The 72,089-nt window shown below is 36.6% G+C and overlaps 3 long non-coding RNA genes across 7 annotated transcripts; 1 reads left to right on the forward strand and 2 right to left on the reverse strand.

The window, feature by feature from the left end:
• Positions 1 to 10,318: 10,318 nt before the first annotated feature.
• On the reverse strand, positions 10,319 to 10,828 carry LOC145129630 (uncharacterized). The gene is made up of 3 exons (XR_013717571.1): positions 10,750 to 10,828; positions 10,571 to 10,670; positions 10,319 to 10,492 (listed from the first exon to the last, which is right to left on the reverse strand). It is a non-coding gene; the product is annotated as an uncharacterized LOC145129630 (long non-coding RNA).
• A 1,113-nt stretch (positions 10,829 to 11,941) lies between these two features.
• On the reverse strand, positions 11,942 to 52,128 carry LOC145134835 (uncharacterized). Of its 5 annotated transcripts, none has more exons than XR_013719379.1 (8): positions 51,887 to 52,128; positions 51,742 to 51,814; positions 13,714 to 13,801; positions 13,451 to 13,597; positions 13,213 to 13,357; positions 12,535 to 12,772; positions 12,331 to 12,437; positions 11,942 to 12,203 (listed from the first exon to the last, which is right to left on the reverse strand). It is a non-coding gene; the product is annotated as an uncharacterized LOC145134835 (long non-coding RNA). The 5 variants fall into 5 exon arrangements; XR_013719378.1 differs by having other exon boundaries at positions 12,331 to 12,385; positions 51,887 to 52,127; XR_013719381.1 differs by lacking the exons at positions 13,213 to 13,357; positions 13,451 to 13,597; positions 13,714 to 13,801 and having other exon boundaries at positions 12,331 to 12,385; positions 51,887 to 52,125.
• LOC145134836 (uncharacterized) lies at positions 36,242 to 40,064 on the forward strand. The gene is made up of 6 exons (XR_013719383.1): positions 36,242 to 37,083; positions 37,299 to 37,390; positions 37,506 to 37,643; positions 37,735 to 37,834; positions 38,371 to 39,010; positions 39,728 to 40,064. It is a non-coding gene; the product is annotated as an uncharacterized LOC145134836 (long non-coding RNA).
• Positions 52,129 to 72,089: the final 19,961 nt, after the last annotated feature.

Genomic DNA, 72,089 nt, shown 5'->3' on the forward strand with positions numbered 1-72,089 from the left:
CTTGTGCAGAAAACGTGAGCGTCCTCGCCGGGGGCCCAGGGGTCCAATAGTTCGGCGGCTGTGTTTCCCTACTTCTTTTGTTACGTATCATGAATATTTCCTTGGGTTGAACTCCTTCTCGAGGCGCGTTCTTGGCGTTCTCGGCGTCGAACTTGGTGCGCAAGCTTCGCGTTATTTCCACCAAGTCTCCTTTGAGCTGCTTTTCCTCTATTTCTTTCTTGAGTACCGAACAACTGGTCGTGTCGTGTGTCTTGCTTTTGTGGTACTCGCAATACCGGCTCTTGGGTGACTTGGCTGGTTGTTGTTTCTCTGATACCACATACACCTCTGGTCGACGATTCCGTTTGTCGTCTCTATCGAATGGGCGAAACCTCGCCTGAGGCCTCCTTGTCTGGCCAAAGTGCCTACTTCCTCCTCGAAAGTCTGCGTGACTTGGGTTATGGCGTTTGGTCGTCATGGCATTTAGGTATGCCTGTTTCGCTGCCTCACCTTCTTCCTGCCTGAGATATCGTTCTACCCTCTCCTTTAACTCGACCCTTGTTTGGGGTTTCTTACCCATAAGCTTTTGTGACAAAGGACCTGGTAAAAGGCCCCATGTGAAAGCGCCAGCTATAAGCCCTTCATCGTGTCCCGACACATCTAACGTGGCGTTTATGAACCGGGTGAAATATTCTCGCACGGTTTCACCCTCCTTTTGCTTATAGCCTATTATAGAATGAGAATCTCCTTTGTACTTTCGTAGCTGCATGAAGTTGGTGAGGAATAAGTATTTAAGTTGAGCGAAATTGGAGATGCTGCTAGGACGTAGCGTCTTGAACCATGTGCCTGCATTGCCATCGAGCGTCGTCGGGAAATATGTGCACCAAAACCTCTCATCAAGTTTCAAAGACGTCATTGTCCACTCATACGTGTCGATGTGGCTGTCTGGGTCGGTAGTGCCATTATAGGTTTTGAGCGTTGGCAGTTTGGCTGTGTTCGATATTTCGTAGTCTAGCAACTCTTTGACAAACGGGGATGTAACGCTGTGAGAAAGGCAATCTTAGGTTGGGACGACTGGTGTGCCTTGTGACTGGTGTTGGAGGCTTAAATCGCATGACGACGATGCATGAAAGCCTGGAGTTGGTCCGTAAAAGGAGTGCTGTTGAAATGGTAACTGGAGAGGATAGCCGGAGGGGAAGGAGTGTATTGGTGTTGAGGGGTTGATTGTCGAGGCCTGCTGGAGGCTATGGTTTGAGGCAATGGTCGGTCCGGCCCATGTGCCTGCGATCGAGTAGATAGGTGGCGTATGAGCCACCATAGTCTGCGCCAGTGGGGGTAGAGAAGGCACTGGGCCTAAACCACCCGTCACTTGGTTGAACGGTGTTACTGTAAACGGCGGTAGGCTGCTGAAAACTTGGCTTGGTGGTAGTATCGCTGGGTAGACCGACGGTGGTTGCTGCGTTGGTGGTACAAAGAATGGCAACATCTGAAGAGATGTGGTTAAGAGTGGCCTCGCCGAAGTTGTTCTCAGTTGGTGAGCTGCCGGTTGCGAGGCGGTGTTGGTGGTTATTGTAGAGATTCCCTCACCCAAAGGTGCTCTGTTGTCCGCCGTGGGCGGCGGTGTTTCGTCCAACGTTGCCATGGAGCGTATGGGACTAGCCTGAGAGCCGTCGCGTCCATCGCTGCCGTCGGACGCCATTGATTCTTCAGTCTTTTGCTTTTAGCTTGTGTTCTTCGTCTCACAAACGGACGGCGCCAAATGATGTGACCTGGCTTGATCGTGGATTAACCATGATGGATCAGGTTACTCGTTATCCCTGCGAGATCACAAGAAAGAGAAGCCGTCAGCCGTTTCCCGGGAGGGTGCTCCCGGAAGAACGCTCCGACGGTCAAGTTAGAAGATATCTAGGGTTTTTGGTGTCTTCTTTTCGGAGAGAAGAGCTTACCTCGTGAGTCTGAGGGTTCATCCTTTTATACCTAGCGCTCCTGCCCAGTCCGTACTAGACATGATCGCTTTTTGGGGAGACAGGATCAGAGGCACTAATTGGAGGATTGTGCGCCTTCAACTGTCAGGGCGCTCTTATTGGCTCTGGCGGTAATGGTCTGATCCACTGTTTGTCCCCTGATTGTTTCTTTTGTCTTGGAGCTGGGAGCGTTCTTCAGCGGGCGTGAGCCCTTCGCCTGGGCATCCCGTCCCCAGAGGCGCTGGCTGGCGCTGAGCCCGCTGGGCTTAGCCCAGCTGGAATGCTTAGCGTTTTGGCTGGGCGCGATTCTGTCGTGCCGTCTTAGGCACGTCATCAGCCGGGAACTTCTCCCTTGAATTTCCTCAAATAACACACATGGAAGGTGTTATGAATACCATCTAGTTCTTCGGGTAATTCGAGCTTGTAAGCTTGGTTCCCAATCTTCTGAAGAACTTTGAACGACCCAATAAACCTTGGACTCAACTTTCCTCGTTTAACGAATCTTATAAGTCCCTTCCATGGTGAGACTTTAAGCAAAACGGAATATCCAACTTCAAAAGTCATTGGTCGTCTTTTATTGTCAGCATAGCTCTTCTGACGATCCTGAGCTGCTAACATCCTTTCCCTGACCACCTTTAACTTCTCAGCAGTCTCCTGGACTATCTCGGGGCCCATAAACTGCTTTTACCCAGTCTCAAGCCAACAAGACGGCGTACGACACTTCTGTCCGTACAAAGATTGATAGGGTGCCATATTGATGCTCGAGTGGAAACTGTTATTGTAGGAAAACTCTGCCAAAGGTAAGTGCTCATCCTAGTTACCTTGGAAATCTAGGGTACATGATCTCAGCATATCTTCCAGTGTTTGTATCGTTCTTTTGCTCTGACCATCAGTCTGCGGATGGTAAGTTGTACTCAAACACAACTTTGTACCCAATTCCTCTTGTAGACTTCTCCAAAATCTGGACGTGAATTGACTATCACGGTCTGATATAATCGTTAGAGGAACACCGTGAAGTCTTACAACTTCCTTCACGTAAGCATTTGCAAGCTTATCCATAGACCACCTCTCGTTGGCTGCTATGAAGTGTGCACTCTTAGTGAAACGATCCACGACCACCCAAATCATGTCGTGATTGTTCTTCGTTCTGGGCAGTTTAGTCACAAAATCCATGGTGATGTCTTCCCACTTACCCATGGGTACAGGTAAAGGTGCTAAACTCCCATATGTTTTTTGATGTTGTGCCTTAACTCTTGCACATGTCACACACTCGACCACATACTTTGCAACATCGAGCTTCATCGTCGGCCACCAGTAGTAGGGTTTTAGGTCCCTATACATTTTAGTGCTACCGAGATGAATCGAGTACATGGTCTTGTGAGCTTCTTCCATCAGAAGATCTCTTATTCCTCCCGTCTTAGGTACCCAAATCCGATCTTGGAATACCTTCAGTCCTTGACTGTTTGTACCGAACTCTAACGTTTTGCCCAAACGTTCTTCCTTTCGGTCATTTTTCTCAGAAGCTTCTTCTTGAGCTTTCTTAATACTTTCCACAATCGTCGAGACAACTTCTATTCTCAACGATCTTGGCCTTTTTCTTTCAAGGTTGACTTTCCGACTGAGAGCATCAACGACAACATTGGCTTTACCAGGGTGGTAAAGTATCTCGCAGTCGTAGTCCTTGAGTAACTCTAGCCAGCGTCGTTGCCTCATATTCAATTCTTTCTGATTAAAGAGATATTTGAGACTCTTATGATCAGTGAAAAGTTTGCACTTCGTGCCATAGAGGTAATGCCTCCATATCTTTAGAGCAAAAACTACCGCTGCCAACTCCAAATCGTGAGTGGGGTAGTTCTTTTCATGCTCCTTCAATTGTCGAGACGCGTATGCTATCACCTTTTCTCTTTGGGTCAAAACACAACCCAACCCGACTCTAGATGCGTCACTATAGACCGCGAAGTCTTCAACTCCATCGGGTAGAGAAAGAATCGGTGCTTCACATAGCTTCTTCTTTAGCTTCTCGAATGCTTCTTCGTGCTTCTCACTCCATGTATATGTAGCTCCTTTGTGGGTCAAAGCTGTTAATGGAGCAGCTATCGAAGAAAAGCCTTGGATAAATCGTCGGTAATATCTGGCTAACCCCAGAAAGCTTCGAATCTCCGTGGGACTTTTCGGTCGTTCCCACTTCATTACAACTTCGATTTTTGCAGGGTTAACCATTATCCGTGGGACTCTTTTCCGGATGGGTTTACCCTTACTATCTTCTTCCTGCAAAGAATCTCAGCATCGTTGGCGCTAAGCCAATCCATTCCCAGAACGATGTCGAAACCGTTCAATTCTATGGGTAACATCTCTTCGCGAAATTCGTTTCCATTTAGGTCGATGACAATGTTCCTAATACGATCACTAACAGGTACGAATTTGCCACTGGCAACTTCCACAATTAGGGAATTATCAAGTTTTACAGGCAATGCTAGTTTCCCACCAAATTTATGCGATACAAAGGGGTAGTTTGCTTCCGAATCAAACAATATATTGGCAGGCAATCCATTTACAAGAAAGGTACCTGAAGCGACATCTGTTGCCTCCTTTGCAGCCTCAAGCGTCATCTGGAAGGCTCTCGCCTTCGGCTTCGGTGGAATGTTGGGTCTTCCTGCCTCATTCTTCTTCGGGCAGTCCCTTAAAACGTGCGCTTCTTCATTACACCCATAACAGACCTTCTGGGTGAGGGTGCATTCATTAGCATAGTGCCCATTTTTCCACATTTGAAACAAGTGACCCCTCCGTCACATTTCCCAGAGTGCTTCTTCTTGCACTTGTCGCACCATTTTGCTTCTGCTCCTCCTCCTCTCGAACCAGACTTCGAGAATTTACTTTTCTTGTTGGACCTCGAGGATCCATCTAATTTCCTTTTCTCACCAACCTCGGCCCTCTCTAGACCCCTTTCCTTCTGTTGGGTCTCCACATTCTTAGCTGCTCGAACAACTGATTTCAGAGTGGTTGCCATCTTGACTGTTGGGCCAAAGTCGGCTGGCAATCCGTTTGCGAACCTCTCAATTTTGGAGAGTTCGGTTGGCACTAGGTATGGAAACAGCTTCATCTTTTCCGTGAATGCAGTAGCATAGTCGTCAACGCTAATTCTCCCATTCTTCAAGTTTTGGAACTCATTGTTCAAATCAATCAGATCTATCTCTGAACAATACTGCACCTTCAGTTGTTCCAAGAACGTTTCCCATGACATCTTCAGGGATTCTCCTCGTGGCATCGTATCTGCCAATAACTTCCACCAGCTCAAGACTCCGGTCTTTAGTTGCCTCACTGCGAAGACGGTCTTCTGTTTCTCACTACAGTCGCAACTCTCAAACACCATCTCCATTTCGGAGATCCAATCCATAATCTCAACAGGCTTTGGGCTTCCTGAGAGACTCTGTGGTTTCGCACCCAAGAAATTCTTGTACATTTGCCCATCCTTGTCGTTTCCCCTCTCCGGGCCATTCCTCACCCCTTGGGTTCCAGCTTGACTCACAGTACGACTGTAGTTTCCTTCCTCCGATTGCTCGGGGATCAGCTCCGGTTGCTCAATGGGCACGATGGGTTCGTCCCTGTTTTCTTGCAACATCTGCCTCATTTCTTCCCTTTGTTCAACTAACATAGCCCGAATCATGGCTTGTACTCCAGCCATTGTGATTGTCTCAGGTGCAACTTCTACTACAACAGGCACTTGCTCAATTACTGGTGGTTGGTCCCTGTTCCCATTTGTGTTCACGATTCCACTACGTGTCCTTGCCATCTTGATCTATACACCGAATAAGGTGAATTTAGATCTTTATTTAGGATAGACGTGTAAATCATCCTTATCACTCTGAAACGTTTATAAATTAGTTCTAATATCCTAGTCGTACGTTTAGAATCCTGAACACATAAGGTTTCCAGATCCGGTCGACAACAGACCATAGATCCGAAAAAATAATAGCATGCAGCACTTAAAAGCATATTAGGCATTTTTCCTAAAATAAGCTAGTGCTCACATCTCACAATCATCGCTTAGCATTCTAAGTTTAAGTCTACAAATCCTACAAATTCCTAGTTCGCTTAAACTAATGATCTGATACCAACTGTGACATCCCCATTTTCACGGCCAGAAAAGACCGATTTTGTTTATGCTTTGTTTGAAAATCAGAGTAACTTTTTAAATAAAAGTGTTGCAGAATTTGTTCCCAAAATAAAAATATGATAAAGATTTATCAAAGCATTTCCGTAGAAATGTATTTCATTAAAAATCTCGGGATGTCATGTTCGATACAGATCAAAAGCTTAAACAGTACAATATAAGCCTTACGACATTATTTAATATCTACAGGCCTATAATCCGTAATACCTCATCCAAAACGTCACATCTATGCTCGAGCGCCACTACCTGTAATACATGAAACTGAGTGGGTCAGGCTTGGGAGCCTGATGAGCACATAGGGTTTTCAACCCACAATAAATAAGTTTATTAATTTCATCAACCAACAATAACCCGATTACCCGTTCCCGTTATCCTCACTTTACGTCCCTAAAACACCTATCATAAGGGACCTAGCCTAAGGATCATCATCGGGATGGACACTACTGCCAAGGGGGTTCCTCAGCAGTAAATGTCCTTAAGGAAACCATGAGGGGGATGGAGAACACCGGTGAACACATCGTTCACAAACACCTACAGGTTGCGAGCCTACTAGCGTTCCACTAGACTGTCTAGAAGAGTCCGTGATCGTCATCTATACTCGGCTAGATGACTGGATCAACAACAACATCGAGGCCTCTCATCATTTTTATCACACATCGTATTATTACATCTACCCATGTTTTACCCCAAAATTTTTGTAGATATAAAATACATATACAGTTTAAATCATTTAAAACATGTATAAAAATCATTCATCCAACATAGACAGCAAGTATTCAGATAATATGCACACATAGCACGTAATTTATATATAATACTTCATATATATGTGTAATATGAAAGTAACTATGCACTCACCTGTAAAGGTGGTGACTCGGTACTCGGACAACACTTCGTTACCCTTAAAACAATTTCCCTCGGACAAAACCTAATATCATTACCACTAGAGTTTAGTCTAATATTCACCGGGACTAATTAATAGTATTGCTATTATTACTATTATATAAGCGTTAACACAATACTCTTCGCCCACTATGTACAGACAGGGGCCAGACATGAAACACCGGAGGGCAGGATCATTTTGGCATATAACACTTCTGAATCTAGCAACCCAAGCGGCCCTTCAAACCGGATTCGCCGTACCGCGAGTGGTTAAAAATATATTATAACGACACTTATATAACTCATAATAATAGCCCAAATATTTATTATAAGGTCTTAATAACATTACTATATTGAAACATAAGTTATACTAAAGATAGGGTAGACGTAGCTCAACTACAACGGATTTTTCTCAAAATCGGGATCCGCCGAAGCAGAGCTTCTGAGCCGAAGGCTCTTCTTTTCGGAGCTGTCAAGCGCTCAGGGGCTTCCGCCTTGTGCTAGGGAGTTACCGTAGGCTTTGGGGGTTAGGGAGGCTTAGAGAGAGTTTCTAAAGAGAGAAAGAAGGGGTGAAGGTGTGAGTTTGGAGGCAGCCCCGACACCTCTATTTATAGGCTGCCTGGAGCGTCACCACGTCGTGGTGTTGCGTAGGCTCCAAGGTTTCGTCTGGTGCTGACACGTGGCATCGCACACAGGGTGGAAATCAGCCGATTTTCAAAAATTCATAACTTTCGCATACAAGCTCCGTTTTCGACGTTCTTTATATCCACACGTAGGTAAAAATAAGATCTACAACTTTTATTTTGACTCCGTCGGCTAATTCTCGACCGATCTTAAATTTAACAGTACAAGGAGATTATACTGTTAAATGTCCTCGTAAAATTCGTAACTCCTTCATACGGACTCCGTTTTCGTCTGTCTTTTTACTGTTAAGTTCCTATTAATGAGATCTTCAACTCTCATTTAGGTCGCGTAGGCCAAAAACCGCTCGAACTAAAATTCAACTTTTGGTTCGTGCACTGCTATGCAAAATCTTAGAAAATTCATAACTTCCTCGTACGAAGTCAAATTTTGGTGTTCTTTTTATAGACGCTCTCGGTTTAACATATACTACAACTTTTGTTTAGATTACTAAGGCCAAAAAGTCCTCTATCATAAATTTACTATTTACGTCTCCCGGTGTCGTGCCGGTTTTGCCGCGAAACTTCGACGAGTCATAACTTCTTTGTTATAACTCGGATTTCGGCGTTCTTTATATATCCAGAATCCTTGTTTTGACCACTACAACTTTATGTAAAGATATCGGGCTTATCTCACACTTTAATTTTGACGCTTATTTTTAGCCTTTATTAATTATACATTTATAAATAAGTAATAAGCACATAAATTCACATAATACTTCAAATAATTCATCTTTATTACTTCAAAAGAGTTACAATAGTTGACCTAGAATATTACATCATCTATTAATGCTTAGCCCTGAAACGTGGGCGTTACATTGACCAGAGAGTAGCATGGTCCCTTTCGGGTTGCCTTCATCAGGACAATTTGATAGGATGGATATTTGAGTAAGAAGTTAATTATGATTTATTAATATATTATAAGTATAATATATTAATTGAGGAATCATATTATTTAATTAGTATTAATCAAGAATTAATTTGGTGATCAAAAGAGAATAATTAAATTAACGGGGACTGATTAAGTCAATCAGTAATATTTATAGTTTGGACCAATAATCCATATTGATTAGGATGGACTAATTCTATGTGGAAGTCCATGAAGAGTTAATCCATAAGGACCATCATATGGATTAGTGGATTGCTTAAAGGCTTAAGTAAATGGACTAGGGTTTACAAGTTAAACCTTAGGTAGCCCACACTATAAATGTAACCCTTCTTTAGCCAAAATCGTGCCTAAGAGTGAAATGACATGAGATGGACGATTTTGTGCTTCATAACTCCTCTCTCAATATTCTCCAATTGTTCATGATGTTTGTGACTTGTTTGAGGCACAACACTTGAGGTGCTAAGCTCTTAAAAGGCCAATGTTTACAAGCTACAACAAATAGGTGATCTTCTAACTTACTTTTATGATTTATATGTCAAAGTGTATGCTAGTTGTAGGCTTAATGCTTTGGAAACAATATTACATGTATAATTAGAAAAAACATAGATCCAATGCATTTAGGGTTGTATGTGCACCATAGAATGTTGTAGTATATAAAACCCAACAGTGGTATCAGAGACATGAGTTGTTTTCTATTATGTTTGATGCTTGCTTAATTTTCAAAGCTGGAAAAATCGATTTTCTGCATTCTGTCTGATGAACTCGCCAAGTCCATGAACAGACTCGACGAGTCCACTCAGTAAAGCATGAACTCGGTGAGTCCAGTTCATGAACTCGTCGAGTAAGTGCTCCAGGGTGCAGATTTTCGAGTTTTGGCCAGAAAATGGATAAGATCATTACCACAAACTGTTTTGCAAACATAAAAAATTGTATTTTTTTGATTTGGTAATGATGATCCTCATCCAATTATAAGATAATTGTCATAGTTTCAAGATTTGTATTAGTTTATATGATAGACTAATTTCTTGCAAATAGGTGATGTGAATTATCTTGACTTATGAGTTTAGTTGGATCATAAATAAATTATTTGATAATTTTTGTTAGTTAAAAATATGATCTAATTACCTTTAATGAAATCCATAACTAGTCCTCAAGTTATGGAAAATGAAAAGTTTTTCTTTTAAAAGGTCATTAAAGCTCATAGGTTATGGAAAATGAAAAAGTCTCATTTTTAATGGTTTTAAAGTCTTCCATAACTTGCCCTCAAGTTATGGAACATGAAAAGTTTTTTTTTCATAAAAACCACATTAAACTCATAAGTTATGGAAACCAAAAGTTTTTGAAAAGTTCAAAACTTGCCCTCAAGTTTTGGAATTTGTATAGTCATACTTTTGAATACTTTAATTCCAAACCCTAGAATTTTAAAAGTTTAAAATTCAACCCTTATGGACTTTATTAATAGTTAACTAGATGAGAAATCCCGCTTTGCGGGATATGGATTTAGACAACTTCGATCATTCCGGCCACTTGGTGCTTGTTATCGATAGAAAGGATTACATAGTAATTTGGAGGGAATATAAAGACTGTAATATATTCGTTTTTAAGATATACATAGAAAAAAAGCTGACTACACAGCAAAATCAAGGTAAATCCACTTACTCGTCTAATATGACAAACACACAAAGCAAGCAAAATAGGTTAAATGCTATGGTTTTACATCTTCCTGTAGGAGGTCAAATATTGCATCCAAAAAGAGTAAAAGAAGATGTATACAACTACCAAAGGAAAAAAGACAAATATACTCTCATTATCATCAAATTTTTGGCGAGTCTCAATAGTCTTAGCACCTCCATTTCTTAATCCACAAAAAAGATTATAGCTTTCTCTGTTATGTTCTGATCAATTACTCTAGAAGGTGGGTTCAAAGCTGAAAAAAATACACATTAAAATGAATTTAATACAACAATATGCAAACAAATTCAGTCGAATAACATTGTTCTCTTACCAGCAAATATGCTATGAAAATTATTGGAATTTATGTGCTCCATTGTTGGATCATTCGGGTCGACCAACATGAATACAAGTTCTCTTTCAGATGTAAGGGCCTGCACTTGACAGAAACGAAAAAGTAGTAAATGACCATTTTAACCTTCTGCTTGTTTATATTGAAGAGTAATATCGTACCTGATGCACTTGAAAAGTACACGTCTTTTTTTGAGAGACCAAGCTGTCATTTTCAGAATTACACTTTGTCTGAACCCATCTGAATGAATAATAAAACAATCAAACAATCAAGAAAAAGAAGAATATTTATATCTAAGTGAATGGGGTTGGGGCGTATGCTATTGATATTCATATATATAATATATGGGTGTTTATTTTCGACTTAATGTAGAATGAATTACAACTTAATACAGAAAGTTAGGGGAAAGCAAATGAATCCCACAAGTTTGACAACTTATTGATTGTTTCACTTCACAGACAGTAATAAATAAGAAATGATTTTTAACGAATTGAAAATAACCCATTTGTAAATTCAATACTATTTGTTTCTTTTAATAAAAATCATATTTCATGTTTTAAGAGTGTCATATCAGCGTATTGTTTTTGTTTTATGTTTAAATGGGTCAAATTGCGAAAAACGAAAAAAAAAAAACCCAATAAAAATGACCAAATTAGATAAAAAAGGGCAAAATGGTCATTTTGACAAAAAAATAAACTTTCAGTTTTAAAAGTTTCATATCAGTAATTTTTGTCAACTTAAGTATGCGAAATTATGAAACCCAATTTTTTTTTGGTAAGAATAACAAACTTGACCAAAAAGGTCAAAATGGTCATTTTAAATAAAAAAAAGAATGAACACTCTAAAGTTAGTAAATTCTATTGCTAAGCAATTAATATAAGAAACTTAAGAAAATAAATCCAGGAATGCAAAGTCATACACACAAAACAACCACAATTTACAAATACACGCAAATCATTTATAAACTTTTACTTTAAATTTTTTCTTTTAAAATGGTGAAAGAAAACCCAAAATTTGTTAGTAAATAACTTATGTCATGTGAAATGGTGAAAGAAGATACTAAAATTATGAAAAAGTTGTGCTTTTTTTTTATCAATTTGTTTTTTATATTATAAGAATACAAAAAACTTTAGCTGGTAAATATAAACCTTACTAAAGAAGTATTATCAAATTTACAAAGCATTATCAACAAAAATATTACTGTTAGAATCCAATCCTTGCAACGTTAGGAGTACATCTCATATTCCATATCTAACCACCAAAAAGTCATTCTAGAAATTTCTTACTATTAAAAAATTGATATGTATGTGTGTTCAGCAAAAAAAATATAAATAAAAAGTAGCACTATCGACATAAAAAATAAATTGATTTGATTTACTTCTACTTTGCATCAGAATACAGCTTAGACATCAGAGCCCAAAACAGTTTTGGTTACTAATAAGCTATATGGACCATTAACTCAAATCCGTAAAAAACAACACAAACATGTTTTAAAATAACTTGGTCCGACATACTTTTACATGCATATCATGATACCATAGAAATTTCTTGGAGAACTATTTGGGCTCTTTAAACAGAGTGAGTCTGGATGGTGTAGAAGTAGGTCTTGTGGGGCCTGCCAATTAATTTCAAAGATGAATTTCTGATGATCACAAATTGTTTACTTAATTTTTAGGTCAAGTATACCACTCTTTTGAAAATGTATTGCTTAAATTGTTACAAACAATACAAAAAAAACATACCTATAGTAGTTGGAGAAGAATGGTTTGTATAGATTCCTCCGTTCTCTTTGTTGACCTATTTCCCAAAATTCGACACAACACAACAGAGGTATCAAACACAAAAACAACTGCAAAAAAAATCAACAATTTGAACATGTAGCAATAACAAATAATTGCATCTCAATCGAGTAAAGCAATATTTCAGTAAGGAAGATAGATGCTTACTGAGCTTGTTGATATTTGAATCGTTGTACTTCTAAGGTCAACACCCACTTCCCACTAACACCATATATAATTAGACCAAAATAGATTCAATCAGATGAAAATGTTATGCATTAAAGATTTTATATAATACTTAATTTGGTTGAATAGTCAAACTCTCCTTCAAATCTCATTACAACATCAAGGGCGATGCAGTGTATCGGGTGGTGAGTGGTGATGATGAAATCCTCTTCGGTTCTAACTGTCAACCAACAAAAATTAGGGCAAATAGTATAGATGCAGGACAATACATGCTCATTAGATCAAAAAAATTTAAATCCTAAGTTTAACATCTTAAACATGTGGCATATGATATTGCAATCCAAAATACATTGTGTGGTATTAAAGAAATGTACATACGTAAACACAGGGATTAAAAATTAAATTGTATTAGGGGCAGTTCAGTCTTTTTATAATACCATAATAAGAAAAGGTTACATATTTTAGATAATTATCACCTACAATTAGTAACATGGTTAAGAGATTATATATAGAAATAGATTCATACAAGCTACCATGAAAACAGTGATTTCAAGTTCTGTTGTGATGGATACAAAAGTCATTTGACAATAAATCAGAATTTAGAAAGTGAGAAAATAGAGTTTTTGGTAACTAAAAATAGTAAAGTGTCTGATAGATTACCGTATTTGTATCTAATGGACATAATGCACATGTTAAAGATCATATCTCAAATGAAAAAGGAACGCCTTCTCCCGTAATAGAATGTTGATAGAATAGTGCCTTTGCTTGATTGACTAACTCCTACATCATCCTGTAGCAATTGTGTCTGCAATTGATAAGGCTACACGTTTAACATAACATACAGAGGTGCAAAGGAAGGTCAAAATGAGAATTAGATAGAATATAGCGAATTTTGTACTCCTCATTCCTTCAGCTTGATGTGAAACAATTTAAGCTTTGTAGTCCACTTCGACATTCTCTACTGATTCGGTACATGATCTTCACCATTTTTGTTTTGGAAGATGGGTGTGTGTGCTTTTTCCCTCTTTTCTAATACACGGATACTCTGCATCATGTAAAAACACAAACTACATTAGAATCAACTATTGTAAACATGAAAAATGTCGAAAATTAGGGCTTAGCCACACAAAGATGATTAATTGTTGTCGACACCAAACTTACCTAGAAAATCTTAGAGAAGTTTGCGGAAATTGAGTTGAAACAAATCTGACCACCTCCCCTCTGTCTTGATTATTGGAACTTCTAGAACCTGAAATGAAGAAAGAATCTGAAAACTAATGAAAGGAAGAACATGTTCTGCACCTGTTGCTAGACTGTTATCACCGATAATATAGTTAGAAGGGTATTTTAGTTTTTCCACTGTATTTTGTTATGAGAAGTTAGTTTGTTATCTTAGTCTGTTACGTTTCTTTTCATGTATATATGATAGAATGATCAGAGAAGTAAATTAATGAAGAAAGTTATCTTTTTCATATTCTATTGTTATTCTTCCATTGCAACTCTGAAATCTAACATGGTATCATATTCTTCATACTCTGTTCATCTCTGTTCATCATGCCTCAATCAACATCTAATTCCACAAATGCAATCGATTCTTCTTATCCTTTTTACATCAGTACATCTGATAATCCTGGTTCAATTCTTGTATCCAATGCATTTACTGGTGTTGGATTTGCTTCATGGAAGCGATCTATGACAATTTCGTTATCAGCTAAGAACAAAATCAGATTTATTGATGGTTCGATTGCTGTTCCTGCGATCACTTCTTCATCTTATTCATTTTGGCATCGTGCTAATTCTATGGTAATTAGCTGGATTCCCAATTCCTTATCCAAGAACATTTCTGATAGCGTTCTCTTCTTGTCTACTGCTCATGAGATTTGGAAATAATTGTCTCAACATTATGAACAGTCCGATGGAGCTTTGATATATCAAATTCATCAACAACTCTATTCTTTATCACAAGGATCTGATGATTTTTGTTCTTACTTCACAAAATTGACACGGATTTGGGATGAATTAAGCATGGTTCAATCAATTCCTGTTTGCTCCTGTGGAGCTTCAACTGCTATCAACAAATATTTTGAAGAACAGAAGTTAATTCAACTGCTCATGGGACTTGATGATTCTTATAAAATTGTTCATGGACAGATACTAATGATGAAGCCTCTCCCTACTATTTTAACTGCATATTCACTCATTCTTCAAGAAGAGCGCCAAAGAGGTATCACTATCAATTCTGGTATAACATCTGAATCAATTGCCATGCATGTGTCAACTGATCAATCTGCTCTTAAGAAGTCTCTTGTATGCAATCACTGTAAGAAACCAGGACATACAAAGGCTCAATGCTATCGTCTTAATGGATTTCCTGCTAATTTCAAGTTTACAAAATCCAAAAAGGACGACTCCAAGATTGTTGGCTCTTCTTCCAATAGCAGTTGTAATGCTTCTATTTCTCAAGATCAATATCATCACTTGCTTCAACTGTTGAACAACAATCATATCAGTTCTTCTTCATCAACCAGTCAAGCAAATAATTTCAATCTTACTGATGACTCAATGAATCCTGAAGGTACTTTCTCATTCAAGAAATTCGCAGCTAATGTCTATAAGTCTGCTAATTCTTTACACACTCATTTTTCTTGGATTGTAGACTCAGGAGCCACATATCATATGTGCTCCAGTAAGTCTTTTTTTTCCTCTTTGACCAAATTGTCTCAACCACAGTTTATTGGATTACCAAATGGCAATGATGCTTCTGTATCATTTATTGGTACTGTCAAACTTCATGATTCTATTGTTCTTGAAGGAGTATTATGCGTTCCTTGTTTTAAGTATAATCTCATTTCCATCCCAAAACTCACTTCTCAGTTAAACACCTTTGTTCTGTTTAATGATCACAATTGTATGTTGCAGGACCTTTTGTCAAAGAATAAACTCGCTCTTGGTGTTTTTGGCAAAAGAGTTCATGATTTGTATGTTTTAGATCACAGATCTATTCAGCAAAGTCTATCTTTTTGTTTTTCTACTGTTAAACATTTGTTCAATAATCAAGGGTATGTAATTGATAAAGTTTCGCTCTCTATGTTATGGCATAGGAGATTTGGTCACATTCCTTTGTACAAACGTTCTAAATTGTCTTTGGTTAATTCTAAATCTCATGATCCTTCAATAGAATCTTGTGATATATGTTTCAAAGCTAAACATCATCGTTTACCATTTCCTACTAGTGTGTCATCTTCTATAGAAATTTTTTATTTGGTTCATATTGATGTTTGGGGACCATACAAACATATTTCTTATGATGGATATAAATTTTTTGTGACCATTGTTGATGATTTTAGCAAACATACTTGGGTTCACATGATTACACACAAAGGCTATGCTCTTGCTGTCATAAAACAGTTTGTGATATTTATCAAAACTCAATTTCATAAAGTAATCAAGATTATAAGAACAGATAATGCTTATGAACTGGGGTCAAGCAAAGAAGGCATTACGTTTTATCAATCAATGGGGATAATTCATCAAAAATCAACACCATTTACCCCTCAACAAAATGGAAATGTTGAGAGGAAACACAGGCACATCCTTGAAGTTTCACACACTTTATACTTTCAATCTGGTATAGGCAATAGTTATTGGACTAAATGTGTCAGGACTGCAGTCTATCTTATCAACATAATGCCTTCACAAAATCTATACAACAAAACACCTTTTGAGCTGTTAAATAACAAGGTTGCTGATTTGTCTCATCTCAAAGCTTTTGGTTGCTTGTGCTTTGTTACCACTTCAATTGTTCACAGAGATAAATTTATGCCACGTGCTCATCCTTGCATTCTTCTTGGATACCCTTTACATCAGAAAGCATACAAGGTTTTCAATTTGGTAACCAAGAATGTACACATTGCTAGAGATGTCAAGTTTTTTGAAGAGATATTTCCTTTACACTCTCTTTTAACTTCACCAATTTCAAATACCCAATCTCATTTTCCACTTAACTCTCAAGATATCTCTACTTCTTTTGTAGAAAATAACCCACACCCATCTGATTCTTCACAGAATGACGATATTACCCCTGCTCCCAATCCACCGGTTATCCATGATTCTGTTCCTACTTCTCGTCCTTCAAGAACTAGGCAACCTCCTTCACACTTAAAAGATTATATATGCAATGTTTTTGATGCTTCATCTCATGTTTGTTGCCACACCATCACCAATCTTTGCATTCCTCATAATTCGGTTGATCAACCTCTTCTCAATTCAACACATCCCATTCAAGTCTTCAATGTTACAACATCAATAGTTGAACTTGCTTTCTTTCATGAAGCTAAAGGCAATCCTAATTGGGAGGATGCTATGCAACAAGAATTGGTTGCTCTTGATGCTAATTGAACATGGGATATTGTCAAATTACCCAAAGGAAAGAAACCAATTTCTTGTAGATGGGTCTACAAACTTAAATACAAATATGATGGTTCTATTGACAGGTATAAAGCCCGGCTTTTTGCTAAAGGTTTTACACAAAAACCAGGAATAGATTATCACAAGACTTTTTCTCCGGTTGTCAAATTCAACACCATCAGATGTATTGTTTCTTTGGCTGTTAAAAAAGGGTCGGACATTCAACAACTCGATGTTAACAATGCTTTTCTTCACAGAGATTTACACGAAGATGTTTATATGAAGATGCCACCTGGTCATTCCATCACAAAACCCAATCTTGTTTGCAAACTTCGTAAGTCTCTATACGGCTTGAAACAAGCATCACGGCAATGGTATGCAAAATTATCTCATGCTTTACAAGTTCAAGGATTTGTCTCATCTTTGAATGATTACTCTCTCTTTTTAAAGAAGACTCAAGATTCACTTGTTATAGTTGTTGTATATGTTGACGGCATATTAGTTACCGGTAACAATCCTCAAGAATTTTCAACTCTGAAATCATTCCTTCATGATCAATTCCACATTAAAGATTTGGGGACCATTTACTATTTTCTTGGTTTACAATTTGATAAGGTTGATCAAGGAATGGCTATACATCAACAAAAATACATTCAAGAGTTGTTACATTCGTATTCTATAGTTGATGTTCCTTCGGTATCTACACCATTTCCACATAATACCAAATTTACCACCACAGAAAAACTCACTGATCCTACAAGTTATCGACAATTGGTTGGAAAGTTGAATTTCCTTTTACACACAAGACCAAACCTTTCCTTTGCAGTACAATTCTTGAGTCAACACAACCAATCTCCAACTATAGAGCATTGAAATGCTACTTTACATGTGTTACGATATCTAAAATGAACTCTTAGTCAAAGTCTTTTATTCAACAGCAGTTCCAATTATGCCCTTGAAGCATATTGTGATTCCGATTGGGCTTCATGTCCTATCACTCGAAGATCAGTGAGTGGTTTCTTCATCTTATTTGGAGGCAGTCCAATTTCTTGGAAGTCTAAGAAACAAGTTACCATTTCATTATCTTCAGCAGAAGTTGAATATCGCTCAATGAGACGTGTTTGTGCTGAATTAGCATGGTTTATCTAGAATTTCTCACTGATTTTGATGTCAAGGATATAACCCCTATACCTTTAAAATGTGATAATATGGTTGCAATCTACATTGCATCCAATCCAGTATTTCATGAACGGACGAAGTACATCGAGCTGGATTGTCATTTTGTTCGGGAGAAATTACAAGAGGGATTGATTTCTTTATCACATGTTCATACTTCTCTTCAAAAATCTGACATCTTTACTAAATCTCTTCAACCAAATTAGCATTTGGAAGCTGTTTCCAAGCTGGGATTTGTTCCTTATCCTCCAGCTTGAGGGGGGGGGGGTGTTAGATTGCTATTACTGATAATATAGTTAGAAGGGTATTTTAGTGTTTTCCATTGTATTTTGTTATCAGAAGTTAGTTTGTTAGCTTAGTCTGTTACGTTTCTTTTCATGTATATATGATAAAATGATCAGATAAGTAAATTAATGAAGAAAGTTTTCTTTTTCATATTCCATTGTTATTCTTCCATTGCAACTCTGAAATCTAACACATGTGTCGATGTCGACAAAGAAAAATGAAAGCAATCAGAAGCGAAGGCGGCTTCATGTTGAAGATTCATCGGTTTTGGTTAATGTTCAGGTGGAATCGTATTGAAAAAAGGCGTTATTAGGCGGTGATAAGAACACAGACGACGGTGGTCGGAATCGGCGATAATAATGAAGGGGCTTCGCAGTTGGAAATCGAAGGACCGACACGGTGGGGAAGGAGCCGATTTTTCACTGAAGAGATCAACCGACAAACTATTTACAGGAAGACAGAGGAGTAGATGGAGAGCGGTGGGGAAGGTGGAGGACACATCCAGAAGTGTTAGATTTTGAGGATTAAAATTTGACGATCGACCCGGTGGATCGTTAACCCTGATGGAGTTAAGGTGGTCGTGTGAAGGTGAGTAACGGAAGAGCCATGGTAATGGAGAACTGGGGGAGACGATGAAGAAAGATATTTATAGGTTGGAAGATGGTGGAATTTGGAGTAGAGATAAAAAGAAAACGGTAGAAGGATCGGGAAGCAAAATCCGAAGGAGATCGATCCTAATAGAAATCAGAGCAGAAGGAGAAGGAGGAGTCGATAGGTGGAGCAACGAGGAAAGATAGAGCGGTGGTGGTGGTGAGAGGGTTTTTGGGTTTAACTGAAAAGAAGAATCTAGAGGCGATGGAACAAAACAGGAGGTGGGTATCCGGAAGATAAACATCAAACACAATAACATAAATCCCAAGAGACCAACACGTGTCCAAACAATATACATAATGACATAAAATGCCCCCTACAAAAATAAAGCTTAAATTACATCAAAACCCATAAATAGGGGGTCATTTCTGCCAACCTCTTAGGAAGTTTACTGTTCCTAAGGGGTGCCCAACTTTAATATATATATCATAATTAAATGGTTAATTAAAAGGGTATTATTAAATCCATAATCATATGGTTTATGTTTAATTAAATTAAGAGTATAATTTATTAATAGATTAAACCATTAAGTATTTGAAAATTTTAAAATACACCCTTATACTATTATGATATTAAAAGTTAATAATTATATATATGTATAAGAGTAAGTCAGTCTTACCGTTAGCATACCTCATTCATGAAGCCAGTCTATAAGGGGGGTATAAGGTTACTGCCTATAAAATGGCAGTTTAATGGGTGTCCACTCTCACCCACCGCTTCCTTGACTGGTGGAGGGTCGTTAGCCGAACGGGTAGGATAGGACATTAATTCTCCCTCATTAAAAGTATAATGATAAATATAAAGTAACTAAACTTTTATTAAATTCTCAATCTTAGTTACTTTAGGAAAAATGTGAAAATGGTGCTAATTCATGAAATTACACTTTACACCTTGTTAAGTCGTTAGTTTGTTAGCTTAGTCTGTTACGTTTCTTTTCATGTATATATGATAAAATGATCAGAGAAGTAAATTAATGAAGAAAGTTTTCTTTTTCATATTCCATTGTTATTCTTCCATTGCAACTCTGAAATCTAACACATGTGTCGATGTCGACAAAGAAAAATGAAAGCAATCAGAAGCGAAGGCGGCTTCATGTTGAAGATTCATCGGTTTTGGTTAATGTCCAGGTGGAATCGTATTAAAAAAAGGCGTTATTAGGCGGTGATAAGAACACAGACGACGGTGGTCGGAATCGGCGATAATAATGAAGGGGCTTCGGAGTTGGAAATCGAAGGACCGACACGATGGGGAAGGAGCCGATTTTTCACTGAAGAGATCAACCGACAAACTATTTACAGGAAGACAGAGGAGTAGATGGAGAGCGGTGGGGAAGGTGGAGGACACATCCAGAAGTGTTAGATTTTGAGGATTAAAATCTGACGATCGACCCGGTGGATCGTTAACCCTGATGGAGTTAAGGTGGTCATGTGAAGGTGAGTAACGGAAGAGCCATGGTAATGGAGAACTGGGGGAGACGATGAAGAAAGAGATTTATAGGTTGGAAGATGGTGGAATTTGGAGTAGAGATAAAAAGAAAACGGTAGAAGGATCGGGAAGCAAAATCCGAAGGAGATCGATCCTAATAGAAATCGGAGCAGAAGGAGAAGGAGGAGTCGATAGGTGGAGCAGCGAGGAAAGATAGAGCGGTGGTGGTGGTGAGAGGCTTTTTGGGTTTAACTGAAAAGAAGAATCTAGAGGCGATGGAACAAAACAGGAGGTGGGTATCCGGAAGATAAACATCAAACACAATAACATAAATCCCAAGAGACCAACACGTGTCCAAACAATATACATAATGACATAAAATGCCCCCTACAAAAATAAAGCTTAAATTGCATCAAAACCCATAAATAGGGGGTCATTTCTGCCAACCTCTTAGGAAGTTTACTGTTCCTAAGGGGTGCCCAACTTTAATATATATATATCATAATTAAATGGTTAATTAAAAGGGTATTATTAAATCCATAATCATATGGTTTATGTTTAATTAAATTAAGAGTATAATTTATTAATAGATTAAACCATTAAGTATTTGAAAATTTTAAAATACACCCTTATACTATTATGATATTAAAAGTTAATAATTATATATATGTATAAGAGTAAGTCAGTCTTACCGTTAGCATACCTCATTCATGAAGCCAGTCTATAAGGGGGGTATAAGGTTACTGCCTATAAAATGGCAGTTTAATGGGTGTCCACTCTCACCCACCGCTTCCTTGACTGGTGGAGGGTCGTTAGCCGAACGGGTAGGATAGGACATTAATTCTCCCTCATTAAAAGTATAATGATAAATATAAAGTAACTAAACTTTTATTAAATTCTCAATCTTAGTTACTTTAAGAAAAATGTGAAAATGGTGCTAATCCATGAAATTACACTTTACACCTTGTTAAGTCGTTAGTGGAGCGTGTGTGGTTAATCGGAACACTAATCTGGGACCGACAATGTGTGGCAAAGGGTAACATGATGTTAATCATAGATCAACGGAGCGTGTGTGGTTAACCGACACATTGATTAGGTGATTTGTAACATTGGGTGTACCAAGCTAATTTGCATGGTTATTCACACCTTGTTTGTGATCCTCGGCATCCCAGTCACAAACTTGAAGGACACAATCGAGATTTAAACATGCCATTGAAAAGTTCAATGAATCTCAAAGGATCTAGGAATTTCAATCCAATTAAAACCTAAAATTATTTTTTCGTTTTTCATGGTGGAAATTGGTAAATCGTCATTTACCTACCTTCAAATATTTTACAATTGGATTACGGCATCCCTCTTCGCAATTGTAACATATTGTGTTGGGTCCTAGCCTTAATATTTCATTTTGGGTGTTATATTAAGGACTTAAATCAACTAACTTGAATTTCTCCCTCATAGATGTCTAGTTCTGACAACTATGGTCTTCCTTATCCTTTTGGAAAAGGCTTTCCTAATGAAGATGATATCTCACATGGCGATCAAGGTGAAAGATTAATCCCTTTGTCGTGTATTATTGGGACTGGAAATCATACTTCACTTCCTCCACCTCCTCTAATTATTCTCCCTAACCCACAAGTTCAAAGACTTGAAAAGTTTAAGGTCACTCAAGCCCTATTGGCAAACAAACCCAAAGATGGAAGTCTGTATGTGCCAACATCTTGGAGATGAAGTTACATATTGACAGGCTGGGAGAGTCGGGTGTCGAAGTCTCGAGGAAGTTAGCTGTTGACTGGGTTCTTCAATCACTTCCTAAGTCATATAGCGGGTTCAGTAAGGACTACTATATGACTGACCACGACATGACCCTTATTGATGTAACCTATTTGCTTGTTGCTGCTAAATCAACAATAATTTGGCGCACTGGTAAAGAAAATTTGATTGGAAGGTCTACTCCCCAAACTTCCATGGACATTAACAATGGCAACATCGGAAGTCAAGACAAGCTTTCTCTTCCCAATGGAAATGGATTAGCCATGGTCAAGTCATTTGACCAAATGGTAAAGAGAAAGGCTAAGTCTGAGATAGTCCTGTGTACCATTCCCAAAGGGTCCATATGTTTCTATTGCCAAGAGAAGGGGCATTGGTTGCGAAGCTGCCATATTTACCTGAAAGATCATAAGGATGGTAAAGTCAAAGAGTTTGAATCTACTTCAGGTAAGTCCAATATCTAACATTATTAAGTTCCTATTTGGAGATTCTTTATACATGATGTAATGTAATTACATTTTGATGTTTTGTAGAATCGAAGAAAAGAAAGGAAGCTTAAAGGAAGAGTAAGCTGATTCTGGTCGTGAAGAGATGGATTTCGATCGCATGGTTCGATGATCAGAATTTTGAGTTGTTGCTTAAGAGTTGTGATAGATTGCTTAGGAATAGATAACAACATAGTCTTCACATGTATTTGCATTGTAAGGACAAGTTTTTCGCAATTTTATAAATAAAATAAATTTTTTGATTTGATTTTATTTTATTTTAAGTTTCCTTAAAATGGCATTTGTGAAAATTGTTGTTTATATGTTTCCATTGATAGCAATATTGGAAAATGGATTTGATTCTTTCGTTTGTGGTAGTGTCAAAATTTACCAAATAAGGAAAGATTATCATCACCCAAGTTTCAAGTTGGATAGAAAATTGGAATCATGCAACTTGTATTGTATGATGAATGAGAACCTTCATTATTGGGAAATTAAGATTAATTCCCTGTTCACATGTATATGTGAGGCAAGTGAAGGACTAGGGGATCAGATACACTTGGTTGTGCGCTGATCAGGTCCACCACAAAGAACGATAAGACTATTCGTTATGATTTACTAAAGTTTAGTAACTATGTTTATACTTACAGGATTAAGTGTAATTCTGAAACATTGGAAAAGTTTCAATGTATGGCAGAATGATTGAGAAGAATCAAATTAGGCAGAAAGATAAAAGTTTCTCCAATCTGAAAAGATGGGAGAGTACTTTAGTATTGTGTTTTATGATCATCTTAATGATTATGAAAAACCATATCACAATTGATACTCTAAGGATATCTTAGTGCATTTGTATGGCTAAGAAGAGGAATCGTGAATTGCTGAAATGGTTAAGTCAAGAAGATGAGTCATACTTCGTTCCAAAAACAAGTCTTAGAGTCATACTCCAAGATCGATCCTTGAGTGACATAATTTTAAGAAAGGTTTATAACACTTATCAAATGTAGAGTCTAATGTTTTCTACTTTTGTACATTTGAAATTGGTAAGTTGTAATGTCTTGGATAAGACAAAGACCAACTAAGACCAATTGTGTGAAGTGTTTTTCTTGATAAGTAACTGCACTAACTCTTGAATATTTGTTTGTCAAGTAATGTCTCTTAACAAAAAGAGAATATTATATGTCAAAGGTCAGTGGGAGTCTTAAAAATCTTGAAAAAGTTTCAAGAACTAATCAAGAATAAAACCTATTGTTTATCACTAGCACACGACTTGAGGTTTGTAACCTATCGTGTTGACATAATCTTGTTTCTGTGCCCATTCCAGTTGATTGACTATGCATGTGAGTTCTATGAGTTCTCAATTGTTTGCGTCACAACCTAGAAGCAATGGCAGACCCTTGTGCTGCCAAGTGGCAAGAAATTAAGATTGAACAAGTTCAATCCATATGAGTTTGGATTTGTCACTAACCTTGTCTTGTGATTATGGTTATGAAAAATTCTCATGGATAGGAACACATACATCATAAAAATCTAAGTGTCATAAGGTTTCTCTCCGATTTATGAAAATGATTATGAGGAAACGATTTCACTATGTAGATTTTAAGGAGATAGCAATTGTGTTCTCAAATTAGATTATGATTACGGCATCCCTCTTCATAGTTCGAATTGTGAGAAATGGAAAAGGTCTAAATATTTGAGACTTATTGTTGTAAGTTCTAAAATTGTTTAGACACACATGTGAGCTATCTAAGGAAAGATGTATGATGTTATTTTTTAATGTTTGGTTATAAATAATTCACATTATAAAATTCCGTTCTTTTTAAGATACTTATAAAATTTAAATATTTTATGTTTTGTGATTGATTTATAAAAGGATAACTAGTTATTCACTATTAACTATGATTTTTTAAGTAAGATACTTTTATTGTTTCTATATGATAGTTTTTGTCTTATGTTTCACACAAAATATTTTGTTTTTTTTAGTTTTGTTCAACAATCTATTTTTTTACTTATAATTTCTCTACTTATGTTTTTTCAGTAATAAGAGTATTTAATTAGTGGTCACAATACAATAAAAAGAAAGTGATATTGTTCTTATAAAGTATATTTTGTGCTTATAAAGTATATTTTGTTCTTAAACTGATATTGAAATTCCATGATTACACTATAATAGGAGTGCACACATTATGAATCTCATCCATCCTTAACAAGGACACACTCACTCCCATCCTTCCATAACAAGGACATAATCACTATTGTAGACATACTCCTATCCCTCCATAACAAGGACATACTCACTGTTGTAGGCATATACTCCATTTCTTTTATACTAATAGTCACTACATATGTTTTCTTTTGGTTTGTTAAATTGAATATCACAATTTTTGGATCAGATTAGATTTATAATAGTGAACCTCCTTTTATGGATGCAACATAATTGGAGTTTGGTAGACCCACATTCATTACAGATCATCCTTGAAATGGATGTGTTGTCAACACTACATGCAATTGATGAGTAGTATACATCTCTAATTATCATATTGGTAACACATCACCTACCATGGTGTAGGTTGCACCAATATTCTCTTATTATATCTTATATCAAATCCGGATCTATCTCCTTCATAGGATTAATCAGTCGAGACCCATAAGCAAATTATGTTGCAGAGTTCGAGCTTACTTCGGATGTTGTGGCATGTTTAAGTAAGAAAGAATGAGATAAACCTTGTAATATTTAACCATTGTTAATTGCTCGGAAGTTATGATAAAAAGTTTAGATATGATAAGAATTTCTTGTGACCATTAGTGCAGATGTAACGGCTTCCGGAAACCAATTTAGATGGAATGGTTTTATAAAAATCGTAGCACCATTAACGTGTTGGCATGTCATCGAAGTTGTGCTATATTCAACGTACCTGGTGGAACACCTCTTAGAATCTAAACGCTCATGGCCACCGTATGCGGCTAAGAAAATAAACCTTATTTCATTATTATCATAAATAGATACAAAATGATTATAGATAGACACTTCTAAAATCATAGGGGTGATGTCTATATTGGGTAATATAGATTATTAATAAAAAAATATTTCAAGTTTATATGTAATTGAAAATAGATCCATGAAAATATACATTTTTATGTGATATATAATTATGCACGCGACAGGCTTAAGAAGTTTCTAGTGCACCAAAAATCAATATCCATGGAGGGTTAAAACCTCGGAGGGAATATGTTCCATCATCTTTGTTTCCTGTCTCTTGTACCGTTACTCCCTAGGAATATGTTCCATCACCTTCATTTAAGGTAGCTTGTACTGTTAACATACCTTTCTTCAAGGCGAGATAAGCGCAGATTGTCATTTTTTCTGTAGTTATATCATCCGAAATTTATTAACCCAAATGAAGTTGAAATTACATCTACTCCATCATTTATCACGTAAAGAAACGCATTAAGTAAAAATTCATTAAAACAAGTTTATCCCTTTACACATTCATGATATATAACCAATCTACCAGATGAACCTTATCCAATTAAAATCTTAAATGCTAGACTAGAGTGGTTCATGGATTTGACCAACCAATTGGTTGTGATGGACACAACATAGTCCCCTTAAATAGTTTATCTCTAACAGATCTTGGAGGAAATGTAAACTAAGGATTTGGAGGAAATAGTTTATCTCTAGCAGATTTAAAGGAAATGTAAAATTGGTATCCTGTGATTTTCTAAATATTGTAACATTTCGTAAGATTTGGGAAACATCATAGTGATGGATTATTGCTAAATATTAACATAGTTTTTCATTTTTTTGGTTATGTATGTGTGTTAAAAAAATACTCAAAAGCTACGTTGAAATTTCGCAATAACCCACCACTACAATGTTCCCAATTCTAACAATATGTTTACACTATTTAGGAAACTCATAGGAGCTTTATGGACCATCCAAATCTGCTAGAGATAAACTATTTCACGAGACTTATGTTGTGTCCATCGCAGCTAGTCAAAGGGTCAAATTCATGAACCTCTCCGGTCTAGCATATAAGATTTTAAATGGAGTAGTTCTATTTGTTAGGTTGGCTATATATCGCGCATGTATAGAGGAAAAATCTTATTCTGATGCACCTTTACTTGATGCATTTCTTCAATCGATAATATAGAGTAGATGTGGTTTCTGCTTCATTTGGGTTAGTACAATTTGGGTCTAATGATATAACAATAAGATAAAACAATAGTCAGTTCTTATCTCGCCTTGAGTAAGTGTATATTATCCGTATAAGCTACAGGAAACGGGTTATGGAACCAATTCATCGGAATTGTTAGTCATCCATGGATATTGATAGTTAGTACACTTACACTTCTAAAGCCTGTTGCATGCACGGTCAAATTGCTTTTTGTGAACCTAACCTTTAGGGAAAATGACTCTGGAGGGTAACTAGCTATTGAGTTTGTTCTTATTTGGTCACTTTCCTTTTTTTTTGTACCCAATATACCATCGAACTTGATGTTTGTGTTCACCATAACCCTTTTGAACGACTTTTGACCGACTATCACCTGTGATAGCCAGTTAAAGGGTTATAGTGAACACAAAAAACAAGCCCGATGGTATTGGCTACAAAAAAAGGAAAGGGACCAAATAAGAACAAACTCAACAGTTGGTTACCCTCCTGAGTTGTTTTCCCTTTACGCATTTATAGAAAATCTCACGTCATCTCGTGCTCATATTACTGACTTTATGAGATTCATTCTTGCTTCTCTTCAAAACATAACCCACGAAAGAACATTATTCATACATGTACAACTTTATAATGAACTTGAATATTTATTAACGGAATCTTGATTGAGCAGGTGCATTTCATCACTACATTTACATTTCCATCAAATTATTTATCGTATCATGGATTCTGGACAAGTCTACAAACGAGTAGCATGACAAGTGCTGTGATTTTTTAGTTTACTTGGCTTTAAAATGGAATTCATGGGATAAGATATAACATCAATATGTACAATATCATGCAACTTTTGCAGACGTATCACCATAATATACATTGAGGTAAACATTTATGCTGATAAAGATACCTCTCAAACACAGTCATATCTTTTTGCAGAGATTTGTTGACAGCTAACCACAGTAGTGTGACATCCCCATTTTCACGGCCAGAAAAGACCGATTATGTTTATGCTTTGTTTAAAAATAAGAATAACATTTTAATAAAAGTGTTGCGAATCCCAAAATAAAATATAATAAATATTTATCAAAGCATTTCCGAAGAAATGTATTTCATTACAAACCTCGGGATGTCATGTTCGATACAGATCATAAGCATAAACAGTACAATATAAGCCTTACTACATTAATTCATATTTACAGGCCTATAATCCATAATCCCTCATCCCAACATCATATCTATGCTCGTGCGCCACTACCTGTAATACAAGAAACTGAGTGGGTCAGGCTTGGGAGCCTGGTGAGCACATAGGGTTTTCAACCCACAATAAATAAGTTTATTAACTTTATCAAACCAAACAAATCCGATTACCCGTTCCCGTTATCCCCACTTTACGTCCCTAAAACATCTAACATAAGGGACCTAGTCTAAGGATTTTCATCGGGGTGACAACACTGCTTCGGGGGTTCCTCAGCAATTTATGTAAAATAAGGCAACCATGTGGGGGATGGAGTACTGCTGGTGAACACTCAGTTCAAATAAACACCTACAGGTTGCGAGCCTGCTAGCGTTCCACTAGACTGTCTAGAAAAGTCCATGGTCGTCATTTATACTCTGCTAGATGACTGAATCATCAATAACATCGAGGCCTCTCTTTATTTATTCTATCACACAACAACTATTACATCTACCCATGTTTTACCCAACACATTTTGTAGATATAAAATGCATATACAGTTTAAATCATTTAAAACATGTATAAAATCTTTCATCCAGCATATACAACAATTATTCAGACAATATGCACACATAGCACGTAATTTATATAAAATACGTCATATCTATGTGTAAGATGAAAGTAACTACGCACTCACCTGTAAAGGTGGTGACTCGGCATTCGGACAACACTTCGTTTACTTTAAACAACTTCTTTTGACAAAACCTAGTATCATTACCACTAGAGTTTAGTCTAATGTTTGTCGAGACTAATTAATAGTCTAGCTATTATTACTATTATATAAGCGTTAAACAATACTCTTCACCCACTATGTACAGACAAGGGCCAGACATGGAACACCGGAGGGCATGATCATTTTGGCATATAACACTTCTGAAATCCAGCAACCCAAGCGGTCCTCCAAACCAGATTCCCCGTACCGCGAGTAGTTAAAAATATATTACAACGACACTTATATAACTCATAATAATAGCCCAAATATTTATTATAAGGTCCTAATAACATTACTATATTTTTATGCACGCTCTCGGTTTAATGTATACTACAACTTTTGTTTAGACCTCTAAGGCCAAAAAGTCCTCTACTGTAAGTTAACTATATACGTCGCGTTGTGTCATGCCGGTTTTGTCGCGAAACTCGGACATGTCATAACTTCTTCGTTATAACTCGGATTTCGGCGTTGTTTATATATCCGGATTCCTTGTTTCGACCACTACAACTTTATGTATAGATATTGGGTTTATCTAACACTTTATTTTTGATGCTTATTTTTATCCTTTATTTATTATACCTTTATAAATAAGTATAAAGCACATAAATTCACATAATTCACATAATACTCAAATAATTCATCTTTATTACTTCAAAATAAGTTACAATGGCTGACCTAAACTATTACATCATCTACTAATGCTTAGCCCCGAAACACGGACGTTACAATTCTCCCCCCTTAGGATGATTCCGTCCCGGAATCATGCATCGGCAAACAGATGTGTGTAGCGACTCATCATGTCACTTTCTGTTTCCTAAGTGAGATTCGGCCCATTCGAATGTTTCCAACGGACTAGAACTAAGTCGACCATATTGCGTCGTAACTTCTTAGTCTTACGGTCAACGATTGCTTCAGGCTCTTCGATCAGCCTCTTATTCTCATCTATTCTTAACTCTGAGATCGGAAGTATGTCGGGAACTTCTCCCTTGAATTTCCTCAAATAACACACATGGAAGATGTTATGAATACCATCTAGTTCTTCGGGTAATTCGAGCTTGTAAGCTTGGTTCCCAATCTTCTGAAGAACTTTAAACGGTCCAATAAACCTTGGACTCAACTTTCCTCATTTCCCGAATCTTATAAGTCCCTTCCACGGTGAGACTTTAAGCAAAACCGAATCTCCAACTTCGAATGTCATCGGTCGTCTTTTCTTATCAGCATAGCTCTTCTGACGATCCTGAGTTGCTAACATCCTTTTCTTGATCACCTTTAACTTCTCAGCAGTCTCATGGACTATCTCGGGGCCCATAAATTGTTTTTCCCCAGCCTCAAGCCAACAAGATGGCGTACGACACTTCTGTCCGTACAAAGCTTGATAGGGTGCCATCTTGATGCTTGAGTGGAAACTGTTATTATAGGAAAACTCTATCAGAGGTAAGTGATCATCCCAATTACCTTGGAATTCCAGGGTACATGCTCTCAGCATATATTCGAGTGTTTGAATTGTTCTTTCGCTCTGACCATCAGTTTGTGGATGGTAAGCTGTACTTAAACACAACTTCGTACCCAACTCCTCTTGTAGACTTCTCCAAAACCTCGACGTGAAACGACTATCACGATCCGATACAATCGTTAGAGGAACACCGTGAAGTCTTACTACTTCCTTCACGTAAACATTTGCAAGCTTATCCATAGACCACCTTTCGTTGGCTTCTATGAAGTGTGCACTCTTAGTGAAACGATCCACGACCACCCAAATCATGTCGTAACCGCTCTTTGTCCTGGGCAGTTTAGTCACAAAATCCATGGTGATGTCTTCCCATTTAGCCATGGGTACATGTAAAGGTTCTAAACTCCCATATGGTTTCTGATGTTGTGCCTTAACTCTTGCACATGTCATACACTCGACCACATACTTTGCAACATCGAGCTTCATCGTCGGCCACCAGTAGTAGGGTTTTAGATCCCTATACATTTTAGTGCTACCGGGATGAATCGAGTACATGGTCTTGTGAGCTTCTTCCATCAGAATATCTCTTATTCCTCCCGTATTAGGTACCCAAATCCGATCTTGGAATACCTTCAGTCCTTGACTGTTTGTACCGAACACTAACGTTTTGCCCAAACGTTCTTCTTTTCAGTGATTATTCTTTGAAGCTTCTTCTTGAGTTTTCTTGATACTTTCCACAATTGTCGAGACAACTTCTATTCTCAACGCTCTTGGCCTTTTTCTTTCAAGGTTGACTTTCCGACTGAGAGCATCAGCGACAACATTGGCTTTACCAGGGTGGTAAAGTATCTCGCAGTCTTACTCATTGAGTAACTCTAGCCAGCGTCGTTTCCTCATATTCAATTCCTTCTGATTAAAGAGATACTAGAGACTCTTATGATCAGTGAAAAGTTTGCACTTTGTGCCATAGAGGTAATGCCTCCATATTTTTAGAGCGAAAATCACCGCTGCCAACTCCAAATCATGAGTGGGGTAGTTCTTTTCGTGCTCCTTCAATTGTCGAGATGCGTATGCTATCACCTTTTCTCTTTGAGTTAGAACACACCCTAACCCGACTCCCGACACATCGCTATACACTGCGAAGTCTTCAACTCCATCGGGTAGTGAAAGAATCGGTGCTTCACATAACTTCTTCTTCAGCTTCTCGAATGATTCTTCGTGCTTCTCGCTCCATGAATATGTAGCTCCTTTGTGGGTCAAAGCTGTTAATGGAGCAGCTATCGAGGAAAAGCCTTGGATAAACCGTCGGTAGTATCCGGCTAATCCCAGAAAGCTTCGGACCTCCGTGGGACTTTTTGGTCGTTCCCACTTCATCACAACTTTGATCTTTGTTGGGTCAACCATTATTCCCTCTTGGTTAACCACATGACCCAAGAATTGGACTTCTCGGATCCAAAAATCACATTTGGAGAACTTTACATACAGTTTCTCCTTCTTCAGGACTTCTAACACTTCTCGTAAATGCTTGCCATGCTCCTCCTGGCTTTTCGAGTAAATCAGAATGTCATCTATGAACACTATCACGGATTTTATCGAGGAATGGTTTAAAAACCCTATTCATCAAATCCATGAACGCTGCTGGAGCATTGGTTAGTCCAAACGACATAACCAAGAACTCGTAGTGTCCATATCTTGTTCTGAATGCAGTCTTCTCGATATCATGCTCTCTCACCTTCAGCTGATGATATCCTGACCTAAGATCGATCTTTGAGAAATAGCTCGAACCTTGCAGCTGATCGAATAGGTCATCAATCCTTGTCAATGGATACTTGTTCTTCACCGTTGCCTTGTTCAGCTCTCGGTAGTCTATGCACATTCTCATGCTTCCATCTTTCTTTTTCACGAATAACACCGGAGCTCCCCAGGGTGATGAACTAGGTCTAATGAAAGTTGTCCAACAACTCATGAAGCTGCGTCATAAGCTCCTTCATCTCCGTCGGTGCTAATCGGTATGGTGCTTTTGCTATCGGTGTTGTTCCTGTTCAACTGGCATCGTAGGTTCATCCCTATCCTATAGCAGTAATCGCCTCGTCTCCTCCATTTGACGATCCAACATCATCTGGATCATCGCTTGTACCCCAGCCATGGTATTTGGCTCAGGTGCGGATGCTACAACATGTATTTGCTCAATCACTGGTGGTTGATTCCTGTTCCCATTTGCATTCCCGACTCCACTTCGGGTTCTTGCCATTTTGATCTATACACCGAATAAGGTGAATTTAGATCTTTATTTAGGATTGACGTTTAAATCGTCCTTATCACTCCGAAACGTCTATATGCTAGTTCTAATATCGTAGTCGTACATTTATAATCCTGAACACATAAGGTTTCCATATCCGGTCAGCAACAGACCATAGATCCGAACAAATAACAGCATGCAAAGCATTTAGCACATAAAACATATTAGGCACACTTCCTAAAATAAGCTAGTGCTCGTGTCTAAAATATAGTAGACACTCACCTCACAATCATCGCTTAACATTCTAAGTTTAAGTCTACAAATCCTACAAATTCCTAGTTCGCTTAAACTAATGCTCTGATACCAACTGTGACATCCCCATTTTCACGGCCAGAAAAGACCGATTTTGTTTATGCTTTGTTTAAAAATCAGAATAACATTTTAATAAAAGTGTTGCGGAATTTATTCCCAAAATAAATATGATAAAGATTTATCAAAGCATTTCCGAAGAAATGTATTTCATTAAAAACCTCGGGATGTCATGTTCGATACAGATCAAAAGCATAAACAGTACAATATAAGCCTTACTACATTATTTCATATTTACAGGCCTATAATCCATAATCCCTCATCCCAACATCATATCTATGCTCGTGCGCCACTACCTGTAATACAAGAAACTGAGTGGGTCAGGCTTGGGAGCCTGGTGAGCACATAGCGTTTTCAACCCACAATAAATAAGTTTATTAACTTTATCAAACCAAACAAACACGATTACCCGATCCCGTTATCCCCACTTTACGTCCCTAAAACATCTAACATAAGAGACCTAGTCTAAGGATTTTCATCGAGGTGACAACACTGCTTCGGGGGTTCCTCAACAATTTATGTAAAATAAGGCAACCATGTGGGGGATGGAGTACTGCTGGTGAACACTCAGTTTAAATAAACACCTACAGGTTGCGAGCCTGCTAGCGTTCCACTGGACTGTTTAGAAAAGTCTGTGGTCGTCATCTATACTCCTCTAGATGACTGAATCATCAATAACATTGAGGCCTCTCTTTATTTGTTCTATCACACATCAACTATTACATCTACCCATGTTTTACCCAATACATTCTGTAGATATAAAATACATATACAGTTTAAATCATTTAAAACATGTATAAAATCTTTCATCCAGCATAGACATCAAGTATTCAGACAATATGCACACATAACACGTAATTTATATAAAATACTTCATATCTATGTGTAAGATGAAAGTAACTATGCACTCACATGTAAAGGTGGTGACTCGACATTCAGACAACACTTCGTTTACTTTAAACAACTTCTTTTGACAAAACCTAGTATCATTACCACTAGAGTTTAGTCTAATGTTTGTCGAGACTAATTAATAGTCTAGCTATTATTACTATTATATAAACGTTAAACAATACTCTTCACCCACTATGTACAGACAGGGGCCAGACATGGAACACCGGAGGGCAGGATCATTTTGGCATATAACACTTCTGAAATCCAGCAACCCAAGCGGCCCTCCAAACCAGATTCCCCGTACCGCGAGTGGTTAAAAAGATATTATAATGACATTTATATAACTCATAATAACAGCCCAAATATTTATTATAAGGTCCTAACAACATTACTATATTGAAACATAAACTATACTAAAGTTAGGATAGGCGTAGCTATCTTACAGCGGTTTTTTCTTAAAACCGGGCTCCGCCGAAGCAGAGTTTCTGAGCCAAAGGCTCTTCTCTTCGGAGCCGTCAGGCGCTCCGGGGCTTCCGCCTCGTGCTAGGGAGTTACCCTAGGCTTTGGGGGGGGGGGGGTTAGGGGGGGTTAGAGAGAGAGTATAGAGAGAGAAAGAGATGGGAATTGGTGTGAAATGAGGGTGCCCCGGCACTCTATTTATAGGCTGGAAATCACCCAAACTCGTCGAGTTGGCCTCCAACTCGTCGAGTTCCAGGCCAGGTGTCACCATCTTCGCATAACACCTTCCCGACTTAGAAAAATCATAACTCTCGCATACGAGATCCATTTTCAACGTTCTTTATATCCATGCGTAGGTGAGATCATACTCTACAACTTTCGTTTAGACTCCGTCGGCTAATTTTTACTTAATTTTTACAGTTATATTTTTAACAGACCGGGACAGGAAAAGTCTGTTAAAAATTCATAACTTCTTCATCCGACGTCCGTTTTCATTTGTATTTTTATCGTTACGCTACTAATAATGAGATATTAAATTCTCATTTAGATTGCGTTGGCCAAAAACCGCTCGATCTAAAATTCGAGTTTCGGGATGTGCACGGCTAAGCCAAATATTAGAAAAATCATAACTTCATCATACGAAGTCAGATTTGGGCGTTATTTTTATGCACGCTCTCGGTTTAACGTATACTACAACTTTTGTTTAGATCTCTAAGGCCAAAAAGTCCTCTACCGTAAGTTAACTATATACGTCGCGTTGTGTCATGCCGGTTTTGTCGCGAAACTTCGACATGCCATAACTTCTTCGTTATAACTCGGATTTCGACGTTCTTTATATATCCGAAATCCTTGTTTCAACCACTACAACTTTATGTATATATATTGGGTTTATCTAACACTTTATTTTTGACGCTTATTTTTATCCTTTATTTATTATACCTTTATAAATAAGTATAAAGCACATAAATTCACATAATTCACATAATACTCAAATAATTCATCTTTATTACTTCAAAATAAGTTACAATGGTTGACCTAGACTATTACATCATCTACTAATGCTTAGCCCGAAACACGGGCGTTACAAGTAGGCATAACATAAACCATGTTTTGACGAAGCTACCCCTCTGAAACGCTCTTCATGTACGTTATGGTCTAAGAAGGTTGCAGTCATTGATACTTGTGTAGCTTTAATTTCATTTAACTTTTTGGGGAAAATGACTTAGGAGGGTAACCAACAGTTGAGTTTGTTCTCATTTGGTCCCTTTCCTTTTTTTTGTACCCAATATACCATCGAACTTGTTGTTTGTGTTCACCATAACCATTTGACCGACTATCACCCGTGATAGTTGGTCAAAATCGGGTCAAAGGGGTTATGGTGAACACACACAACAAGTTCGATGGTATATTAGGTAAAAAAAGTAAAGGGACCAAATAAGAACAAACTCAACGGTTAGTTACCTTCCATTGTCATTTTCCCTAACTTTTATTCTTGAGGGCCCAACACAGTTATATCGGATACATAAGATATTTTTACATGGATCTTATTTTAATTATATAGAAACTTGAACCTTTTTTTTATTAAGAATCCATATTATGCAATATAAAAATGCTCATATACTATTATAAGTGTCCATCTATAATCATTTTATATCTATTTATGATAATTAGCTTGGTGTGGTGGCCCTGATTGTTACGATACTGGGAATATTCCATCATACATATCACTATAAGAGTCTTATTCTGAGTAGGGGGATGACATGCCACACTGCGATTTATATAAAGTCATTTATATATTTATACTATTTTAGAACTAGGACTTTCATGTGATTGGACCAACATCAATTTCTTTTTTTTTTTCTTTAATTTTTTTATTTTATCCTTTTTGGAGAAATGGTTTCTACGTGGTCTGCTTTAAACAGTCAGTGATACTGTTCATTGTCAACACGTATCGTTCCCACCGCTACTTTCATTCGTTTTCTGCCACGTCTCCATTCACCGCTTCCTTTGCTTTTTCACTGATATCTTCTGCTTCATTCTTTCGTACGTGTTCTTCCAAATCGACCCACAAATGTTTATGTGGGTTTCCCCATCTGCTTAAACGAAACACAGAGAACGCAGATGCTCACCGCACCACAGGTCGAGACGTACATCGATTTTTTGAGGGATGGAAGAAGCAAGGGTCGGCACACACACACATATAAACGGTCTCTCTTCAGCTTCTACTATGCCACTGCTTCTTCAACACTCAAAGAAAGGTCCATCTAATTCACTGTCATCGTCAAGTTCATCAGGCGGTATTCCTTCAATTCTCTGTTTCTATTTCAATATCACATAAAATTTTTGTGGTTTTGATCGATTGGAGTCAGTTTCAGACGCATGTTGATGTTTTTTTTCCCTCTTTCTCTTTCTGCTCCTCTGATTGAGTCGTCTACGATTCGTGACCGTTGTCAAGTCGATTATAAAGATTCAAGATGTGGCGGCGGTGGTCATGTATACCGGAAATAACGATCGACCAAGAACCTATTACGGAGGTGGAGTGGAGAAGGGAACCGTATTGGATGGTTTCGGCGACCCACTGACACCCGGATGGGGTGCAGGTATTAATGGAGACCTAGAGAGGTTAGGGATGGAGGGTGATGAGGTTTTGAAGAGGTTTCCGACGGTGGCTTCAATGCCGATCTGGCTGGGACGGCGGAGTTAATTTTGGGGTCGCTAATTGAGAACCAGGGTGCCCCATTTGTGGAGGGATGGTGACCTTTTCGAGAATTTTAACAGGGTTGGCGCTGTTCCAATTTTCTTGAATTTCACATACCAGGTTAGTTTGCTTTTCATTTTCTTGGACCACTTCAATTCTTCTTCTTTTTTCACTTTCAAATAAAATTTGTTGAATGTTGGGTTGTTCTTCCATACCATGATATCAATTAGGCAAATTTGGGATTATATCTTTTTATATATGAATCCAGTTGAAGTTTTGAACTAAATACTTACTGCCATGGACATAAGCACAAAAATGTCTAATTCGGGTTACAGATCCGGATTCCTTGGATTTGAAGCTCTTTGGAGTTCCGCCATGTGGACATCGCTTTTGTTTTTCATGCATACAGAATTGGGCTGATCATATGGTATCTATAATTTTATGCCTTTTACCATATTTTAAATTACGTTTATATTCATTCCAACTTATTGCTTACATGCTTCTATGAAAAAGGTTTCTAAATGTTCTTTGTGTAAGGCCAGTTTTTACAGCATACAGAAGATGGATGATGCTTTATCTTCTGATCAGATAATATATACTCTCAAACAGTTCCTAATGAGGATGCCTTCATGGATGTATACATTCTTCCACCTGCTGAAGCATCCACATTTCATACTTTGGTAAATCTTCATCATAAAATTCATGTCATATTATTTATTAGTCCTGTTCATAATTGAATTTGGTTTTTTACTTTTTATTTTTGTTGAACAGGGATCAATACCATCAACAACAGTTTCCTACCAATGTTAGTAGCCTCTTTAGGGGCAATTTGGTCAATGTCATTCCTCTTGCTCCTAGCAAATCCATTGAGGTACAATTTTTTATTTTTCTGTTTAATCTTCATATCGTTTAGTTGATGTTTAAATTGAAAGTGATGATTATATGCTATGGAATAATCAAAATAGAAAAAATTAGATGGATGACACAAGGACCATTTATGATGTTTTTTTCATAATTCTATTATAAAATTGTACTTCAAAACTTTCTGATTAAGACATTACGTTATATAATTAATGATTCAAGCACTAATTAAATGTATGTATACAGGTAAATGAGGGCAAACATGAAAAAGTTTAGAGTTAAAATCATTTGAAAGTCACTGTACACATTTTCAAAGAAAAATGCAATCTTTACTAGATTATCTACACAAAAATTCAATCTTTTTACAGAATAAATATAAAGAAAGTGAAATTACTATTTTATATAAATGAGTATTTAAAAGGGTATAAAGTTTTTATCTACAATAATAAGTACCAAGAAAGTGAATTTACTAATTTACCCACAAGAAATATAGAATCTTTACTAACTTATTTAAAAAAAATGCAATCTTTCTACAAAATAAAGCAGTGCGGATGATTTTAGCAATGAGGGTATTTTGGTAAATTTGGAGAAAGGAATGGTCTGCAAATGGGGTTTAGAAGCTGCAACTTGACAGAGGATACAATGTGCATGCACTTTAGCCTCCACAACTGACAAACTTCACATGAAAGGGCCAGACTTGAGACCCCATCCACATGGAAGTATAGATCTAACCACATCCATACCCAAACTTTTAAAAAAAAATATATTAAAATATAAATACAAATATAAAAAATGGCATCAAATTTCCCTCTTAAATCTTGAAACTTTCCTCACATAAAATAATCCCACCAAACTTGCATATATTGCTTCAAAGCCTAAACCTTTTTGTAGTCTTTTCTTTGATGAGCCAAAAAAGAAAAGAGAAAATTCAGTTCTTAATTCTGTTTTCTATGAACAAAAAAGGAATCTTACTCATGCCCTCCTTTGTGAAAGATAAAAAAGTGGTGGTGGTGGGTGGTGGTTGGTGGTGGAAATGGCTACTAAGGTTGTGTACAAACTAAGAAAAGATAAAAAAGAGTTTCAGAAGCAGTTTGGATGCATGAATGGGCTTTTTCACCTTTTTGATAGGCGTTACCTTCTTGGTCTACATCGTAATGGAAGGAATCAGAAAAAATGCTAACCCCAGGTACCAAATATTTTTACTTGACCATTTTGCCCTTGATAAAAAAAATTATTTTCATGTTGGTTAAACATTCACTCCATATTTGGCGTTGGTAAAGTAAGGGTAGTTTTGCATTTTTAACCACTAATACTTTTTTTACAATCAAACCATAAATTTTTAGACTTTTTTTTTTTTCCAAATTAACCATTTTGACTTTGGTCAAAATTGTTAGTTTGGAAAAATATACGATTGGAAGTACATAAACCGCAAAATTGCCCAAAATGTAAGAATTTTTATGTAATTATAGTGACAATTTAGTTTGTTAAGGTAATAGCCATTATGAGTATTTAAATGATAAATAGTTAAATACTCTAACTTTTTATATCTCAAAAGAATTATCAATTCTTTTTAGGTGAAGGTAAATTATAGCTTTTTTTTAATGTGATTTATATCATTTTAGTTTTTAAAATGGTATTTTCTAGAATTTCAAACATACACTAGAAAAAAAACATTTTCTTTTATAACATTCTACTTTATGAAAAATGTCATATTTGACATTCTATTTTGTAAAATGGTTTCTTTTTGAGGATTTCAAACATGGAGTGATTTAAAAAAAAGACATCTTTTATAGCATTCAACTTTCTGAAAAGTGTCATTTATAGCATCCTACTTTGTAAAACAGTTTCTTTTTAAGATTTTGAAATTAATCATCATACTCTTAAACTTTCTTCTTAAATGTAGGACGAGGTCATCTGCAAATGGTAATTATATGGATGGTGTGTTCTTCCTCACTACATATCATAGGACGTGTTTTAATGGTCATATATGGTGACTACCAGGAGAAAAGAAATGGAGTATATGCCTATAATAGTTATTACATCCTTGTTATAGAGAGGTGAGATTAATAATGCTCACACTCCTCTTTTAGTGTACTCTAAGAAAAATCTGTATCAGTCGAATTTCAACATTATTGAAGTTTTTTTTTTATTGCTATATTTATATAGTTGTTTTTTTTTGTTTTTTGTTTTATAATAGATTTGGTTGAACAAGAACAAGAACATGTAAAATATATTGACGATTAGTCAGAATTGTATAATGTAGAGGTTTTAAGTTTAAATCTAGATTCTAATGCATATTGTTACTTAGTTTATTTTTAGAAATCGTCACTACAATCGGGGCCGTTCTAAACAAATTTGAAGGTTGGTAAAAGTAGATAATATGCCCCTTAAATTACAAGGATTTATAGCCAAGTTACCAACATTTATGTACAAAACACTAAAGGGGAGAAGAAAAAATTACAATTGTTAGTATTATTCTTAAAACATGGGAGCTTTGTTAAGAATGACTCTGGTGCCATCGTTGAATCATAATGCTATTAACTAATAACATAAACAAGAATAGACAGCGAAAACAAATAAATCAATCACTATGATCTAGCAATTTGATAACTGTTCATATATTAAAAACAACTTATTTAACATATAAGAAAGGTTTTAGGGTTACCTTGTGATGGAGGCAAGTGGAAATAGGGTCCAAACCAGAACCCTTCAGACAATATCACATCCCTTAGCAAAAAAGAAGGCAAGAACACCACAACTGGGAAGAAGCCTGACCGAAATCGACCAAGAAAAGGTTTAGATGAGAAACCTATGTCGACTAGAGGTAGAGAGAGGGAGCAACGACGACTCCTTACGCCTTGTTCCCGAGTTTTTTTTGCAAATTCATTAAAGGAAAGGGAATGAAAATTTTGACAGAAAGAAAGGGAGGTGAAGGAAAATATTCATTATTTCGTGTTCCCGAGTTCGAAGGAAATGAAAGGAAAATTTTAAGTTTTGTGTTCCCGAGTTAGGAGGAAAAAGAAATTATAACTTGAAATTTTCCTTCCCCTCACTTTCTTCCCAAATCCGCCCAATTTGGGAGGAAAATTTGGAAGGAAAATATGGCTCCAAAATCCTTCCCCTCCCCTCACTTTCTTTCCATTAATAAAACTCGGGAACATGATTTTCCTTCGACACCCCTCACTTTCCCTCCGTATCCTCCCATTTCTCTCCTTAAGTAGAACTCGGGAACAAGGCGTTAAGGATTTTCAGGTGCTGTACATTTTCCTTGGTTCTTACGGTTTATATATATATATATATATATATATATATATATATATATATATATATATATATATATATATATTTGAGATCATTCCTTGAATTCAAAAGTTTCCTTATTTGAATTTAAGGAAGGATCCTACACCTATATAAAGAAATAAGGACCAAGAAAAAACTACAACACAAAAAAAAAACCTTAGGTAGTCGTCTCCCTCTCTCCTTCCTCTACCTCCGGTGGACATGAGTTTCTCAAAGAAACTTGTTACTGCTCCTACTCATGCGCTCCTGGTCGATTCCGGTTAGGGATCTTCCCAGCTGAGGTGTTATTAGTTGCTAAGGGGGTGCTAAGAAGTGTTCTGGTATGGACCCTAGTCTCCACTTGCCTATATCACAAGGTAACCCTAAAATCTTTCTTATTGGTTAAGTAAGTTTCTTTCAATGTATAAATAACGATCCAATTAGATAAATCATAGTAATTGATTTATTTGCTTATGTTGTATGTTCTTATTTACGTTAGTAGTGAAATAGCAATATCATCCAACAGTGGTATCATATATATTCTTAAAAAGTTCTTAGACTTCATCAAGAATACAAACAATTGTAAGTTTTTTTCTCCCCTTTGGTGTTTTGTACATGAATTTTGCTAATTTGACTATAAATCTTGGTAAATTGAGGGGAATATTCTCCACTTTTTACATGAGCCTTAAATTTTCTTAGACCAACCTTCTTATGGTAATGATTTTTAGAAAAAATATAAGTCAAAATAAGCATAAGAATTAAGATTTAAACTTAAAACCTATAAAATTATACAATTTTGAGTAATCGTCAATCTATGTTACTTGTTCTTGTTCGGCCAAATCTAATGTAAAGCAATAAAAAGAAAAGTTCAATGATACTAAAATCAGATGATACGAAACTTTCCATGAGCACTACCATATGAGTGCGTACATTATGAATCGTATCCCTCCATAATAAGGATTGAAATTACTATTGTAGACGTATACTCCATTTCTTTTCTCTTAATAGTCACTATATTTGTTTTCTTTTGGTTTGTTAATTTGAATATCAGGATTTCGAGCTCAATAGATATTTCTAGTGGTGAGCCTCCATTTGTGGACACAACATACTTGGAAACTGGTCGACCCATATTCATTACTGTTCTTGGAACAAATACCTCGAATATTGATGTATTGTCAACATGTCATGTAATTGATGGGTAATTTAACTCTCTTTATGGCATCTTGGCAACACATTGCCTCCATGGTGTAAGTTACACCACAAGTTCTTGTAATTGTATATTTCGATGTCATATATTAAGCTCGAATCTATGGCCCTTAAAGGATCAATAAGTCCGAACCCATAAATATATTATGTCGCATAGTCTGGGCCTACTTTAGATGTTGTAGCAGGTTAAATAGGAAGGAATGAGATAAACCTTGTAATATTTAACCAATTTTAATTTCATAGAAGTTATGATAATAAGAATTGCATGTGTTTATTACTGTAGATTTAACGGATTTTAGAGATCCGGATGAAATGATTTTAAAAAAATCACAACAATATTATGCTAATCTATGGGCATGTCATCGATGTCTCGCTATACTCCATGGATCCTTCTGGTGATATGATTGTGGAATAACCCCTAGAATCTTAACATTTAGAGCCATCATGCCCGTCTGGAAAATAAACCTTACTTTATGTTGGTTAATTGATTCAAATAATCACTGCCATGTGTCTTTAATTACTGCATTAGTAGAGTCTTAAAAGTTGTTTTTCAGTTACAAAAGTCAAGAGTTCTAGTCTGTCTTTTTATCTTTCTTTCAGTTCATGTTTTTGTTTCCTATTTAAGCTCTGTAATTTCTCAGTTTCAAATGGCAGTGAAATATTATCCTTTTTTTCTCTTCTCCTATTTACATACAACAGTGGTATCAGAGCTCTTCCAGGTTCTGATCTGCTTCTTTCTTTATCAAGCAAAAGAAAGGAGTAATTGAGTGAAACACCTAAGAGAGATAGCAATGGCAAGCAACAACAATAATTCTGCAACTCAGCCTCTGATTCCAGTCTTCAAAGGAGAAAAATATCATTTGTGGAGTCTAAAAATGAAGACTTTGTTCAAATCCCAGGAGCTTTGGGAATTGGTGGAGAACGGATACACAGAGCCAACTCCAGCACCGACTCAACCAGATCAACCGTTGAGGGACACTCGTAAGAAGGATGCAAAGGCTCTTCTATACATCCAATCGGCATTGGATGATGAAATATTTCCTCGTATTGCTGCAACATCAACATCCACGGAGGCATGGGAAATTTTGAAGCAAGAATATATGGGTGATAAAAAGGTAATCACTGTGAAACTTCAATCACTTTGTCGTGAATTTGAAACTTTGGTTATGAAAGAAAAGGAATCTGTGCAGGTATTTCTGTCTAGAGTATCTGGACTTGTCAGTCACATGAAAACTTATGGTGAAAATGTTAGTGAAGAAACAATAGTAAGCAAAGTCCTACGAAGCCTGACCAAGGAATTTAATCATGTTGTTGTCGCGATTGAAGAATCTAAGGACCTATCAACTTACACGTTTGATGAGTTGATGAGTTCTTTGATTGCACACGAAGAAAGGTTAAACAGGGGCAGCGAAAAAGGTGATGAGAAAGCATTCCAAGTAAGAGACAATTCTTCTAAAGGGAGGCCAGAAAAATCTGGTTGTTCTTCCGGTGGTCGTGGCCAAGGAAGAGGCACTTTTCGAGGCCGTGGTCGTGGAAGAGGAAGAGGAAACTTTGCAGATCAACGTTACCAAAAGAGCAACTTGCAATGTCGGTATTGTAATAGGTCTGGACATGTTGAAGCTGATTGTTGGACCAAGCAAGATGTGACAACCCGATATTTCGAGTCAATGTAATGTTTGAAAAGTCAAATATTATAAACTATTTTGAATCAATAAAAATTAGCGTAAAAAACGAAGTGTTCTAAAGTCTCAATTGGAATACAAAAAGTGATAGATATTGTATCAAGGTTTTCAAAAATATGGAGAACACTCAAATCCGAGTTATAACGATGAAGTTATGACCAATCAAAGATTCGCGACAAAACCGGTAAAACGCTGTTAAGCGTGGAAAGTGAAATTTCAATAAAATACTTTTTAGCCTTAAGTATCTAAACGAAAGTCGTAGATTATGTTAAACCGTGAGCATACATCAAAAGAACGTCCAAATCTGACTTCGTATAAGGAAGTTATGATTTTTCTAAATTTCAGATCAGCAGTAGACAACTAAAAATTCGAATTTAAAATCGAGCGATTTTTAGCCGACGCAGCCTAAACAAAAATTAAAGATCTCGACAATAGTAGTACAACGGTAAAAAGACAGACAAAAATGGACATCGGATGAAGAAGTTATGGATTTTTAACGGAATTATCCTGTCCCGGCCTATTAAATAAAATATAATTAAAAGTAAAGTCAAAATTTGCTGACGAAGTCTAAATGAAAGTTGTAGAGTATATTATCACCTACGCGTGGATATAAAGAACGTTAAAAACGGAGCTCGTATGCGAAAGTTACGCATTTTTGAAGATTTTAGCACACACTTCGAGGCTTATCCGAAGGAGTACGCCCAGCGTACTTCGGAGTACGCCCAACGTACCGAATGAAGGGTCTCGGACCGGCCACGTCGCCCCTACACCCTCTACGGCAGTCCCATCCGAAGACCGAAGACCGGAGACGTCATCGCTGACGTACGCCCCGCGTACGAGGGTATGCCCAGCGTACGAGGTACGCCCCGCGTACTTCGGTGTACGCCCAGCGTACGAATGCAGCTCCCCCTCCTATAAATAGCATGCGAGAGTTCCAGGTTCCTTTGCTCATTTTCTCTCCTTCTCTCGCGTTTTTACCTCGTTTTTCATGCAATAAATATCCCGAAGTCCCGGTTTCATATCTAGGTCCCGACGAAGGTCCGAAGCTCCAAAATTCCCGAAAAAATTCGCCACTTTCCGGTCGAGGTGCCGCCCGAGAAAATCTTGTTTTCCTCAAATCACGCACTTTCCCGGTGAGTTCATACCCCTACATTTTTACGTTTTCTTTAGTTTTCATGGGGAGAATACAAGTTCAAAAATACCAAAACACATTTGAAACCGAGCTGAACAGCTTACAACAGCAAAGTTGTGATCTGTTCACGGGCTATTTTACCCAACCTAAACTTAACATTTTTTTTAAACTATCTAATACATGTTTAAGAGTTTTCCCTACACCTTCTAACATGCTGAGCAAGGTGTGTATACGGTTTACACTTATCATTTTAAATGTCGATTTATGGAAATACAATGACTTGCATAAAAAGGTTTTATCCAAACACACACAATACTTTTTGATAAACTATAACAGGTATAGTTTGACCACTTCACTCGACAAAGAAACAGTAACTCAATCGACTTACAAAACAAATATTTCATTTGCACACTACGTGATCTTGTATTAATTAAACTCGTGAGACATTCTCCTTCGGGCACTCCTAAGTACCACAGAAAAGTCCTGTAGTTATAATCAAAATCTCCGGGAGGGAGAACGTGATAGTTGTGTATAGATCTATACTGGGTCTGAAAAACCCGCGTATCATCTCCTATGGTGTAAGTTGCACCACAAATTCTCGTAATCGTATATTCAATGTCATATATCAAGCCCAGATCTATGGCCTTCTGAGGATTAATCGGTCCAACCCTATAATATTTTTTTTACATAGTCTAATCCTACTTTGGATGTTGTAGCATGGTTAAGTAAAAATGAATGAGATGAACCCTGTAAAATTTAACCATTGTGAATTACTTGGAAGTTGTGACAAAAATTTAATATATAATAAGAATTGCTTGTGGTCATTAGTGCATACTTAACAATTACTTGAAGACCAATCTTTATAAAATGATTTTATATAAAACACGGCACACTAGTGTGTGGGCTTGTCATTGATTCCTACTATACTCGATGTACCCTTTTGGTGATATGTATGATGGACCGCTCCCAAAATCTTAACAACTAAGGCCACCACGTCCAACTAAAAAATAAACCTTATTTCATTATTAACATAAATAGATACAAAATGATTATAGATAGACAATTATAATAGCAAAGAGATCATGTCTATATTGGATAATATAGATTTTAATAGAAGAATCAAGATCCTATGAAATTGCAAAAAGATCCATGAAAAAAAAATACTTTTATAATGTTAAATATAATTATGCTCGGCCCTTAAGAAGAAAACTTAGGTACTCAAAAACACATTTAACCATACATGTGACGAGATTTAGAAGTGTCAAGTGTACCAAAAGTCAATATCCATGAAGGACTACGACCTCCGACTAAATGGGTGTCATCACCTTTGTAGCATTTAGCTTGTGAAAGACCCGCACTTTCATAGTTGACAATTGTTACTCCGAAACATGCTACGTGCATATTCATAAAAACAATATTTTATATTGATAGAGTGATTACAAACTACTGGATACAAACCAACTATTTCAAAGTGTTATATATTACATAACTCCCCAGGATTATATAGTTTTATACATATGGGAGTGCAAAATACAATAGTTTCAAACTATTCGAAAATCTTCTATCAATACAATAGTTTCAAACTATTCAAAAATCTTCTACCAGTATATAACTATACTGGATGCTTATCTCCTGCAAATTAGTTAAACATTGAGAGGGGTAAGCGGTGACGCTTAGTGAGATCAATAATAGATACAATATAACGTTATGTCATATATATACTTCAATATGACTGAGGCAAAGAGGATCAAGGAACAACAAATGCATAATGCGAAAAGCTTTCCATATCAATCAATGAGACATAACAATTTCCATACTTGATATAAAATCAATAAAGTTTCAGCACAAATGGCACAGAAAATACTCAGGAATATCATTTTGCTAGAATATTCAGGCTTTCAGCCTTATCTTAGCATACTGCCGAAGCCAAAGTGATGCCTATGTCATACACTTCATGGTCAACGGTTCATACCAATACCCAAGTGATGCCTATGTCATACACTTCGTGGTCAGAGGTACAACCTTGCTATAAAAATAGCAGAAATAATAACACGAGATGATAACATGGAAAAGCACATAGCACATATAACACATAACATACAATTGTTCCTATATATTAAACTCACCGTGAAATAACCGGGGGTTAAAATAGTAATTCGGGCAGCACTTCGTTACTATAATTAGCTTTCTTCGTTGAAAACCGGGCCCTGCGAGGGTTGGGCTTCGAAACCGAAAAGATAAATTTTTCGGGCTTCTCGGGAATTTCGGGGCGTGTTTCGGGCGTTGGAATCAATACCGGGGCTTCGGGGGAAGTGGATGTAGAAGAAATATAAGTTTAAGGGTAAAAAGTGGCAAATTTCTAACATTTACCCGGGAGGTCTCGCACCCCTTATATAGGTGCGAGCCTCGGATCCGAAGCGAGGGGGAAGGGCCAGGTGGCTGCGAGGCTCGGAATAGGTGGCAGCAGGGCGAGGCTCGGACGGACAGTTGTGCGCTTCGGATTGGTCGGATGACGCGGCTACAGTTTCGGATCGGGCCAGCATCCTCGGTCGAATCAGGAACCAACACGCGGGTCGGATCACGAGGGAAGCATGCGAGATCACGTGACGACTTCGGACACCTGTGCGACACGCGTCGCTTCTCGGACGCGCCACGCAGCTGCTTCGGACACGTGGCCAACTCAGAACGAGGGTGACGTGGCTGGCACTATTCATGCGAATTTTCTCGAAAATTGTGCCCAATCTTGTAAAATCCATAACTTTCTCATACGGACTCCGTTTTTGACGTTCTTTATATGCACGCGTAGAGAAAATTATGCTCTACAACTTTCGTTTAGACTTCGTCGGAAAATTTTGACTTTATTTTTATATTATTATTTTTAACAGACCGGGACTGGTAAATCCGTTAAAAATTCATAACTTCTTCATCCGACGTCCGTTTTCGTCAGACTTTTTACCGTTGTACTGGTAATGACGAGACCTTCGATTCTCGTTTAGGTTGTGTCGGCTAAAAATCACTTGATCTAAAATTCGAGTTTTTAGCTGTCTACTGCTAAGCTGAAACTTAGAAAAATCAGATTTTGGCGTTCTTTTTATCAAAATTCTCGGTTTAACGAATACTACGACTTTCATTTAGATGACTAAGGCTAAAAAGTAGTTTATCAAAAACTCACTTTTTACGTCATTCGGCACCGTGCCGGTTTTTTCGCGGATCTTCGATTGGTCATAACTTCTTCGTTATAACTTGGATTTCGACGAGGTTTTCGCCTACATGTTTCTAACAAGATTATCTACAACTTTCAATAATAAAATTTTACTTATTTCAAATTTTATATTTTCGCTAAATTTCACTATTTGACTTTTAATTGGAATCTCATAAGACTTCCAATAATTTATGAGTGATTCTAAACATAGTTTTACTTCATTTCTAGTAAAAATTATCTGTTAGAACTCAATACTCAATATCACATAATATTTCATAATATTATTAATTACTTAAAACACGATTTCAAAACGTGTATGTTACAGCTTGAATGATTAATATACCTTTCTTCAAGGTGAGATAAGAACCAACTACCATTTTGTCTATTGTTATATCATTAGATCCAAATTATTAACCCAAATGAAGCACAAATTACATATACTCCATCTTTTAACGCGTCAAGAAATGCATCATATACAGATTCATCAGATTGACCCTCATTTTTTTACTATTGCCGGTATTTCCCTTGAAATTAACCCCTATTTTTTTACTATTGCCGGCATTTTCCCGAAGATATATCATATTACATTTCTAATACCTTAAATAATTAAAAACCAAACCCCTAAGTTTTTTTTTAAAAAGTACCAAACAATACGGTTTATGCGGTTCTTTTCAATTCTATTCGGTCTTTAATCATATTGAAAATGTTATTCGGTTTATTCGGGTAATAACCGAACCGAACCGAACCGGAACTGTATTGGTTTAATCGGTTCGGTTTTCAGTTCCTCCAATTTTGTCTTATTCAGTTTTCGGTTTATTCGAGTCTGGTCCGGTTCCCGCCCAAATAACATCCCTAGTGTTATTTTAATAATAATGTAAACAAAAATAGCCAGTGAAAGCAAATAAATCAATCACTATGATCTAGCCAATTGGATCATTGTTCATATATTAAAAGGTTAACCTACAAGAATTATTAAAACTATTAATGGTAATCCTTAAACATCTTTTTAGGGATAAGGTTGCTACTAATGGAGATAATCATGATACACTATTTAATCGATAGTGTTCTTGTTTTGAATGATTCTTTTGTTTTCCGCTTTATTATAAACACAAAGAATACCTTATAATGAAACACATAAAACTACATTATCTTATCCCAAAATTTACCTATGGTGTTTCACCTTAGATGCTCCCATCTTCTTAGCCAAGTGGATGCTCTTAGCTCAGTATTGGTATAATATTTCTCATCATTTACATCCTTGGTATGTTCCAAAATGAAGCTCTATTTGGATAGTCACTTTTTCCATATATCCATTACCATCCACATTATGGTTATGGAGAACACCCTTGAAGGTACGGAAAATACCATTTAATTGTTTAAGATAAAATTATCTAAGACTGAACAAAGGATGAAACTACATGTAGATAAACACATAAGTGAGTTTAATCTATAAGTTATTGGATTTATTTAAAACTATAACCTTACCACCAATGATTAGTGAATAAGAGGGTGTTCTAGGTGCGTGGAAAAATGGTGTATTGATTAGAGTTACCCTCTTCCTCATATGTTATGTTTTCTATGTATATTGATGAAGAAACTTGACTGGCAGTGGGGATTCAAACATTTACCTTTGAATATTTTATCTAAAACAAAGAGGTTCTTGTGGCGTGGACTAATACAAAGCTAGAAGATACTACTCATGAAGAGTACATTGATAAGAAGGCTTCTTGACTTCAATGTATGGGCCAACTATAATCCTTGAGGTCAAGGATTGTCTGAAGGAGGGTGTTGATATGATATCGTTTGAAAGGGGAACCACATCCCATGGAAGATGTATGTATGCATGAAGTTGTATACTATCCATGTAGTGTGTGTGTGTATATATATATATATATATATATATATAGTATGTCATACTTCCATGTAACCTATGATTATAAATTTATAAGCAAAAGCTTTTTTTTTCTTGAAATTAATTTTTATGCACTTTTATTTGTATATAAAAAGACCTTTATACATGATCAAACCATAATTTGCTATAATATCAAATCAGGTTTTATCTCTACTCTATAAAAAAAAACCTAAATAAACTATGATTTATCTTTTATTATAAAAAATATATTTAAATAAGTACATGATAAAATATATATTTTTTAGTTTAATCGGATAAAGATTTTTATTCATTAAAGCCAGTAGATTCAAGTTTAGCATTGGCATTGTCTTTTTAAATTCAAATTAAATTTTAGGAATTGTTTTTTACACTTTTTCATATAAAAGCACATCTTTAATGGTTATATTATCTTATGACTTAAAATAAATATAAACTTATATTCCATTAATATTGACCATCATTCAAATGTTTAAGCTTATTTATAATTTTTTTTAATTATAAATTTAACTAATATATCTTTATCTATTTAACATGTTTTAAAAAACCCTCTCATTTAATCGGTCAATTTTTAAACACAAATCATATTTTAATAATTGGTTCTTTATTCGTAAAATACAAAAAAAAAAAAAAAAAAAACTATATTATAGTTAAAAAATAAAATAAAAACTTATAAAACATTATGTTATCTTTATAGATAAATTTAGTGATCAAACCAGTGGGCCTCTATTTTATTTTTGTCCAGACGCAGATATGTTTGGACCAGCAATTGTCGATCGGATCCAGTGCAGCAGATGTGTTCTCGGCCGAAGAACGGTGGACGGTGGTGGTGCTGCTGATGAAGGCAGGTTTCTTCACGGCCAAAGTACCATTGTTACTTTGATTGTACTCGTATCATTCCAATTTCCATACCACCGTCAATTGTCGATCCAGTGCAGCAAGAGCGGTGGACGTTGGTGGTGCCGACGACGGCAAGCCATTAAGAAATCCCATAAGGGTTTATTCCGATTTGGGGTTCCGCATTAATCTGATGACCGGAAGGGTTGAGAATAAAACTACAAATTTTAAGGTTCATGAAAGGTCTAGATAGATTGAAGACGAGGGTTCTTGTGACAGAATACCATCTTTTTCGGTTGACATTGTTGGATTAATTTTTAACGTGCGTAGCTTAGCTTGTTTTTCAATCGTTTTATTTGTCTGGTCATTGGAAAAACAGGGGAATTTAGATGGTTTCAGAGGAGAATAGAGGACAAAACTCAAAAGAGCTGGGGTTCAAAAGACGCAAATACCACTTCAAAATTCAAATTGAAGAAGACACGTCTATGAGGAGCTTGAAATTTTGTCTAATTCAGGACACAGTTGGAAATGCTATCGATCTGAATTCCTTAAGGCTTGAAGAAGGATAATCCTTTCTTCTTTGACATATATGTACATGAGATCAAGAGAGAGAAATAGAGTTTTTTGTTTGGTTGAGCTTGTGTACTTATTGTGTTACAAAAAGAAACAGCAAATAAGTCTTTGAAATTACCTTATGTGAAACTTGGTGAGTCTGGAATGAGTCCTAAGAACATCTTCATCTCATTATATATTGGTAAGTTTAGCTGTTTCCAGCAACCTATTTAGATTCAGAAATTTAATGCAACATAACAGTATATAAAAATACATAAACTAACCTTTTGATTAACGATGAAAACACAAGAAGATCCTATAATGCCCATGTCTTCGTTTCTTCCTTATTGAGGAAGAGAAGATATGTATGAAAGAGAAAGATGGCATCTTCAAATTAAATGAATTAGGCTTCTTTAAAGTACACAAGTCTACATTATATCATTATCACAAGAATGAACTAGGCATCTCGAAAAGCAAAACCACTTCCCGTGATTGCCAACTTTTTAGTTGTTATTGGGTTTGGGTAAGAGTGACACGTGATAAGGTGTTGGTGAAAATGGACAATGACAATGAATTTTCTATCATTGAATATTAGGGGATTGGTGAATAGGGATGAGCATTAGAACCGACGGAACCGGAACCGGAATTGGTAACAAGGTCCGGTTACCGGTTCTCCATTTTTATAAAACCGGAACCGGTTTGACATTTTTCCCGTTTTTTAAAAAGCGCATAACTCATTCACATGAAGTCGGAATTATTTGAATTTTTTTCCAACATGTAATTTGGAGTTTGTAATTCATTTTTTTCTGTACAAACATATGTTTTGGTTAGATATTGAATCAAACATATGCTCCGAAAGAAAGAATATCAATGCTGCGTTTTTTCTATTTCAGCATTTTTTTTTTGTTTTTTTGAATCTGTCATATTTTTTTAAATGACCATAACTCATTCATATGACGTCGGAATTACTTAATTTTTTTCCAGCATGTAATTTGGTGTTTGTAGTTCATTTTAGACTATAAAAACACATATTTTGGTTAGATGTTGAATCAGTTATGTTGGTGATTTTGTTATCATCAATGTTATTTAAGTGTAATGAGATTAGTTTGTTGACCAAAAGTGATCTTGATAAATATTAAACAAGTAAGGAAGGTGTGGAGTACACACTTGTTTAAGTTTGATCAAGTTTCAAAGTACACTGTCATTTAGGGGCGAAGCCCCTAAACGAACGGGGGTCCGGGGGCAGCGCCCCTGGGAGCGGGGTCCAAGGGGCGACAGCCCCTGGCGGGGTCCAAGGGTACATACGACAGTTTTCTGACAGTTTTATGACAACTTTTATAGTTGTATGACAGTTTAAAACTGTCATATGACAGCTTTTACCGTTTTATGACAGCTTTTATAGTTTTATGACAGTTTAAAACTGTCATATGACAGTTTTCAGACAATGATCTAAAAGTTGGTTTTTAGTCTCATTTTCTGGTACATACGAAATATCATCAAACATTCTTTGTTCTTGTCTCTCTCTGAGTCTTATCCGATTAAAGATTGGGAGTGTCACCCAAATACTTTAATCTGAAAGTGAAACCACAATTCTCAGAATTTCCAAGGCTATTTTATCCCGATTTTCTTACAATTTATAGACCTCGGAAGACAACATATTAATGCTGCGTATTTTCTGTTTCAACAAATTTTTTTTGAAATCTGTCCCGCTTTTAAAATGCGCATAACTCACTCATATGAAGTCAGAATTACTTGATTATTTTTTCATCATGTAATTTAGTGTTTGTACTTCAATTTAGAATGTAAAAAGTCATAATTTGGTTAAATATTGAATCATTTACAAGCTCCGAAAGATAACATATCATCTATAATATTTCAACCGGTTCTAGTTTGAAAAATAACCGAAAAACCGGGACCGGAACCAGAACCGGCGGTCCGGTTCCCGGTTCTTATAATATAGGAAAACCGGTTCTGGTTCCGAACCGGTCCGGTTCTAAAGCTCATCCCTAGTGAAGACCATAAAGTAGATTGGGTTAGAAGGTTGAAGCTGTATCATAATATTAGCTTTATTGGAATCCAGGAAACGCAGATTATTAATCAAGATTTCGTTGATATTGAAGGATGTTGGGGGGGGGGGGGGACAGGATGTGACTATGAAGTCATACCGTCATCAGGAAGATCAGGAGGTTTACTATGTTTATGGGACCAACATTTGTTCTCAAAAAAATTCGTCATCAAATCTGAATTTTTTCTAGCTGTTGGTTGTATGTGGAAAGGGATTGTTGGTGAAGTCATAATTATAAATGTGTATGCTCCACAGGAAAAAGGAGAAAAGGAACAATTATGGGTGGATCTTCTTAATCTTAAAAGATCCAGGCAAGGAATCTGGATTTTCTTTGGGGATTTTAACGTTGTCAGGAGTCCAAGTGAAAGGATGAATTCACATTTTTGTCATAGAAGTGCTGCCCATTTTAATCAGTTCATCCATGATGTCGGTCTTATAGAATTTAATATGGGTGGTAGAAAGTTCACATATATGAGAGATGACGGTCTGAAACTAAGCAAACTTGATAGATTTTTAGTATGCTCTACTTTTTTGTCGATCCAACCTCTCTCCTCTGTCACTGCCCTTCCTCGAGACTACTCAGACCATTCACCGATTATTCTGTTGAATAACATTGGAGACTTTGGCCCTCCCCCCTTTAGATTCTTCAACTCATGGTTGCTTATGGATGGTTTTGATGATATTTTCAAGAAGGCGTGGTCTGATTTCACTGGTTTTGGCTTCTAGATATGTATTTGGCTGCTAAATTGAGGTTCTTAAAAACTACACTGAAAACATGGAGGGCGGTTAGTATCAGTAAAGAAAAACGTGAGTTGGATGAGTTGAAAAATGATACAAACAGGTTGGTGTTAGTGGCTGAGTCTCGCATCTTAACTGACCATGAGAGGATGACTCTGAGGAATAACAGGCGAAGAATGTTGGAAATTGAAAATATCAGGAAAATGGATCTTAAGCAGAAATCAAGGGTAAAATGGAGGATTGATGGGGATGAAAACACTAGGTTTTTCCATGGGGTGTTGAAAAACAAAAATAGGAAAAATCGAATTCATGGTATGCTGATTGATGGTAATTGGATAACAGATCCAGGTCTAATCAAGTAAACAGTGTTCAATTTTTTTAGTTCCAAGTTTCATGAAAGCTGGCCCATTCGCCCCAAGTTAATTAATGATTCATTCATGAAGCTCTCAAATGAGGACAACCGGATTCTTGAAAGTAGTTTCAGCTATGAAGAAATTAAATCAGCAATTTTCGAATGTGGCAGTGAAAAAGCACCGGGACCGGACGGATTCACTTTCAAATTGCTGAAATCAAAATGGGAATTGATGAAGGAGGATGTCATGAGATTTGTGAAGTATTTTGAAGCATCAGGTAGGATATCTAAGGGGTGCAATTCATCCTTTATCACTTTAGTGCCGAAAACCAAAGATCATATCAACCTCGGAGACTACAGGCCGATTAGCCTTATTGGATGTATGTACAAAGTAATTGCAAATGCACTTGCAACTAGGCTGAAAAGGGTGATTGGGAAGGTGGTGGATGAAGTACAAACAACGTATGTGGAGAATCGAAATATACTTGACGGACCCCTCATCGTAAACGAGGTATGCTCTTGGGCAAAAAAAGTAAAAAAGAAGGTGCTTCTATTTAAAGTAGATTTCGAAAAGGCATTTGATTCAATTAATTGGGGCTTTCTAGACTCTATTATGGAGCAAATGAACTTCAGATATAAATGGAGATCATGGATTTGGGGATGTCTGTCTTCGGCCAGGGCTTCTGTTCTTATAAATGGTGCTCCTACGCATGAATTCCCGATAGAAAAAGGTGTTCGTCAAGGAGATCCACTCTCTCCTTTCCTATTCATCTTGGCAATGGAGGGCTTGAACATTGCTATGAAAACTGCTTGTAAGAAGTCTATTTTCCATGGAGTAAAGATCCCTAATAGTGGCCCGATCATCTCGCATTTGTTTTACGCAGACGATGCTATTTTCGTAGGCGAGTGGTCCCATTCTAATATCAAGAACATAGCTCGGATTTTGCGGTGTTTCTAGATTGCTTCAGGGCTGAAAGTGAACTTCCATAAATCTCGGGTTATCGATGTAGGAGTCGATGGGACAGAGATTAACAGAAGGGCTGTCTCCATAGGATGTATGGTAGATTCTCTACCATTTACATACCTTGGAGTCCCGGTTGGAGCAAACATGTCCCGTAAGAAATACTGGAAGCCAGTGATTGACAGATTTCACTCAAGGTTATCAAGCTGGAAAGCAAGATCTCTCTCTTTCGGGGGTAGGGTGACATTACTGAAATCGGTCCTCGGAAGTCTCCCAACTTACTATTTTTCTTTATTTTTAGCCCCAATGGGCATCTTAGATGAACTGGAGAAAATAAGGAGAGGTTTCTTATGGGACGGCGCGGCTGATGAAAAGAAAAGGATACACTGGATATCGTGGGATAAGGTGACTGCTTCTAAAGATGATGGTGGTTTGGGGACAGGCTCACTAATGGCTCAAAATATTGGTCTAATAATGAAATGGGTTTGGCGGCTCCGAACAGAAAAGGAAGCATTATGGCGCAAAGTTATATTGGGGCTGCATAACCTGGTGAGAAAACCGGGGGCATTTCTGGCAAAGAAAACCTTACCAGGTGTGTGGCAAAATATCTCCAAGGTCTTTGATTACACATCAAGACTTGGTATTTCATATGATGATTTATTCAAGATCCATACCAGATATGGAAATAGTACATTGTTGTGGAAAGATAAGTGGATTGACTCCATCCCGCTGCAGACCCGGTTCCCAACATTATACTCCTTAGAATCACAGAAAACATGCTTTGTTTACGAAAGAAAAGCAGGTGACAGCTTTTGTTGGGCCTGGAGATCAGAGATTACCTCCACTGAAGCTTTGAATGAGTTACATGAGCTCGACTACATTTTGAGCAATTACAATTTCCTACAAGGAAATGATATGTTCAGGTGTATACTCAATAATGATGGTGGTTTCACGGTGGACGGAGTCAGGAAAATCATAGACCTGAAGTTGACAGCAACAGGTGGAGTAAAATTCAAGTGGCATAAGATTACGCCCTTAAAAAGTCTCGTGCTTCGTTTGGAGAGCTATGGCGGGCAGGATTCCTGTAGCTGTTGAATTATTGAGGAGAAGAGTTCAAGTTTCATCTATTAGCTGCCATCTATGTGATAATGGAACGGAAACGACAGATCATGTCTTGATTAACTGTACATTTGCAGAATCTGTGATGGAGGGGATTCTAAAATGGTGTGATATTCGGCACTTCACACCAATATTGGGGAACTTATTAACTTTGCATCGAGCTGGGGGAATTGCCCCAAGAAATGAAAATTGGTGATTGCCATCATCTACTGCATCCTTTGGCATATTTGGAAAGCTAGGAATGAAAAAGTGCAGTGCACAACAGGATCCCACAATCTCCATCCAAGGTAATTGATGATGTAATCTCTCTAGTATATTCTTGGTACAAGTTCAGAGGAAGTAACACTTTAGGTAGATGGTTGGAGTGGATAAGTTGTCCGTTTAGGTGTGATCTTGTATTATTGAACATTTTATACTTCTTTGCTCTAGGCCGCGTCTAGCTCATTGCTTAACGTTGGTTCTTTTATTATAATTTCATTTGCCGTTTCCAAAAAAAAACATGTTAATTAACTGAATAAACTGAATATGGATATTTTATTTGGTTTGACTTTGATTAATTTTTATTCCTTTAGTTAAAACGTAAAAACCAACTAAATTATTTAATTAATATATATTTTTATTGTTTATATCTATAAATTAACATTTTATATTTAAATTGATGGATTAGTTAATAAAATCGATTTTGATAACTCATTATTTAATTATCAACCATTATAAATTTATAATTGTTTATATATTATATTAAAAACAACAAATTAACCAAATATGAATTAACCTTTGGTCATTTCTTTCTATTTCATATACGAATAAAGTTATATTAATTTGCCTCTACAACTTGTAGCACTACATCGATGCTTCAAAACAACATATCGTGAAAGAATGAATATAATATGTGATGTATTAATGTATTTTTTTTCATTTGGTAAACGTTTAGTGAGTATTTTTTTTAGTTTAATATTTACTTTTGACAAAACTGCAAATTTGGTCCTTGTGGTTTGCAAAAATCTTTGGATGGGGTCCAAAAAGTTTCCAGCTTGCACATAATGTCCAAAATCAAGGTTTTTCTGGGTTTTTAGTCCAAAAAAACTTGAAGAGCACCAATCGCCACCATGACAGTACTCCTCCTCTTCCTAATCTGCTCACCGATCTCAGCTAAAGACCCACCTTTGATCGTTACTGCTGCTGATCAAATCCACAGCCTACAACGAGAAGGGAAGCAGTCGAGTGGAGCACCGGAGCTACCCCCTTCCTCCGTGGCGATTAGTAGAGGAACACCACCCAAACACCCCTGACTCCTTCACTACTGACGATGAGAAAGGAAGCCACGACGGGCCTGCCCGAGACGTCGACTGCAACCCTCCTATTGAAGAAGAATCACCCAAATGCTTCCCATGCCCACTTCTACTTCCGATCGAAGACAATAACCCCCGATGAGGTTTTGCTGTCGATGGAACGTGCCGGAAAACCGACCATCTGGGTTTTCAATTTTTTCTCAATTTATTGTGATTGTGTTCGGTCTGAACCATATTCCATTTGGGGGTTCCATAATTTCACTGCAATAAGACGGTTTGCATAGAAATTTAGGTTTGGATTGACTCAAGTTGTCACAACTAGCATTTTTGCTAGGAAATTCTACTCTTATGCAATCATTCACCTAGTGTAATAACTTGTACTCTAAGTGAATCCTATACTCTATTCTCGTTCAAATACATCTCATGTGGATTGAAAACCCTAGAAATCCCGGTTCAAGTTTATATGGACTAGGATTCTCTTATTGGGCCCAATGGTCCAATAAATCCTCAATTTGTCTATTTTGGGCTTCGAATCCTTAATTGGGCTCTATATGGACCCACATCCACCAAACCATAGCATTTTGGGCCATATTGGGCCTAAAAAGTCTCACTTGGGTTCTTGGGCTCTATTGGGCCGTAAACCAATTCCTTTAACATTTTTGGGCCGTAAACCCTCATATGGGCTCAATAGGCCGAAAAACTTCCATAATTGGGCCTTATAAATTCAAGTATATTCAATACTAGCCCAAATATTTCTTCTCTCTTATTCCTTTCTCTCATTCTTGGTTATGAGTGTATATATATATATATATATATATATATATATATATATATATATATACATTGTAAAAAAAACAAAAAAAGGGGATAATATGGGGATTTTTAGAGCATGACACCTAAGTTTTACATAGTGGAAACCCATGCAAAATAACCATCAAACATCTAGGACATGAAGTAATTAATCATTATATAAAAACCATTAAGCTTTCTCTCCCTTATTCTCTTCTTAATATCGGCCATACCTTCTCATTTTACACTTGAATACAATTCTAAACTTCATTCTAAATTTTCAAGGATACCTCCATATCCCTCTTAAAAATCGTGACTTGGTGTATGATTTTAAAAGGATTCTTCAACAAAGATTCATCCTTTTGGTAAGTATTTGTTTAATTCTATGGTTTAACTTCAAGTTTACACTAAAAACCTCTCCTTGAACCACTCTTATTTCGTGATTCATGCTCTTAGATCCATCGTGAATTCAAAAACTCCTCCCAAGAAGCAAGCTAGGCCGAATTCTCTTTCCATCTTCTCACCAAAACCGAATCCAACACCCCAAAGTGAGTTCATACCCCCTATTTTCGGTTTTTACTAAGTTTTGGGGGAGAATACAAGTTGTTTTGTGTAGATCTATGTGTATATGCATGACTATGTGTGTTTTTCATGATTTATTTGGTGATTATGTGTTGTTTACTTCATAAATCTAAAAATATGTTAAAAATATGAAGTTTATCACTTAGATCTTCATAAAAACTATGAGAAAGGTATATGTTATCATGTAAACTTGCAGATCTGAGATTTATACACTCAAAATAGCAAAAACAAGTGTTGTGTTCAAAAAATTATAACCTAAACTCAAAAATCAGCCTTTCACAGGAAAGTTTTGGTCCAATCTCGAACAGTTTTGACCACCTAAATGATAATATTTTTCAAAAGTGTTTTACATGCAAAACGTTCAGGTTTCTACCTTTAAAATGACTACTCTCACGTTTTCATACAATTTTTCTACAATTTTTGGCGAATTTTACAAAACTGACTATCAGATTTGAAATAATTTCGGACCAGCCTGTGAAGGTGAGCAATTTCACACTTGTTAGAAGCCATTAAAAATCATGAGAAACATTGTGAACAAAGTAGACAAAATTTCCAAACTTACAGAATTTACGGATCCAAATTTCGACTTACGATGATTTTTCTACAAATTTTCCAACAACTAGGTCAGAAACCAGAATAATGTGTGTTTTCACAAAAATCAAGCCAAAAATGATATTTTTGACAAAAATGGGTTTAAAATGTTATTTTTACCACAAACTAGTCATCAACACAAGTTTTGAACAAAATGAATACTAAAGTGTTATTCTTACAAAAATTGGGCCTTAATTGTAAATTTTGGCTTATTGGGCCAAGAACGTCATTTTTACAAAAAGTGGGCTTTTATGCTATTTTAGTGAATACTTGAACCAAAACCAACGATAAACTAACAAACAGATTAATTTGATCATTTTCTAGGTTATTAGGCCTTAGTGGCCCATTTATATGTTTGATAGGTCGTGTATACTATTTATATGTTTATTGGGCGTCATTGACCCATTAACATGTGCGACGGACCTTGGATACTATTTGTGTGCTATTTGAGCCTGTAAATACCTTACATGTGAAATGGGCCTTAGTTGTCATTTCACATATATTTCGGGCCCATGTTATATAATCTCATTCCAATTGGGCCTTGAAATGATTTACATGTTTAACGATGCCTTAGTGGTTCACTTACATGGTTCATTGGGCCTGGAATGAGTTTATACTTTTCTTCGAGTAAATTCGATTAAGGATCTAGTGAGTTTTGTCGGTTGGCACCTATTAAGTGTACGATCGTAGCCTGTAGTTATAACCAGAGTCTCTTGGAGGGAGAGCGGGGATTTGTGTATAGATCTATACGGGGATGACACCCCACACCTGAGCTGTTCGCTACAGTTAGACTAACTCAGTCTAGGTTGACGAAAACCTTATAATCAAAATCGGCGTCCAACAGTGCCAAGACAGGCAGAATTGTCATTATTTAGTATGGTTATGACGGCTCACTTAGAGGAATTAACGTTATGAAGTTTACGGAAGACCATTCTCTTTTCTCTTGGATTACTCGGAAACATACTCGTACTGGTACTCAACCTCGGGGGTTGGTATGGCAGCTTTTTTTTTTTTTTTACAGACAACATCGGGTTGTCTAGGGACATTCTCTTTACATTCTCTCTACGTTCTCTTTACCCTTTTATTCAAATAAACAATAGCATACATGCATTAATACAAGATCTGACACAAACGTACTAAACAATTTTCAGAAAACGTACTAAACAGTTTTCAGAAAATATAGGATTTTCTGGTGGTTTCAAAGTTATACAAATCATTTTCACAAACATGCTTATGAACTCACCAACATTTTTATGTTGACCTTTTTAAATTAACTTGTATTCTCAGGAAACCGTTGAAGCAGGATGAACGAAACAAACTAATGGATATTGTGTTATATTTTGTTTCATCATACTCTGACTATTTTGGCATGTGATATTCAAATACAATACTCGATGTAAACAATGAATGTTGTTATATTACATGTGTGATGATGATGATGTTATGTTTCAATTATATACTCTGTAATGATACTACAATGTTGAAAGTCACACCAAGCCCCCGGACGTTTCCGCCGTATGGTTCGGGGGTGTGACAGATTGGTATCAGAGCATTGTTTATAGTGAACTAGCATATCTAATCATACAGGATATGCAACTATAAATACAATGGGACTAAACTACTCTGAACATAATAATTAAAATACATACTTATGTGTGCATTTTAGATTAAAAACACAACAAGAACAGTAAAAGTCTTTGGAGGATTTGAACATCGCTATTGAACCCGGATAGTTATGTAGTCGTATTGGGGGTGAATGTAGCCTGATCAACTACATTCATTCAAAATACGACCAACATGTGTTCGGGAGTAATTGTGATGGACAATGAATAAAAAACTTACCATTTAATTATCCAAAGAGCTTATAGAATCAAACCTAAACAAAATTTAAATACTATAGGAGTATTTGGTGTGCTATTTGTTTCTAGTAATTATACCCCTTCGTACAATACACTGTAGACAGGCATCATTAGCTAGGAAACCCCTATCTCCCTAGTCAGGGAAAAGCAGGGTGGCTCGACCCAGAGGAAGACCTAGAAGGAGACTCAAAGGAAGAACCAGAGGAGAAACATGAAGTAGAACTTACAGATGAATCCGTCGAGCCAGTAGTGAACCTTGAAGAGGAAGAGCTCGACGACAATGACGATGATGACTCGGATGCAGGGTCCAAGGTCATCAAACTTCCATATATGGCCAGAGTACCGGATTATCGTAAGGGCCCTGATGGCCCCACGCCCCATGGGTACACAATAATTGGAGATGGAGTCACCAACAGGGGATACGACCACACTACGGTAGGAACCGAGGTCTCTTCGATCTTAGTCATAGAGGACCAGCTGACTGGGCCCTCCCAGTCATGGTCCGGCGCACCCGAGACGTTGGCAACCAAACTCAAGACACCCACAATCAAATGGACCAAATACGGGCTGCTGTTGAGAGAACTGGGAGACAAACTGAGGAAGTGATCGGGACTCCCAAACGAGGCAGTTAGTTCGGGAGGCACGACGACGAGACACTGAGCGACAAGTAGCTCATCTTCAGGGTGCATCCACTTTATCAGAACCACCACCAGACACTTTCCGCCACAATTAGGATCAACTTCCCTCCCCCCCCACTACCATTTGTTATGATTCTCTTTTGCGTGCTAAGATGGTATTTACTAATGAAGCAATAACGTGCCTTCCTTATTTCATGTTATTTCACGAATTCACTTATATGCACAACCGAAGCCCTGAAACCGCTAGATACTCAAGGATCTTGAAACTAAAATAATCTATGAACTCTAGGGATAGACTTAATATTCATGCCAAATCGACGATTACCTACTACCATAAATACATCATAGGGATGTAGATTGAAACATTATGAATCATGCGACAAGACGCGAAATTTATAGAGTACAACCAGTAATAACGATCACTACTTACCATCTGGCTTATCATCATGCATCAGGAAAATGTCATCCCATAGAAATAACAAGCACACCCATGAGACACCGCACCTGCAGATGGACTCTGCTACATTCCAAGCTGTTGTAACAGCAGCAGTAACCGCTGTCATGGCACAACTCAACTCAAACAACACCAATAGAGGTGGAAACAGTATCGACAACTCCAGCCGAAGGAACGAGCACGGAAACCAACAAGTGACAGCTTATCAAGTCACACTAAACCCCAAGCTTAAGAGCAGGAAGCGAAAGTCTGGAAGTAAGAGAAAGGGACAGCCAACTCAAGGGTTCTCAAAGAAGCAACATGTTGTTGCTGTTTATGCGACCATGACCCCTATTACACCAACATCAACGAGACCATATGCTGGAAGCCTTCCAAAATGCAACCAGTGCAATTTCCATCATAAGGGAGCCTGCCGGGAGCTGCATTGTAAGAAATGCAACCGAAAGAATCACACCACCAAATACTGTAGAACTGATCCACGACAGAATCATCATCCAAACAAAAACAACAACAATCGCAACCTTAACAACAACACCAATGATGAGACCAGTCACACCTGCTATGGGTGTGGAGGAACCGGTCACTTCAGGCGCAATTGCCCCAAGGCTAACAATCAAGGAGCAAAAGGATCAGGAAGGGTCCTGACCTTGGGTCAAGGCGAAGCAGTCCAAGACCCGACAGTTGTTACTGGTACGTTCCCACTTAACAACTCTTTTGCTTGCATCTTACTCGATAGTGGAGCTGAGCGAAGCTTCGAGCACTTACTAAGACAACAACCCCAGAAGCTAAACGAAGCCTTCACGGTGGAGATGGCTAATGGGAAAAACCGAATTAACCTAGGATATTTATGAAGAGTACACCTTAACACTAAACAACCATTCATTTCAAATAAATTTAATGCCAGTAAATATTAGGAGTCTTGATGTGATAATCGGCATGGTTGGGTTAAGCCCCCACCGTGCTGATACTATGTGTCGCGTGAGGGCCGTTTGCCTTCACCTTCCTAATCACGAAACTCTAATAATCCATGGTGATAAACCTGGCGCCAATCCTCGTCCTATCTTGTGCATCAAGGCACAGAAGTGCCTACACCAGAAGAACTACATTTCCGTCGCTCATGTTGTGGACAAGACCAAGGAAGAAGTAAGCATACAAGGTATTCCAGTAGCATGCGACTTTCCGGATGTATTTCCCGAAGAACTTCCGGGAATATCCCAAAGAGACAGGTCGAATTTTGAATCGACCTCATACCGGGAACCACATCAATTGCCAATTCACCCTATAGGTTGACTCCCGCCGAAATTCAGAAGTTATCCAGTCAATTAAGAAATTTTTTGAGCAAAGGATCCATCGGACCAAGCTTTTCGCCCTGGGAAGCTCCGATCTTGTTCATCAAGAAGACGGATCCTTCAGAATCTGCATCGATTTTAAGGAATTGAATAAGCTCACTATCAAAAACCGATACCCACTTTCTTGGATTGACGTCCTATTTGACCAGCTTTAAGGAGCTAGTTACTTCTCCAAATAGATCTAAGATCCGGTTATCATCAGCTCCAAGTCCGAGAAGAGGACATTCCAAAAACTGCTTTCCGAACTCGTCACGACCATTTCAAATTTGTTGTGATACCCTTCGGTCTAACGAATGCCCCCACGTTATTCATGGATCCTATGAACCGAGTTCTCCCAACCATTCCTAGCCAACCTTTTTAATTATTTTCATCGATAAAATACTCATCTGCTCACAAAGCAAGAACAAAACACTGTCAACATCTACGACCGACCTTGAAGGCATCAAAGCCGGAGAATATCGCGAAGAAAGCACTGCATGGATGGATAAAACTCTCGAAGTCGAAAGACGAAGCTTATTGTTATAAGAGTTGATTTGGGCGTTATCTGGGTGATCGCCGATAGGTTAACCCAATCTGCCCATTTCCTGCTAATACAGAAATCAAACAAGACGGAAAGATTAGCTTGGATCTATATCAAGGAGATCGTGAGACTCCATGAAATATCGCTATCTACTATCTCGGATCGAGATAACGGGATTTCTTTAAGACTTTGACAGTCACTTCAGAAGGCTATGGGAACATAGCTAGATATGAGCGTTGCTTACCACCCTCAAACCAATAGCCAAAGCGAACGGACCATTCAACCACTCGTAGTCATGCTCCGAGCCTGGGTGTTTGAATTCAACAAGTCATGGGATACCCGGTTGCCCTTGATTGAATTCTCACGCAATAACAGCTATCGCACAAGCATCAAGGATGCTCCTTTCGAGGCTCTTTATGGTCGTAAATGAAATCACTCGTCAGTACTCTCACGGGACCAGAAACCATTCGCGAAATGACAGAGAAGATAATCCAAATCAGAACTAGACTTCAAGCATCACAAGACAGACATAAGAGTTATGCTGACAAATGACGAAAACCTCTGGAATTCCAAGTCGGAGGCCGGGTACTATCGAAATTCTTTCCCTAGAAAGGAATTATTCACTTTAGGAAACGGGAAAACTGAACCCGCGATACATTGGACCGAACGAGATTCTTGCCCGGATTGGTCCCATGGCTTATAGGCTGCAGCTACCTGCCGAACTCAGCAACGTGCACCCCGTGTTCCGCGTCTCGAATCTGAAAAGGTGTCTATCAGATGAGACTCCTATCATTCCCTTTGGAAGAGATCGAGATAAACAAGAATCTTCGGTTTGTCGAAGAACCGGTCGAAGTTATGGACAGGGAAATGAAGCGTACTAAACAAAGTCACATTCCGATTGTGAAGATTCGATGAAACGCTAAGCGTGGACCGGAATTCACACGGGAATGCAAGAACCAGATGAAGCAAAAGTGCCCTCACCTATTCTCTCATTCATGAACCTATCTTTCAAAATAATTTCGGGACGAAATTCCCTCTAACGGGAGGATGATGTCACAACTAGCATTTTTGCTAGGAAATTCTACTCTCATGCAATCATTCACCTAGTGTAATAACTTGTACTCTAAGTGAATCCTATACTCTATTCTCGTTCAAATACATCTCATGTGGATTGAAAACCCTAGAAATCCCGGTTCAAGTTTATATGGACTAGGATTCTCTTATTGGGCCCAATGGTCCAATAAATCCTCAATTTGTCTATTTTGGGCTTCGAATCCTTAATTGGGCTCTATATGGACCCACATCCACCAAACCATAGCATTTTGGGCCATATTGGGCCTAAAAAGTCTCACTTGGGTTCTTGGGCTCTATTAGGCCGTAAACCAATTCCTTTAACATTTTTGGGCCGTAAACCCTCATATGGGCTCAATAGGCCGAAAAACTTCCATAATTGGGCCTTATAAATTCAAGTATATTCAATACTAGCCCAAATATTTCTTCTCTCTTATTCCTTTCTCTCATTCTCGGTTATGAGTGTATATATATATATATATATATATATATATATATATATACATTGTAAAAAAAAAACAAAAAAAGGGGATAATATGGGGATTTTTAGAGCATGACACCTAAGTTTTACATAGTGGAAACCCATGCAAAATAACCATCAAACATCTAGGACATGAAGTAATTAATCATTATATAAAAACCATTAAGCTTTCTCTTCCTTATTCTCTTCTTAATATCGGCCATACCTTCTCATTTTACACTTGAATATAATTCTAAACTTCATTCTAAATTTTCAAGGATACCTCCATATCCCTCTTAAAAATCGTGACTTGGTGTATGATTTTAAAAGGATTCTTCAACAAAGATTCATCCTTTTGGTAAGTATTTGTTTAATTCTATGGTTTAACTTCAAGTTTACACTAAAAACCTCTCCTTGAACCACTCTTATTTCGTGATTCATGCTCTTAGATCCATCGTGAATTCAAAAACTCCTCCCAAGAAGCAAGCTAGGCCGAATTCTCTTTCCATCTTCTCACCAAAACCGAATCCAACACCCCAAAGTGAGTTCATACCCCCTATTTTCGGTTTTTACTAAGTTTTGGGGGAGAATACAAGTTGTTTTGTGTAGATCTATGTGTATATGCATGACTATGTGTGTTTTTCATGATTTATTTGGTGATTATGTGTTGTTTACTTCATAAATCTAAAAATATGTTAAAAATATGAAGTTTATCACTTAGATCTTCATAAAAACTATGAGAAAGGTATATGTTATCATGTAAACTTGCAGATCTGAGATTTATACACTCAAAATAGCAAAAAAAAGTGTTGTGTTCAAAAAATTATAACCTAAACTCAAAAATCAGCCTTTCACAGGAAAGTTTGGTCCAATCTCGAACTATTTTGACCACCTAAATGATAATATTTTTCAAAAGTGTTTTACATGCAAAACGTTCAGGTTTCTACCTTTAAAATGACTACTCTCACGTTTTCATACGATTTTTCTACAATTTTTGGCGAATTTTACAAAACTGTCTATCAGATTTGAAATAATTTCGGACCAGCCTGTGAAGGTGAGCAATTTCACACTTGTTAGAAGCCATTAAAAATTATGAGAAACATTGTGAACAAAGTAGACAAAATTTCCAAACTTACAGAATTTACGGATCCAAATTTCGACTTACGATGATTTTTCTACAAATTTTCCAACAACTAGGTCAGAAACCAGAAAAATGTGTGTTTTCACAAAAATCAAGCCAAAAATGATATTTTTGACAAAAATGGGTTTAAAATGTTATTTTTACCACAAACTAGTCATCAACACAAGTTTTGAACAAAATGAATACTAAAGTGTTATTCTTACAAAAATTGGGCCTTAATTGTAAATTTTGGCTTATTGGGCCAAGAACGTCATTTTTACAAAAAGTGGGCTTTTATGCTATTTTAGTGAATACTTGAACCAAAACCAACGATAAACTAACAAACAGATTAATTTGATCATTTTCTAGGTTATTGGGCCTTAGTGGCCCATTTATATGTTTGATAGGTCCTGTATACTATTTATATGTTTATTGGGCGTCATTGACCCATTAACATGTGCGACGGACCTTGGATACTATTTGTGTGCTATTTGGGCCTGTAAATACCTTACATGTGAAATGGACCTTAGTTGTCATTTCACATATATTTCGGGCCCATGTTATATAATCTCATTCCAATTGGGCCTTGAAATGATTTACATGTTTAGCGATGCCTTAGTGGTTCACTTACATGGTTCATTGGGCCTGGAATGAGTTTATACTTTTTTGTTCGCGTAAATTCAATTAAGGATCTAGTGAGTTTGTCGGTTGGCACCTATTAAGTGTACGATCGTAGCCTGTAGTTATAACCAGAGTCTCTTGGAGGGAGAGCGGGGATTTGTGTATAGATCTATACGGGGATGACACCCCATACCTGAGCTGTTCGCTACAGTTAGACTAACTCAGTCTAGGGTGACGAAAACCTTATAATCAAAATCGGCGTCCAACAACGCCAAGACAGGCAGAATTGTCATTATTTAGTATGGTTATGACGGCTCACTTAGAGGAATTAACGTTATGAAGTTTACGGAAGACCATTCTCTTTTCTCTTGGATTACTCGGAAACATACTCGTACTGGTACTCAACCTCGGGGGTTGGTATGGCAACTTTTTTTTTTACAGACAACATCGGGTTGTCTGGGGACATTCTCTTTACATTCTCTCTACGTTCTCTTTACCCTTTTATTCAAATAAACAATAGCATACATGCATTAATACAAGATCTGACACAAACGTACTAAACAGTTTTCAGAAAATATAGGATTTTCTGGTGGTTTCAAAGTTATACAAATCATTTTCACAAACATGCTTATGAACTCACCAACATTTTTATGTTGACCTTTTTAAATTAACTTGTATTCTCAGGAAACCGTTGAAGCAGGATGAACGAAACAAACTAATGGATATTGTGTTATATTTTGTTTCATCATACTCTGACTATTTTGGCATGTGATATTCAAATACAATACTCGATGTAAACAATGAATGTTGTTATATTACATGTGTGATGATGATGATGTTATGTTTCAATTATATACTCTGTAATGATACTACAATGTTGAAAGTCACACCAAGCCCCCGGACGTTTCCGCCGTCGGGTTCGGGGGTGTGACATAAGTGTATCGAGATTTTGAAGGATACATCATTGAAAAGAAGGTTTAATAGTGATTCCACTATTGCTCCATGTTTTCATCCTTCTGTTTGCGATCCCACCACTGCTACATGTCGGAGCTTCCACCACCGATACATGTCTAGAGCCATACCCGGAGTTGGAGAACTCGTCAGTGGGTCTTGAATCCAAAGATGAAACCCTAGTAATAGTCGGAGAAGTACAACTCAGTGACACGAAGAACAGAGAAGGGGAATTCGTCGATGGGTCTTTAATCATCGGAGCTGGAAAAATCATATATAAGGTTTAGCAAAACTGGATTTTTTTCACTATGTGTGTGTGTTCTTAATTTTCTTTGTGTGTGTGTGTAGGGTTTTGTGAGTGTGTGTTTTTGAGGAGATGATTTTTGAAGGTACAGAGAGAATGCAAAGTTCTCTGACGAAAATACACTATGAGTGTGTGTGTGTGTGAGAGAGAGAGAGAGAGAGAGAGAAGGGAAGGAGGGAGAAAGAGACGTAAGAGAGATAGAGTTTTACCTATTTTATTATTATTATTATTATTATTATTGAAATGTTAATAAAATGTAAAAAAAATGTAAATGTAAATAAATAAGGGTATAACCGTATTTTCAAGTTTTTTTGGACTAAAAATTCAGAAAAACCTTGATTTCGGATCTTGTGTGCAAGCTGGAAACTTTTTGGACCCCATCCAAAGATTTTTGCAAACCATAAGGACCAAATTTGCAATTTTGTCTTTACTTTTACATGCGAAATTTTATTCGATTTAACCGGTAAATCAAACAGAATAAACTGTAACTAAATTAACCAAAACCGATTAAACCGAACCTTATTTGGTTTGGTTATGGTTAGTTTTAAGATATAAAAAACCGAAAAAAAAACGAATCGATTAAACCGAAAACCAAACCGACCAAATAACACCCTAGTACTTACTAGTTAGTATTATTATTATTTCTATTATTTTAACTTAATAATTTGGATTGTATTGTATTTTATTTTCCTCGGCTGGGCTAAAAAAAATATACATATACAAGACTCTTTAAAAAGTAATTATCTTTATTAGTTTAGTTTTATTTAGGTCGTATAAAAGTAATTCTATGCACTTAAAAATGAAAAGAAATATATTGTTTAATTGGAATAACGAAACTGTTTATTTTATTTATTTAAATTCTAATACATATTTTTTTATAAATGTGATTTATTTAGTTTTGTTAATTTGTACTCTTTGGTTAGAAATGTTTATTTTATAAAAAACGTAACATATTTATCATAAAACATTTTTAAAATTATAATTTCATGTAGATTTAATTAGTTTTTATCTTATTTGATTTCTTAATATCGACGCCCTCCGATTCATTTAATTGAAGGTTACGTTTGATAGAACAAAAAGGATGATATGCCTTTTAAAATATATATTATTATTTTATCATTAAATGAATAGATAACAACGGTATATTTCGAACATAAGAATCATGTTTCAAATCTCATGTAACTTTTGTTTTGATTCTTTATATTCTTTATATTTTTTTAGTTTAGCTATACTTTTCATTATTTGTTTTAAAATATATCGTTATAAAATTAACTATTACGTAAAAAAATCTTACACAAGAATATTGATTACATGTACTAGAAAGTTAGTTCTTACAAACTGTTAACAATTAAAATATTTTTTATAATAAAAATCTTATTTAAAAGGAATTATTACTTGAAATAAGAAATATATATATTTGTTTTAAAATCATTTTTAACTCTTCACATAAAATTATATTTTATCTCAATAAATTTCCTGATAAACAAAAGTTTCATTGTCATGGATATTCTCATATAAAGAAAAAAAAAAAATATGAAACCACCCAGATTTTTACATCGACAAAATCTCAATAATAGGTATAAAAAGAATATCAAAATTTTTACATGTTTAAAACACATGTCATAAAATTGAATATGGTTAAACACACTTATTTGAAAGTTTTGTTGATAATAAAGTTATATCCAAAAATTTGTTGTTCGTTTAAGAAATTCATCTATAAAACATGTTTTAATTTTCGTCTATCACTTAATGGGCACATAATTTAATCAATAAATATATAGATACAAGTTTCTATTATTTTTCATTTCTTAAAGTTTATCTTTTGGATTTAACTTATTATTATATGAAGATAATATGAAACGAAATTTATGGTTATTTTATTATATTATATAATACAGTTTATGATTTATATATATCTTAAGATATAAGATCCATAATAATATGATATTTACATGTGATATTTATATTATTATCAATATGTTTTATTTTAACTGTAATAACATATATTTGTATTATTATCAATATACAGATATTACTAAACGTGTTGTTGATGTTGGTCATATTTAGGATTGTTTACTATTCGGATAAAACCGAATTATCCAATTGGACAATTTGGATTGGACTATTTGGTTCGGGTATTCGGATTTTTGGATTGGTTTTCAACAAAACCGAATTATTATTTTGGATTTCGGATTGGTTTTTGTTTATAAAATAAGAACCGAATAGTCCAAAAAAACCGAATAAACATTTATTATTTATCTATTTATAATATATATCTATAGTTATTTATTAATTTTGTAATTTATTTTTTTTAATAGGTTCAAAACGTTTCACCTGTTAAAAAAAACATTAATATGCATTTTCTCTCAAAAGTTTTCTATCTACAAGATATTTAACTATAATATATCTTCGTATTAGTTGTTTATAAATTTCAAATCACAACTAAATAATTTGTTTTTGCTTCTTGTGTAAAGTTGGGTAATATTATATTTATATGTCGATTTAAAATGTTTCGGTTTTTGAAAACCGAATTATAAAAACCGATCCAACCGAATTGTAATTGGATCGGATCGGATCGGATTTGAATTTAGTTTGGACTATTCGGATCCATGTTTTGAAAACCGAAATCAATTTGGATTCACTTGATTGGA

The sequence above is a fragment of the Lactuca virosa genome, chromosome 8, assembly GCF_052849685.1.
Source record: "Lactuca virosa cultivar CGN04683 chromosome 8, Lactuca_virosa_CGN04683_v6, whole genome shotgun sequence".
NCBI classification, from domain to species: domain Eukaryota; kingdom Viridiplantae; phylum Streptophyta; class Magnoliopsida; order Asterales; family Asteraceae; genus Lactuca; species Lactuca virosa.